At 42.0% G+C, this 72,089-nt stretch overlaps 1 protein-coding gene across 1 annotated transcript; it reads right to left on the bottom strand.

The window, feature by feature from the left end:
- Window positions 1–30,282: 30,282 nt before the first annotated feature.
- On the bottom strand, window positions 30,283–31,707 carry LOC120103794 (pyruvate dehydrogenase E1 component subunit alpha-3, chloroplastic-like). The gene is made up of 2 exons (XM_039119186.1): window positions 31,545–31,707; window positions 30,283–31,412 (listed from the first exon to the last, which is right to left on the bottom strand). Exon 2 carries the CDS (start codon window positions 31,362–31,364, stop codon window positions 30,453–30,455), a length of 912 nt encoding a protein of 303 aa, XP_038975114.1. The 5' UTR covers window positions 31,365–31,412; window positions 31,545–31,707; the 3' UTR covers window positions 30,283–30,452.
- Between the last annotated feature and the right edge of the window lie 40,382 nt (window positions 31,708–72,089).

Here is a 72,089-nt window from a genome sequence, read left to right as displayed (position 1 = left end):
TAACTCTTTGATCATGCTTTGCAGCCGCACACATGTCCGGCCTCTATAGATTATCCACGCGAAGCCCTAGGTAGATCGTTTTTCCGCAGGAGTGCTAGCTCACGCAGGAACGCTGCAATGGCTGAAGCATTCTCCTTTCTAAACACTCAACCTTTGATTGTTCTTTAAGGAGATGGAGGATGGATGTGAGGAATAAGGAGAAGAAGGGATGGAGGCCCTCAAAAATTTTTTCAGAATTTTTTTGAAACCTCTAAATATTGTATATCTTGAACCATAGGCGTGGGGGTCTTTTAGTTATAAAAGACCCCCCCCCCACGCCTCACACCTAATTTAGCCAATTAATTTGGCTGATAAAATTTCTAAAAAATTATGTGACTTGGCAACTAAGAGAAAATTAACATATCCAAATTTCATACATTTTGGATTCCTAAAAGATAGGAATTCATGCATCCAAAATTTAGCCGCAGACCATCCTATTTCATGCGCCATCCAATTCCTACAAATTAGGAAATTCATATAAATCTTTTTAGGAAGATTTGATTTTTATATAAAATATAGCCCCATGCCTCCTCTCTTCTCAAGCCAATTTTTGGCCAAAAATAAAGAGGATAGGCATAGAAAATCTGAGGAATAAATCAAGGTGTCATTCTTCTCTAAGAAGGATAAGAATGGGTTCCTAAAATTTAGGGATTCTTCTCCTTATCCAATTCTGATTATTGGACTCATAATCCTCATCAAATAAGATCTTCTAATTGATTTGGATCAAGCCCAATCCAAGTTGATCAAGTTCCATCAATTGGGTCAAGCTCAATTCTACTTGGGTTGAACCCAATCCAATTAAGTCAAATCCTGATGCAGCCCAAATTGAATCCTATTCAATTTGGCTCAACCTAAGCCCAATTACTCAATCAAATTGAGTTCATTAGCAATCTAATTGCTAATTAATCCTCCAATAATTCAATAATTATTTTAATGCAACTTTTGCTTAGGATAATTTATCAATTGAATTGACCAAATTACCCCTGAATGATTCTTAATCATCAATCAGTCATTTGATCAACCTAGAAACTTCTATACATGTTACCCCATAGGTTCGAACCTAAGCCGGTAGCACAAGAACAACTTCTTGTACTAATCGAAATGACCATTTAGCAATGGTGCCCGACATCCGGATAGGCCGAATGATTACAAAGCAACATTCAAGAACCCTTGGACTATCGTTACCGTATAATTCATTCCTATGACTCCAAATGTTCAGGACGACTTCAGAGTTTACTGTCAACTCTTTAATTAGTTCATCCATAATGTGTTTCAACTTTACAAATTCTGTGACTCTTCACAAAGATTACCCTAGCCAAGGTTTTGCTAAATTGAACACAAGGGCATTATCTCCTGTCACCAGGAGGGTCAATTCCATCTTGACTCACACACCGACTTCGCAAGTACTTGACTGTACCCAGTAACCTTCCATCACTGAATTAAAAACTTAGATAGTCCGGTACCAAAGTACAGTGAGTTGCTTGCTGATCACTGGTTATCTCAGATCGGAGGGACACATATACCCATATCTACTCGGAACATCTCTCGACAGTAGAACATTCCGAAATTGGTCATGTTCAGTAAAATGTACTCCTACACTTTACTTGTGTGACATATCAGTGTCTCCACACTTCTTGGTTAAGAGGACAACCAACGTATGTATCACACAAAAACCTAATCTCGATAATGCTGTCGTCGTAGTAACAGCATATCATTTGATCACGAACAGTTTTAAGGACTTGAAGATAAAATAAGTCCTAAGGACTTCATCATATAAGAGTTCATTTGAAGATGTACAATGAAATGATGAATAATGCCAAATAACACTTTATTAATTTATCAATTCATTTACAAAATTCAATCATCAAAATATTGACGATTGACTGTTAGGATACAATTCCCAACAGAAGGGAGGACTTCGGGAGAGGGGCATCATCTCCCCTCGCCAGAAAACATCTCTCCATAAAAATATCTCCAGATCTCTCTCTGACTTAAGCATCGGAGGGTCTTCGCCGGATCCCTCGGCCCAGGCTTCTTGCAAGTTTGCCGGAGATAGCCATCCGCCACTGCGCTGCAGGCAGAAGCTCCCTCCTCCTCCTCGGTTTGCGGTCACCCCGGGTCCTTGTTTTCTAAGCAATAGTCTGGTGGCTAGAGGGAGGGCTCGAGTTGTGATCATGAGACTAAGGAGTAGAGGGGCTTCTAATGCCTCCAGGCATCGCGCCACCAAGCCCTAGCCGCTCGGTCTAGAATCCACCAACCGAGGCCTTCGGTAGATCAAGTTCTGCAAATCCAACCTGAATAGTTCGATGTGCTGGTGCAGCAAGTTCAAGCGCTAGCCACTAATAGTCCAAATCTGCAACAAGTGGAGGCCCCTCTTGTGCCACCTCCACCAAGTTCACATTCGATCGGCACTCCCTCTAGATGGGCCTGTTCCCTAGGCCGTAATCCCCAATTGCTCTTCGAGGATCAATAATGGGGAACGACATCGTCACTAGGTTTCTTCCTGGGCGTCTCCTCGGAGGAAGTCGCTAAGGAGTCACCATGATAGACGGCCGCAGCCTTCTGAAGCTGGGTCAACCCCGAGTCAGTCAGAGTACCAGGACGGACCACCATGGCGACTTCTCAAGGTGGAAAACTCGACAAGAAGGTCGAAGAACTCGAGAGGCAAATCGAAGCGCTTCAGGATCAAAGAGTAGGGCATGAGGGCGACCCCGATTTTACCACCAAGTCACCTTTTTCCTTCCTGATCGAGGACGAGCCAATCCCATAGAGATTCAAAGATACCCTAAATAGAACCGTATAAATGGGACAACCGATCCACTAGATCATCCGAAGGTTACAGAGCCCTTATGGCACTGCAAGGATCCTTGGAGGCTCTACTATGCAAGGCCTTTCCCGCAACCCTTCGAGGAACGGTCCGGCTTTGGTTCTTCGGGCTAAAGCTAAGCACCATGTTCTTTTTTGAGCAGCTAGGCAGGCAGTTTGCTGTCAATTTTGCCGCCAGCCGGTGCTAACGACGAACGTCGGATTCTCTCCTCGACATAAAATAAAAGAAAGGAAAATTCTTGAAAGACTATATCGATCGCTTCACCGCCGTTACTTGGGAGGTCCACAAGCCCGACCAATCAATTGCCATGTCAGCGTTGAAAATGGGAGCTCGATCTATAAGTTTCTCTTCTCTATGAGAAGAATTTCTCTGCCAACTTCACGGAGATGCTGGCCCGAGCTTGAAATATGCAAAAGTTGAAGAGGCCATGGCTTTTTGGCGAGACGTCGCTGAACGACCCTCAAAGGGGCAAAAAAGGCGTCGCGAGGAGCGCGGCCGCTCAAGAAGTCGATCACTCCACCGAGAGAAGAACTTGCTCCGATTGAGGAGCCCACCTCGTCTGAGGTCGCGGCCCCGATCGAGTGTTAAAAGTATGCCCTAGAAGCCAATTTGGCTGACACATTATTTTATTCTGAAACATAAAACTTGACCTAATTAAGTTGGGCATTTTTTCATTCATGTTCTTATGTGTCCATGAATCGTCCAAAGAATTAATAAGATGATGACGCATATTCTCAAGAGTTGAGAATTTGAGGCATGTGTCATTGGTGATTAATTTCTGAATTGCTCCTAATCGATGGATCATCACGAGGACGGTGATTGATCCGCTGAGATTAGTGCACATATTGCTTTCTTTGATGGACGAGTCTTGAGTCCACAGTGTAGGGACACTGGAGCAATTGTGCAAGTACTTGTTAAAGAATAAGGGTCACTGGTGGATGACCTCCGTCCTATAGGGATCTACGATAGAAGGACTGTATTATACGATAACTGCACCTAGAGGTTCATCATTCCGTTCTGCTGGGTAGCCACTACATGCTGCTAGGTATCACTGGTGGATGGTGAGACTCACAGGAATATCTTGATGATCGATAAACCCTGATGAGTTAAGTTGGAACTGTTCCAACCCATTAAAAGAAGTTTTCAATGATATTGTGATAGAGATCGCAATATATCTTACTACCAGTCAGAATAGAATCTATGAGGTCACACACACTAGAGGTATTGACCGATCCGATGGTTGAAATGTGATTATGAATCACGAGTAATCAATTCGATTGATAATCAAATTGAAGAAGGAACAATGGAAATTGATTAATTGGACTTGGAACACGAATCCTACTTGGAGTAGGATTCCTGGAATCCTAATTGGATTAGGACTGGAAATCCTACTTGGACTAGGACTGGAAGTCCTACTTGGAGTAGGATTCCTACAATTCTAATTAGATTAGGATTTTGAATTCAATTTGGATTCCTACTTAAAATAGGATTCCTAGAAGTCCTAATTGGATTAGAACTTTGGATTCAAAGAAGAGTCCTAATTGGATTCGGACTAAAATTAAATAAGTCCTAATTGGATTAGGATTTCTTAAGTCCCAATTAATTATTAATCTAATGACTCCTAATTAGATTAGGATTGAAGGGTTCAATTGAGTATGATTCATTGAGTTCTAATTGGATTAGGACATTGCATGGATCAAACCCAAAATTGGTTCACCTTTGGACTAAGCCTAATTAGATTAGGGCTTAGCCACATTAGGGCATCCCAATCCTTACTTAATGAGGATTAGGGTTAACCATGAGGGAGGGGCAAGCCCCTCTCCCTTTTTCTCCTTGGTGCGGCAACACAAGAGGGGTCGGCGCCCCTCTTGGAAAAAGATCCAGGGCTCCTAATTTGTAGAAGCCCTTCATGCCTTTAAAAGGAGAAGTGGGCGGCACCCTAGGGCTATTTTTTTCAAGCCCTCTCCCTCTCCAACTCGTGGCCACCCTTTCTCTCCTTGGTTTTCAGCCGCAAGCAAGATGAGAAGAAAAGAAAGCTTGGCGGCCATCTTCTTCCCTCCTCCTTGGTTCCAACGCAGGGAAAAGGAAGTAAGCTGCAGGGGCTTTGATTCTTCTTCAAACTTCATCCTTCTTCTTCCTCCTCCCAAGCACAATCAAGGATTGATTCAAAGGGAGGAGATCAGCCATCAAAGTCGTCTCTGCAAGGGAGCTAGCACCCCGGAGAGACAAGGAAGCTTTGATCGGATCTCTACTTCGTGTGGATACCCGTAGAGGCCGGACACGTGAACGGCTTCAAGCGAACCTTCATCCTAAACCACGAATTTCAGTTTGCGGTGATCATCTACCCGCACAAGGTGAAGATATAATCTTCATAAATATTTTAAAAGTTTTTAATTCTAATGTATCTGCGAACGATTTTTGAACAACGTTCATGCGATGAACGTATGATCCCGCGCATGCCACTTCCGCTGCATCTAATTTTTTTTAATTTTCTGCGGCATGGGCGGGTTCCCAACAGTGGTATCAGAGCTTAGGCTTTGTAGATTAAGGTTAGAATTAATTATAAACAGGATTGATAGATCTGAAATTTAAAAGGATATGTATGCTGAAATTTTCTGCATGCAGAATTTTTCAGGGTTGCTGATTTTTGCATGCTGATTTTTATGTGATAAATTGATGATTCTAATTGCATTGTTAATGGGATTATAAAGTTTAGAATCATGATTAGCATGATCAGCAACCTATGTCATAACATAATCAATTAAGTTTCAGATCTGAAAAGTATAATTGCTGCATGTGGTGATGATCATAGGATTCAAACCCTTTTGGTATCAAATGTAATGACCTGCGATGTGATCTATAATGTCATGTAATTTTTCAGATGCTTGCATGCATCTTATTTGATGTGTTGAGAGGCCTGCGTCCCTACTAAAAGGGGATATAATTTATTATTATTTTTATTTTATATCTGGTTGTATTTCTATGATGTAATGTACGTTAACGATTAAGTCGAAGACAATACATGAGATGAACGGCGATCTGAGCGGTTGATGGCGATTGGATCAAGAGTTGATCAGGGATCGGATCAAGGAGGCTTGGAACCAATTCAAGAGTTGAAGACTAGTTGATCGATTGACGTGCATGTGCTTGTAATATGATCTAATTAGAATCTATGATCATCACCTATTAAAGTTTAGCTTTATTCATTGCTGCGATTATAACTGCTTGCGATGTGCCGTTTGCATGTGATGTGAATGAGAGCGGGGTAGATAGGTTTACATGTGATGTAGCAAACCCAATGAGACCTAAACTAAAACCTCCTCAATCAAGTCGAGAGTGAACCAACATGAGCGAGTCATATTAGATTAATTGATCTAATTGGTGTCTAGGAAAGCATGAAAGCTGGTTACTTAATTAGGACCTTACTCTCTGAGTAAGGAGAGCCTCCCACCTGCTTACCTCGCCAATTGTTCGATTATCTCTTATGAAGAGCTCAAGGTTGCAAACACTAAGACATGATTAACCAATATTAAGTCAATAGGTCTTTCACCGTAATAGAGCTGCTAAGGTCTTTCTGATGTTGATTTGTCTCGGCTGGATACAGTGGGCAAGTTGCATTGGGGGGCTGGACCTCTCTATAGACATGAGATGTTGTAGGGCAAAGGTGGGGTTGGGCATAATAACTGTTAGGTGAGGACCCAATGACGACTTTATTTCTATGGTTATACGGTGGGTCTGACTTAACTAAGAAATGGGACCAATAACTGTTAGGTGAGGTCTTCATGGCTTAGAGACCAAGTAGCACTACAACATGCTTGAGAAGCATTGTACAAGAGTTGTACACTCATCTATTTATGTGTCACCAATAACTGTTAGGTGAGGTGGCATGTAAATCGGTGGGACCGCAGTACCCACTAGAAACCCTGGTCGTGTAGGTTTTCCATTTTCCTACTAGGAGAGTGTGAGGAATTCGAGAAAATAGTGGGAGACACATTTGTTCTAAAAGATCCTAGAACAAATTAAGATCAAGTACAAAATTCTAACTAGAATCTTTACTCTCTGAGGATTATAATGTCAGCTTCTAGACTTTTAACTCATATCCTATAGAACAACCGTTTGACCAAACCCAATTATAAAACTGGCTCAGCAAATTTCAAAATAGTTTTGAATTGTGAAAAATTAGGATATGTGCTAGACCATGGAATCTCCGTATTACCAATCTGTCTGATCACTGTCGGCGTAAGACGCATGCCAAGTAGACGAACGATGACAATAAAGTTAGGTGCTACATAATGGCATCCATGTCCAATAAATTATAATGCCAGCATGAGAACATGAAGATTGCCAAGAATACATAAATCACCTGCAAGAGTTGTATGGTGATCAGAGTCACGCAGCTTGGTTTGAAGTGTCCAAGAGGCTCTTCAAGGCCAAGATGCGCGATGAGCAGTCTGTCCATGATTATGGTTTGACCATGATAAAGGACTTAGAGAAGCTTGAGAAGCTCGGCATGACCGTGCACAAGGAATTACAAACGGATTTGATCCCACAATCCCTTCTAGCTTCATATGAATAGTTTATAGTAAATTACCATATGAACAAGATTGTATGCACCAAAACAAAATTGTTAAATAAATTGGTAACTGCCTTAGGGACCTTGAAGAGTTCAAGGGGCATCGTTCTCGCTGTCGAGTTGATTTCTACTTCCAAGAGAGAGTCTATTTTGAAGAAAAAGAAGCTTGCGAAGAAGCAGAAGACTGAGAAAACGCCAAGTAAGGAAGTTCCAAGAAAAAAGGCCAATTGCAAGGAAAAGTGTTTCCATTGCATCATGGACGGCCATTGGAAGAGGAACTATCCTACATACATGGAAAGCATAAAAAAAACATGAAGGGTGACAGACCTTCAGAAGGTATGTCAGATATGCTCAGGATACTTAGGGATTGTTACCTGTTGCTAGCAGAAATTTGATTTCTGTATCTTGTTTAGCACAGAAAGATTTTTATAAGACTACTGTTCATTTATTTGAGAAATAAATTGGTTCAACGTGGTTTTATGATTGACAATCTCTATCACATACATATGGATGTATATGAGAATGTATCTGAGCAAACAGTAAATACCATAGGATCTAATAGATCCAGAAATGAGATAAATCTAAAGTATTTGTGGCACCTCAGGCTTGGCCATATAGGAGAAGACAGAATAAACAAATTGAAGAAGCATGAGCTTTTTGGCTCATTGACTTTCGAGTTATATTTGATTTGTAAATTCTGCCTTCAAGAAAAAATGGCTAGATTACCCTTTGTAGGCATGGGGAGAGGACCACTGAAATACTTACCTTAGTACACACAGATGTGTGTGGCCCATTCGATGTGCTAGATAGGGGACGTTATTCATACTTCATTACCTTTACCGATGATTATTCACGATATGGGTATGTGTATCTTATGAGACACAAGTCTGAATCTTTTGAAAAGTTCAAAAGGTTCAAAAATGAAGTGGAAAAACAAACTGGAAAACCCCGTAAGGCTCTTCGATCAGATCGAGGAAGAGAATACCTTAGTGAAGAATTCCGGAACTATCTCAAGAAGAATGGCATAGTCTCATAATGGACTCCTCCAGGTACAACTCAACTCAACGGGGCGTCAGAAAGGAGAAATCAGACTCTATTGGATATGGTCCGGTCCATGATGAGCTTCACTGATTTATCCTTGTTTCTTTAGATAGATGCCCTATTTTCAACTATTTACTTATTAAATAGAGTTTCCTCTAAAGTCCGTTCCTACCACACCATATGAGATATGACATGGTAAGAAGCTGAGTCTTGGTTATCTCAAGATTTGGGGATGTCCAGCTCAACTCAAGCGACAACAGGCGGACAAGTTAGAGGATAGGACAATTAATGCTCATTTTATAGGATATCCTAAAGAGTCATTAGGATACGACTTTTCGTCCCAAAGGATCACAAAGTGTTTGTGAGCCTAGATGCTATCTTCATGGAAAATAGTTTATCCTTGACAGAAACAGTGGGAGAAAAATTGAGCTTGAAGAGAAAGTCTCTAAAACAGCAACGAGCCATTGTGCCTATAGAACCTATTTATATTAAGCCAGTACACGTAGTACCTCCTCCACCTCGTAAATCTAGTAGGATCTCCCGTCCACCTGAAAGGTACTTAGGTATGCTTACAGAGGATGTAGAGGAAGTGTTCCTCATGGGAGATAGGGATCAAGGTAAGGATCTTAATACCTACAACGAGGCGATGTTAGACATCAATTCCGAGAGATGGCTGGAAGCGATGAAGTCAGAGATGAACTCCATCCATTCCAACCAAGTCTGGACCTTAGTAGATCCACTAGAAGGTATAGTACCTATTGGGTATAAATGGATCTACAAGAGAAAATTAAGTTCGGATGGTTAGATAGAGACCTATAAGGCAAGGCTAGTGGCGAAAGGTTATAGTCAGTGCGAAAGTACTGATTATGAGGATACTTTTCATCCTATAGCATTGCTGAAGTTCATTCGAATATTGCTTGCTGTTGCAGCATATCATGATACTGTGATGGTGGCCACAAGGTCTGTAAGCTGCAAAGGTCCATCTATGGACAAAAGCAAGTATCTCGGAGTTGGAACACTCGTTTCAACGATATAATCAAATCGTTTGATTTCATCAATAACGAAAAGGAACCATGTGTTTATAAGAAAGTTAGTGGGAGGGCTATTGCATTCTTCGTATTGTACATAGATGATATCCTTCAAAATTGGTAATGATATTCCCATACTAACTTAGGCCAAGGTTTGGTTGTGTAAGGAATTCTCCATGATAGACCTTGGGAAAGCATCCTATATTTTGAATTAAGGTCTATAGAGATAGATCTAAAAGGATGCTTGTCCTGTCACAGAATATGTATATAGAGGGAGTGCTGAAGAGGTTCGGCATGGAAAACTCTAAAAGGGGATTATTATCCCTTAGACATGGGATAAATCTCTCCAAAAAGATGTGCCCCAACACATCTGAAGAGATTCAGCGGATGAGCAAGATCCCTTATGCTTCGGCTATAGGGAGCCTCATGTATACCATGCAATGTACGTGACTTGATATAGTACATGCTGTGAGTGTCACGAACATATATCAGTCAAATCCAGGCAAAAAGCGCAGGATAGCTGTGAAGAACAGTCTTGAGTACTTAAGAAGAACTAAGGACATGTTCTTGGTCTTTGGGAGAAGATAAGAGTGTTAGAAGTATGCCCTAGAAGCCAATTTGGCTGATGCATTATTTTATTCTGGGACATAAATTTGTACTTGACCTTATTATGAATTTATTAAGTTGGGCATTCTTTTCATTCATGTTCTTATGTGTCCATGAATCGTCCAAGAAATTAATAAGATGATGACGCATATTCTTAAGAGTTGAAAATTTGAGCCATTGGCCATTAGTGATTAATTTCTAAATGCTCCTGATCAATGGATCATCACGAGGACGGTGATCGATCCGATGAGATCAGTGCACAGATCGCTTTCCTTATAGATGGACGAGACTCGAGTCCACAGTGTAGGGATACTGAAGTGATAGTGCAGGTGCTTGTTAGAGAACAAGGGTACTGAGCGTGACCAAGACAAGAAGTTACTTAGATGTCTATCCACTCGTCAGTGACTTGCTTGATGTTGCAGTAGTGTGACCGGTCCTTTGACCTGCGGTGCTTCGGCTACTTACAGTGAGGTTATTGTAGTTTGACTGCACATATACATGGTCTCTAGACATATGGGTCCATGTAGTGTAGATTGGCTGCAGTAGGTTCACTGTAGGAGTAGGGTATGCACCTATATGGAATCTATCGACCTTGATAAATAGGGAGAGATCCTATGTGATTTATAAGACTGAGTTCGTAAGACCTCGGCCGGGGCAATATGCATAGTGGAGAAAGAGTTTTCCACTCTCGAACTTAAGTCGAATAAATCTTGACATATGACAGACGATGGGGTTTGACGAGTTATCCATGACCTCCGTCCTGTAGGGATCCACGATAGTAGGACTGTATCATACGATAACTGCACCTAGAGGTTCATTATTCTATTCTACTGGGTTGCTACTACATACTGCTAGGTGTCACTTGTGGATGTTGGGACTCACGGGAATTTACCTGATGATCGATAAACCCTGACGAGTAGAACTGAAAGTGTTTCAGTCCACTGAAAGGTGTTTCAGTGATATTGAGATGGAGATCTCAATATGTCTCATTACCAGTTAGATTAGAACCTACGAGGTCACACACATTAGGGGTTCTGATTATTAGGATTATCGAATTGTGATTTGGAATCACAATGTCAATGAGATTGATGTTTGAAATAACCCACTAAGAGTTAGTGAGTTAAATGGAAGAATTAAATAATTATAATTAGATTATAATTAAGTCTTTGATTTGCTGATTAATTGAGTCAAATTATGTTGGGTCTGACCAAAAAAATTTGACTCAAATCCTAGTCAAAAGTTGGCTAGATCGAGTCCTTGAAAATCCTGCCAAATTCAGCCTTTTTCCTATTATTGGAGCCTCCCTCTTGATGCCTTATTTTGAGGGGTCAAAATAGGCAAGAGGGGGCAGCCAAGAGGACAAGGAGGGGCGTGGCCCCCTCTCCTTCTTTGCTGGGAGCCAACGCCCCTTGATTCTAAGAATCAAGGGGTTCCATCTTCCTCTTTTAGGTAGGCTCTTTCTTCATCTCTTTTTCGGTCCCCGATGGAGTCCCTCTTCCCCGCTAGAACTAGCTGGGCTGGGTACGATGATGGGCGAGAGAGGGAAAAAAACCTTCGGGATGGATCGGGAAAAGTGACCTCCGGCTCAGCCCGCCAATAAAGAAAGTGTTGCCCAAGGTGACAAGCCAAGAGGGGGGGGGGGTGAATTGGTTTCTTTTTAAATTTAAACTATCTTACTCAAGTCAAATGGATGGTTAGTAAGCTAAAGCAAATCACAACACAAACAACACAAAGTATAGTGGTTCGGTGCTCTCCTTAGCACCTACGTCCACTCCCCAAGCGACCCCTTGGAAATTCACTATAATCTCGCGGATTACAGTTGGATTGTTTTCCGGGCTCACAATCCAAAAACCTTTGTTGGTTTTACGGGCTCACCAACGAACCTTTACACTTTGGTTTTCCGGGTTCACCAAAAACCTTTGTTGGTTTTACGGGCTCACCAACGAACCTTTACAATTGGTTTTCCGGGTTCACCAATCAACCTACTCCGTTGGTTTTCCGAGCTCACCAACCAACCTTTACAAGTTGTTTAACAAATAAAGAAGGAAGATTTAAACTCCTAAATGAGCAAATGAAACAATATAAACTACAAAGAAGAGTATAGAAAATATTTATCGCTTTGAAGTGGCTTCTCTCTTCTTTGTCAAGAATGCTTCACTCTACAAGGGAGGATGGAGCTCTTGATGACTCTTTGAATCTGCTCAACCCCTTTCTTTGATTCTTGAATGAAGCACTTGGATGAAGAAGATTAGGGCTCTTTTGTTTTCTTGTGTACCCTTGGATATTCCTTTCAAAAGTTGTTCTATCTAATGAATAGTGCCACTTTAAATAGTCTCCTACATCCATTGGACAAGCCCCAATGGTTAGAATTCAAAAACTAGCCGTTACTGACTTTGGAAAGGACAAAAAGTACATCTGCAGAACTAGCCGTTATGCTTCAGCTCGTGTTTGGGTCGGCTCAACCTGTCCTTGGGTTGACCCAACTTTCACTTGGGTCGACTCAAATATTCCTTGGGTCGACTCTCTCAGAAAACACAGAAACTTGAAATTCAGCCTTCCTTCCCTTGGGTCGACCCAACCATTCTTTGGGTCGACTCAAAGTTCACTTGGGTCGACTCAACTTCTTCTTGGGTCGACCCTCTCAGTAATTTCAGAGAACCATTTTCTGTCTTCTTTTCTGTCTTGCCTTTGGGTCGACCCTCTCAGGGTTTGGGTCGACTCAAGCTTGGGTCGACTCAACTACTTCTTGGGTCGACCCTCTCAGTGAATCCAGAGAACCATTGTTCTGTCTTGTTTTGAAGATCTTGATGTTTGGGTCGACTCATGCTTTCCTTGGGTCGACCCAACTCACTGTTCATCTGTGCTATTTTTGCAGAAGTGTGCCAAATGATTTCTTGATGTACCGGGGTCGACCCAATCATCCTTTGGGTCGACTCAATCCACACTTTGCTGCATCTCAAGGTTAGATTCATTCAAATAGACAATGAAATGTATCTATATCAATTTATACAAATATCCTGAGAGTAATAGTCTTATAAATGAAGTATCAATTTAACTTATAACATACTCTAGATAATTGCTTGTTAATCATCAAAATAACACTATCATCCTCAATCTCCCCCTTTTTGATGATTACAAAATAAAGAGTATGAGCCTATTGATACTTGTCTTTAAGATCAGTTTTTGAAAGGGCTTAACTTGCTGAATTTCAGCTTTTCATATAAGAGTGAAAGCTCCCCCTATTTCATTTAAATGTTGCCAATTTGACTTTTTGAATTGCTCCCCCTTTCATTTATAATTCATTAACGATGAAACTTCAAAAATTTGAGATAAAATATGAGTTTCCGGTTATGTATCGGGGTGCGAGAGGTGCGTGCCAAATTCTTAAATTATATGTGCCAAATTCTGAAATTTGATAGAAATTTTTGATTTGATGATTTTCATTGTTACAAATTGCTCCCCCTTAGATGCATAAGCTTTCTTATATGATTTTCAATTTGTTTGCCCAATTATTTCTCTTTTCTTGCATAAGTTCTTATTTCTCTTTCTTTACATAACTTCTTATTTCTTTTTCTTTACTTCTCCTTTCTTTAACTTTCTTTACTTTTGCTCTTATTATTCTTTCTTTACTTACTCTAAACAATATCTTTACTTCTCCCCTAAGATCTTTACTTCTCCTAAAATAAATACTCTTTCTTTACTTCTCCCCCTTTTTGTTATCATCAAAAAGATACATGGAAAAGATGCAATAAATACCAAGCTTCAAACTTCATTGATCAAAATGGGAACATTTTCATACATTCATGCCAAAAACAAAAATAGATACAATGTTCCTGAATCAAAGTTTAAAGATACATGATAAAAGCAAAATAGATATGAGAACTAGATATCTAGCCTAGGCTCTAAACATAGATGCTAAGATCAGCCTAGGGAGACTCTAATGGCTGGGATCTAGTCCTCATCCTCCTAGTGTACGTGGCGAGGGGAGGTCGAGCCTGGTGAGACTGTGTCTGGCGTGGAGCACGACGAGCTGGATGACTCTGTGCCGAAATCTCTGACTCAGCAGCCTGTGGCACAGATGGTCCATGGGTCTCTCTCTCTCTCCGGAGTGCTCCTATCTGCTGCCTCAGATCACTGATCTCAGCAGACATGACGTCCAATCGGGCGTCCAATCGGCTCGTCAGCCCGTCAGTGATAGTCCTCGCCTGAGCTGACATGAGCTCAGTCATCCTGCTCCAGAACTCATCCGTATCTCTCGGAGGAACGGATGATGATGGTCCAGCCTCTGAAGGTGCAGTAGGATGATCCATATGCTCCTCATCCTCATCCTCGGGTGCATCTCCCTCTGGTGCCTCACCCTGAATGCCTGCTCCAGTGTGAATCCACTGCCCGTTCACTTTCTCATATCCCATGCGTATAAGTGTCCGTGCAGTGTATGTGTCAGTATGATGCAGACTCTTGGATGCCTCCTCCTCGAGAGCTAAACCGTGCTGTCGAAAAATCAAGGTGAGTATCATACCATAAGGTAGTGATACCCTGGAGTTGCACATCACCTTCCTCATCTGTCTTAGTATCATGGCCGAAAGATTTAGGGGAATCCCTTGAATCATACACTCCATCACTGCTAGATCTCGCTCTGTGATGAGATCGAATCTCCCGGTCTCTGGAAATAAGATTCTATTTATTATACTGAGCAGTAATCTCATTTCAGCAGTAAGAGAACTAGCTATTACCTTCGTGGAAAAGTCGAAGTTCTCATTTTCCATGATCAACTGTAGAGCTCTCATTTTGTTTTCAGGCTTTTTCGGAGTGGCTCCTACGCAGGGTAGATGAAGTAGCTCACTCAAGCTCTCCTCGGAAACTCGAACTCGAACCCCTCGAACTTTCGAAACAAGCCCTCCCATACCAGTTTTGAGGAAGGCATAGAACTCCTGAACCAATCCAGGGTAGATCATCACGTCTAGGGAGCAAAGATACTCCCAACCTTGCCTTTGGATCCATTCCCTCAACCGAAACCCTTCTTGATCAAAGAACTCGGAATGGATCCTTCTCCCCGTTGTAACCGGTCTCCCCGCAAATCTTGCAAGTATCACTGAGGGGGAAGGAGGAGGAGGGGCCTCCGCACGTGCCTCACATCGTGGAGACATGGTAGATGGCTCCGTAGGTTGCCTTTCCTCCCGTTGGATCCGTGTGACTCTTCCGGATCTCTTGGCTACGGCTCTTTTGGGTCCCATTTCTCTAAGATCTCAAGGTAATCTACTGTTTGGAGGAGTTTGGAGGAGTTTGGAGAGTGGGGATTAGAGTATTCAGAAGAGGACAAGGGCAAATAGTGCCCTAACAATGCTCTCGTGTCCCCTTTTAACAGTGGGGTCCCGACGTTGGGTCGACTCAAGATTTTTCTTGGGTCGACTCAACGTTGGGTCGACCCTATTCAGGGTTGGGTCGACCCAAGTGCAGAATTTTTTCTTTTCTCTTTCTTTTTGCTTCTAAGAATTTTTCTTGCTTCCAATCCTTATAAACTCTTTATGGGACAATGATACATGAGTAAGGAATCTCTAGATAACAAATTTGACTCATGTTTCATGGGATTTTAGAAATTGGAAGAATGTATCATGAGACTACTAGCTCCCTTTTATATTTTTTCAATAAAAAGGATCACATATGCCTAATTCCCTCCTTAGCATGCAGAATCTATCTTCACTCAATGGTTTCGTAAATATGTCGGCTAATTGTTTTTCAGTGCATATATGCTCAATACATATATTTCCATTTTGCACATGATCCCTAATAAAATGGTACCTTATTTCTATGTGTTTGGCTTTAGAGTGCTGAACTGGATTTTTAGTAAGATTGATGGCACTAGTATTATCACACTTAATAGGAATATTATCTAGTTTAACTCCATAGTCCTCTAGTTGTTGCTTAAGCCATAATACTTGAGCACAACAACTACCAGCAGCTATATATTCAGCTTCAGCTGTGGACAGTGCCACTGAATTCTGCTTTTTGCTAAACCATGATACTAAGTTATTTCCTAAGAATTGACATGTGCCACTTGTGCTCTTCCTATCTAATTTGCATCCGGCAAAATCAGCATCTGAATACGCAAGCAAATTTAGACAGAAGTCCCTTGAGTACCATAGCCCTATATTGGTAGTTCCTCTTAAATATCTAAGGATTCTCTTAACAGCACTTAAATGTGACTCCTTAGGATCCGATTGGTATCTAGCACATATTCCTACACTAAATACGATGTCGGGTCTACTGGCAGTAAGATAGAGCAAGGATCCAATTAGTCCTCTATAGAGCTTGATATCAATACTCTTCCCTTTTTCATCCTTGTCTAGCTTGCTAGTGGGATTCATTGGAGTGCCTACTACCTTATGATTTTCATTCCCAAACTTCTTTAGTATTTCCTTTGTATACTTAGTTTGATGAATGAAAATGCCTTCTTTAGTTTGTTTGATTTGTAATCCTAGAAAAAAGCTTAGTTCTCCCATCAAACTCATTTCAAATTCTCCATGCATTAAATCAGCAAATTCTTTGCAAAGAGTATCATTTGTGGCACCAAAGATTATGTCATCTACATATATTTGTACCACTAATAGATTTTTGTCCTTTCTTTTGAGAAATAGAGTTTTATCTACATTTCCTCTACTAAAGTCATTATTAAGCAGAAATTTGCTTAATCGATCATACCAAGCCCTAGGTGCTTGCTTTAATCCATATAATGCCTTATGTAGTTTAAAGACATGATTTGGCAATTCATGATTCTCAAAACCTGGAGGTTGTTTTACATATACTTCCTCCTCAATAAAACCATTTAAGAATACACTCTTCACATCCATTTGATATAATTTGAAATCCATGAAACATGCAAATGCTAGAAGTAATCTAATAGCCTCTAATCTAGCTACAGGAGCAAATGTCTCATCAAAATCTATTCCTTCTTCTTGATTGTATCCCTTAGCTACAAGTCTAGCCTTATTTCTTATAACTAATCCATTTTCATCTAATTTATTTCTAAATATCCATTTAGTTCCAATTACTGAATTATGCTTTGGTCTTCCAGTTAATGTCCATACATTACTTCTTTTGAATTGATTTAATTCTTCTTGCATGGCATTTATCCAGTTAGTATCTTTTTCAGCTTCTTCATAAGTCTTAGGTTCTAATTGTGAAACGAAAGTAAGATAATCATTTAAATTCCTAAGAGATGATCGAGTTCTTACCCCTTGAGATGGATCACCAATGATTAAGTCTTTAGGATGTCCATATGCATACCTCCATTCCTTTGGCAAGTTTTGGGATTGTGGTGGCATGCTATCATCTCCCTTATCTTGATTTGGCACGTCATCAATATTCAACTTTTCAAAATCGATAATTCCTGTATCATCATCAACAATATTTTCTTTCCTAGCAGACTCACTATCAGACTCATCAAATATAATATTGACTGACTCTTCCACTACTAAGGTTCTTTTATTGAATACTCTGTATGCCCTGCTAGATGTGGAGTATCCTAAGAAGATACCTTCATCTGACTTGGCATCAAATTTACTTAGATCCTCCTTGCCATTGTTTAAGATGAAACATGTACATCCAAAAACTTTAAGATATTTAGCAGTTGGTTTCTTATTCTTCCAGAGTTCATAAGGAGTTTTCTTGGTTATAGGTCGTATTAAAACTCGATTTAGAATATGGCAAGCAGTGTTTATAGCTTCAGCCCAAAAGTACTTTGGAAGATTTGACTCACACAACATTGTGCGTGCCATTTCTGCCAATGTCCTATTTTTCCTTTCAACAATCCCATTTTGTTGAGGCGTTCTAGGTGCTGAAAATTGATGTGATATTCCATTTTTAGTGCAAAATTCTTCAAAGTGTTGATTTTCAAATTCCGTACCATGATCACTTCGAATTGCTACTAAGGTGAGTTTCTTTTCATTTGATATTATTATATAGTTTCAAAAATTCTGAAAATGCTTCATTCTTATGTGCCAAAAATGAAACCCATGTATACTTTGAAAAATCATCAACAATAACTAGTCCATATTTCTTCCCTCCTAGACTTGTAGTTCTAGTAGATCCAAATAAATCCATGTGTATGAGTTCAAATGGTCTAGTTGTTGATACTATATTCTTCGATTTGAAAGATGATTTAGTTTGTTTTCCCAATGAACATGGTCCACATATTTTATCCTTTTCAAAGATCAATTTTGGCACATCTTTTATTAATTCCTTCTTAACTAGTTTTGATATTAATTCCATACTAGCATGTCCTAATCTTCGATGCCAAAGCCAACTAGTTTTATTTTTCTTTTCTTCATTGGTAATTAAGCATAAACCATTTTTCCTGCCTAACTCATGAAGATCTACTAAGTAAATATTTCTTTGCCTTTGTCCTACAAGTACTGTTGCTGGGGGTTCAAACCGAGAACGATTGGCACAGCGGTGTGAACGGGGTTCCCTTGGAATTGCTTCGGTTGCGCTCCACCTTCCGCCGGGGAACCTGCAAGCAAGCCTCGCACCACCACCGGGGTAGTGGGGGCCCTCCGACGATCAAGTTAGGGAAGATCGAAGGAGAAGGAGAGGTAGCAGGTAAGATGATACTCTGGAAAATCTTGCTTACCCTCCCCCTTCCCCCCCAGCCGCATATATACCAGGCTGGGGGGTTCTTTTGGGGATTGGTCATCGTGTGGCGCGATGGGGTTGCCACTGACATGGCCGTTACAGGGCGTCGTGGGGCAGCGCTGGGTACGGCTATGGCAGGGCGTAGTGGAGTTTCGCTTTGTACGGCTGTTACAGGAGATCGTGAAACAGCGTCGGATACGGCCGTTGCAGGGAGTAGTGGAGCAGGGGGCCGCGGCGTGCCTCAGGGGAACAGTCTGTTGTTGTCAGAGATTGCCGACTCGAGGTCGGATTGCTGGATTAAGGGGCAGCCGACTCGGGGTCGGGCTGCGGAGCCGAAGATATCCGACCCAAGGTCGGATTGCTGGATAAAAGGGGCAGCCGACTCGGGGTCGGGCTGCGGAGCCGAAGATATCCGACCCGAGGTCAGATTGCTGGATCAAGGGGCAGCCGACTCGGGGTCGGGCTGCGGAGCCGAAGATATCCGACCCGAGGTCGGATTGCTGGATCAAGGGGCAGCCGTAGTCTTCCCGGGCGCGCGTGCCGGTCACGTGGGGCATGGTGGCTAAGTTCCCCCGTAACAGTAGCCCCCCACTTCCGAACCTGGAACCAGGAGGGAAACGGGTGAAGGGAGTGATGCTTCGAGATTGCCGCCATCCCTCGGAAAGGCGCGCGCGCTTCGAGCTCCCCGCCTTCTTTACGGCGTATGGCGGTTGTCGCTGATCTGGCGGTCTGCGGATTTCGGCGGACATCCTTCCTTAATGGCGTCGATTCGCCTTTGGGGCGCAAACGAACCTTCGGCAGCCAGGCGTCCTCTGGCGCCACCGAGGCGTCACCCGCCTTTCCGCCTATTTAACCGGGGGCCCTCCCCCGTCCGCCTTTCTCTTCACAGGCATCCTCGAGTTTCTCCCTTGTGCTGCTGCCGTTGCCGTCGGACTGTTCGTTCGCTCCTCCTTTGGCGCTCTCGGAGCCGTTCTTCCTTCCCTTTCGGTGAGTTGCCCCACTCTGCAATTTAGGGCCCTCCGTACTTTCTCCTTTCGTATTAGTGTACCCCAGTCGTTCCGGTCCCTTCTCCCCTCTTGACCCCGTCCTGACCGTAGATTCACTGGCCGTTAGGGATGGACGAAGTAAGAGCAGACCGCATTCAGTCGGAGCTGGTCCCCGAAGACCTAGATAGGTTCGTGGCCCGGTACCACCTTCCCGAAACCTGCAACGTTACACTCCCGGGGCCTGAGGAGAGGATGTCCCATCCTCCTCCAGGGAAGGTCGCCATCAATGAGGACATCCTTCGGGCTGGGTTCCGCCTTCCCCTCTCAGACTTAGTCGTGCAGGTGCTTCGAGGTTTAAGAGTGGCGCCGACGCAACTGGTGCCGAACTCATGGCGTACCCTGACGGCCTTCCAGGTTCTCTGCCGCATGCACGAGGTTCCCGCCACCCTGAACGTCTTTTGGGAATGCTATGGTCTGAACGGCCACCCCCGGGACAGAGGGTGGTGGTGCTTTGCAGCGCGGCGAGGGTGCGGCCTCGTCAAGGAGGCTCCTTCCTCCATTCATGGCTGGAAGGAGCGTTTCTTTTTCATCGACGTAGATCCCTCTTGGGGAATCGGGACAACCTGGGAGACGCCGATGAAGTCCCCGATCGGCCTATCGAGGTTGTCGAGGGAGGAGTCCGATGGCGTCGCCGTCTTGAGGGGGTTGGTCGCCGAGGGCCGGCTCCCCCCGGTGGCTAGCCTTATTTCCGAGGATGCCTTGGTGAACGTCGGTCTGAGCTCGGTCCCTGCCGACCGTGAGCCCGCCACCACTTCTTCTTTTTTAGCTCTTTTCTCCTCTTTCCTTTCTTCTTTCCATCGGTTTCTTAGTTTCTAACCATCTCGTCCTTTTTGCAAATCGACGACGTCATGCAGTCGGATAAGGCAATGGCTGTTAGTAGAGCGTCCCTACTGGAAGCGGTCCGGAGGAAGAAACGGATTCCTCCGAGCGGGGTCCCACCGGCGAAGAAGCCCCGCCAGCAGGCGACTCCGACGCCGACCGACGGGTCCGGGCCCATCGATCAGGGGGACGCCGCGGGCTCGGACCGACAGTTGACGCCGTATCAGCCCTCCGGTGATGAGACTATCGTTTTTCCGGAGGTGTCATCCGAGCGCGCCCGGGGCGGCCGGGTCGGACGCAGTCGGTCCCCAGCCCGATCTTCGACTCGGTCGGCTTCGGATGATACGAGAAGGGGGGGCGCGCCGAGGCCCCGGCCGAGCGGGACCCTGTCGATCTCTGGCGCGGCCCCTGCCCCGCGCACGGTTGGCATGACTCTCTCCCAAGCGATGGGTAAGGGTAAGGCTGCAGAACCACCGTCCGGCTCCGAGGCGAAGTCGGGGTCGGCCTTCACTTTCGCCGGCGCCCGAAACCTCGTCGAGACGGTGCTGCTGGAGAGGGACCGTAGGCAGGTCCGGCAGATGAGCATCCCTGAAGTCGGAGCTGCCAGCTGCGTCTGTCTTATGTCGGTGAGTGTTCTTTTGGTCGCTTTCGTCATTTATAGGCTCTGTTGATCCCCATCTGACGCTCTCATTTTTCCTATCTCTTAGCTCGCCCAGTACATGATCCGCCTGGAGGAGAGCCACGAGGAACAGGCGAGGCTCCTGGCGAGGACCGAGAGCCGACTGAAAGCTGTAGAGGAGGGAGGCCAGGCTGCGGTGGGGAGGACGACCAGGGACCTCGAAACGAGGCTCCAGGTGGCCGAAGAGCGGGCACTCGGCTTCGCCGTCCTCGAGAGGCAACTGATGGATGCTCAGGAGCAACTCAAGCTTGCCTCGGGTCTCGAAAGCGAGATCAGGAAGGCAGAGGAGCGGGCCGAAAAGCAGTCCCGGAAGGCTGCCGACTTCCGGGAGAGGTGGGAGAAGGCCCAGCAGTCGGCCGACAACGCCCGCAACCGAACCCGATCTCTTGAAGCCAAGCTGGCCGAATTGGAGTCGGCCTTGGAGGGGACTCGTGCGAGCAACCAGGAGCTTCATTCGCGCCTGGAGGAGGCTGAGGCTGCTCGCGTCGCTGCCGAGGCGAGGCACATGGAGGCTCGGGCCGATCTGTTGAGGGTCTCCTCCGAGGCGGACGACCGGATTGTGGCGAAGGTCATGGAAGCGAAAGCTCAGATTACGGAGCGAGCGGAGGCTGCGCTGGCCGAGAAGAGCGCGGAGATCGGGCGTCAGGCGGTATAGGCCTATCGTCAGTCCGCCGAGTTCATCCGTGACATGTCGGACGCGGGGTCCGACTCCTTTGCCTTAGGCTTCGATGAAGGCCTGGCAAGGGTGTCCGCTAAATACCCCGGAATTGACCTGAGTGGGGTCTCCCTCCTCGACTCCCCTCCGATGCCATTGCCTGCCGATTCTCCAACCGTCTCCCCACCCTTCGTGGACGTGCTCGCCGTTCCCGACTCAGGGGTTCCTCCAAACTGACTCTCTGTACTTTTCTTTGTTCTTTTCTTTGTATGTTGGCGTTTTGCCATGTTGTATGGGTCTCGGCCCTGATGCAACGAAAGTTAATGCAAACAGAGTGTTTCCTCATTTCACTTTCGTCCTTCCTCTTCTTAACTCTTGGTAGCGTCTCGCCGACTCCTGACTCTTGAAGTTCTTCCGGCGCTAGGCCAGGCATCCGAGGGTTAGGCCTCAGGAAATTCTTCCGGCGCTAGGCCAGGCATCCGAGGGTTAGGCCTCAGAAAATTCTCCCGGCGCTAGGCCAGGCATCCGGGGGTTAGGCCTCAGGAAATTCTTCCGACGCTAGGCCAGGCATCCGAGGGTTGGGCCTCAGGAAATTCTTCCGGCGCTAGGCCAGGCATCCGAGGGTTGGGCCTCAGGAAATTCTTCCGGCGCTAGGCCAGGCATCCGAGGGTTGGGCCTCAGGAAATTCTTCCGGCGCTAGGCCAGGCATCCGAGGGTTAGGCGTCAGGAAATTCTTCCGGCGCTAGGCCAGGCATCCGAGGGTTAGGCCTCAGGAAATTCTTCCGGCGCTAGGCCAGGCATCCGAGGGTTAGGCCTCAGAAAATTCTTCCGGTGCTAGGCCAGGCATCCGAGGGTTAGGCCTCAGGAAATTCTTCCGGCGCTAGGCCAGGCATCCGAGGGTTAGGCCTCAGGAAATTCTTCCGCTGGTCGGCCAAGGCTGGCGCAAGCCGAGGCGACCGGTCGGGGCTTCAGGCTAGTCTGCTCCCGGGATGATCATCGGGTTAGCCTGGCATCCGAGGGCTGAGCCTCGGGGAATTCCGCTCGTTGGTCGGCCAAGGCTGGCGCAAGCCGAGGCGACCGGTCGGGGCTTCAGGCTAGTCTGCTCCCGGGATGATCATCGGGTTAGCCTGGCATCCGAGGGCCGAGCCTCGGGGAATTCCGCTCGTTGGTCGGCCAAGGCTGGCGCAAGCCGAGGCGACCGGTCGGGGCTTCAGGCTAGACTGCTCCCGGGATGATCATCGGGTTAGCCTGGCATCCGAGGGCCGAGCCTCGGAGAATTCCGCTCGTTGGTCGGCCAAGGCTGGCGCAAGCCGAGGCGACCGGTCGGGGCTTCAGGCTAGTCCGCTCCCGGGATGATCATCGGGTTAGCCTGGCATCCGAGGGCCGAGCCTCGGGGAATTCCGCTCGTTGGTCGGCCAAGGCTGGCGCAAGCCGAGGCGACCGGTCGGGGCTTCAGGCTAGTCTGCTCCCGGGATGATCATCGGGTTAGCCTGGCATCCGAGGGCCGAGCCTCGGGGAATTCCGCTCGTTGGTCGGCCAAGGCTGGCGCAAGCCGAGGCGACCGGTCGGGGCTTCAGGCTAGACTGCTCCCGGGATGATCATCGGGTTAGCCTGGCATCCGAGGGCCGAGCCTCGAGGAATTCCGCTCGTTGGTTGGCCAAGGCTGGCGCAAGCCGAGGCGACCGGTCGGGGCTTCAGGCTAGTCTGCTCCCGGGATGATCATCGGGTTAGCCTGGCATCCGAGGGCCGAGCCTCGGGGAATTCCGCTCGTTGGTCGGCCAAGGCTGGCGCAAGCCGAGGCGACCGGTCGGAGCTTTAGGCTAGACTGCTCCCGGGATGATCATCGGGTTAGCCTGGCATCTTCCCTTCTTGCGGCTTGGACAGCAGGGGAGGAGACGCCAGGTATTCCTTGAGCTGGTCGAATGCTGCTTGACATTCGGCCGTCCAGAGGAAGTCTTTCGGGCGTTTTAACACCTTGAAGAATGGTTGGCAGCGTTCGGCCGATTTTGCCACAAATCGTCCGAGCGCGGCGACCCTTCCAGCGAGCTCCTGAACCTCCTTCACTTTGGTCGGAGGGGACATACCTTGGATGGCCTTGATTTTGTCCGGGTTGGCTTCGATACCCCGCTGGTTGACAATGAAACCGAGGAACCTCCCGGCCGAAGCGCCAAAGGCGCACTCGCTGGGTTCAGCTTCATGCGAAACTTCCGCAAGGTGGTGAAAGTCTCCTCCAGATCCACGATGTGCTGGTCTGCCTGGCGGCTCTTCACCAGCATATCGTCCACGTACACCTCCATATTCCGGCCGATTTGCTCTTTGAAGATTTTGTTGACGAGGCGCTGGTAAGTGGCGCCAGCATTCTTCAGACCGAAGGGCATTACCTTGTAGCAGTACAGCCCCCGGTCTGTTATAAAGGCAGTTTTCTCCTCGTCCTGTGGGGCCATCATTATCTGGTTGTAACCGGAGAAGGCGTCCATGAAAGACAGCAGCTGATGTCCGGAAGTCGCGTCGACCAGTTGGTCTATCCGCGGAAGCGGAAAGCTATCCTTGGGGCACGCCTTGTTCAGGTCGGTATAGTCGACGCACATCCTCCACTTCCCGCTCGCCTTCCGGACAAGTACGACATTTGCCAGCCACTCGGGGTAACTCACCTCCCTTATGAATCCTGCCTCCAAGAGTTTGTCTACCTCCTGGTCGATCACCCGGATCCGATCCGGGGCACAGTGTCTCTTCTTCTGCTTCACTGGCCGGTGGGTCGGGTCGACGTTGAGGGCGTGAGAGATGACCTCCGGGTCGATCCCAGGTACATCGGCCGCCGACCAGGCAAATACATCGGCATTGGCTCGGAGGAATTCCACCAACCGGGCCCGAGCTCCCGGGTCGAGATTGGCGCCGACCCGGACCGCCCGGTCCCGGCGGCCTTCCTCGAGGGGAACTTCGACCACACCCTCGGCCGGCTCCCCCTGCCGCAAGGCCACCTCGTCTCTGGCATCAAGGGACTCGACGCTTAGGGCTTCTGCGGGCTTCTTCCCTTTGAGGGTCGCTAAGAAACATTGCCGTGCGGTCGGTTGGTCACCTCGGACCTCCCCGATCCCGACCGTCGTGGGGAACCGCATGAGCAAGTGGTACGTGGAGACCACCGCACGAAGGGCGTTCAGCCCGGGTCGTCCGAGGATAGCGTTGTAAGCCGAGGGAACACGGACGACCAAGAACCCGAGTCGCACCGTGGCTTCTGCGGGTGCGACGCCCGCAGTCACAGGCAGCTCAACGACACCTTCCACCGGGACAGCGTCACCGGTGAATCCTACGAGGGGGGTGGACATTTTGTGCAACAATTGTCTGGACAAGCCCAGCTTTTGGAAGGCCTCGTAAAACAAGATATCAGCTGAGCTTCCACTATCCACAAGAACACGCCTTACATCATAGTTTGCCATGGTGAGGGAGATTACCATGGCGTCATCGTGGGGGGTCTGAACCCCCTTTACATCCTCATCACAAAAAGTGATTACGTTGCCGACCCTTTGCCTCTTTGCGACGGCCGCCCCCGACGCCTCCGTCGAGCCCCCTGCGTTCCTCACGGGTCGGGGGCAGCCCCCAGTGATAGTGTGGATCACGCCCGCAACGGGTCGATTCTGCTCCCGAGGTCCCGGAGGAGCCGGGTCGGCCGGACGCGGGTCTGCGGGGGGACGTCGGTCGCTCACATATCGACCGAGACGCCCCCGGCGGATGAGAGCCTCGATCTCGTCCCGAAGCTGGAAGCAGTCTTCCGTGTCGTGGCCGTGGTCTCGGTGGTACTCACAGTACGCCCGGGAGGGCCTCTTCCCAGAGATCTTCCGCATCTGTCTCGGGGCCGGGAGGTCCTCCCGCCCCTTGATCTCCATAAGGATCTTGGCCCGGGGAGTCGGGAGAGGGGTGTACCGATTGAAACGTCGGGGCGGAGAACGAGGGCGTGGGGCGCCGTGGTTCTTCGCCGGCGACGGGCTTCTGCGCCGACGCTGGGGCGTCGGGCTCCTCCTCTGGCGTGCCTCTTTCCGCCTTTTCTTCCCAAGCTTTGGAGGGATCTCGGCGGCCTCCTTGCTCCGGTGGGCGGCCGCCTCCTCGGCGTCCGCATACTGGTTCGCCTGGGACAACAGCTTTGGGAAGCTCCGCGGCAGGCGTTTGTCCAGGGAGAAGGTGAGTCTGCCCTTCCGGAAGCCACGCTTCAGGGCTGAAAGAGCTACCTCCTGACTCAGGCTCCGGACCTCCAGCGTAGCCCTGTTGAAGCGGGTAAGATAATCCCGCAGGCTTTCTCCCTCGTTTTGCCGGACATCAAAGAGGCAGTCGGAGACCAGTCGCCGCCGGCTACTGACGGCGAAATGAGTGACGAAGAGGCGAGTGAACTGGTCGAAGGACCGGATTGAGTCAGCCTCCAGCCCGGCGAACCATGCCCTCGCCGGGCCACGGAGGGTTGCCGGGAAAGCCTTGCAGAGAAGGGGATCTGATGCTCCGTGGAGGAGCATAAGGGTCCTGAAACTCTCGACGTGATCCTGCGGGTCCGCCGCCCTGTCATAGGGTTCGATCGCCGGCATTTTGAACCCCGGCGGATTCGGGGTCCGCAGGATCCTCGAGGCAAGCGCCGGCTGGGAGGAGATCTCTAAATCGGCGAAGGGATCTTTGGAATGGCCCTTCAGGACCTGGAGTTGTCGGTGGAGATCGTCCACCCGCCGGTCCAGGGAGCGCGACCGGTGGGTGGGAGACAAGGAGCGGCGAGAGGGGGACCGACTGGAGCGCGGGTTCCTCGAGGATTGGGGGGTCTGGGAACGCGCCCGGGCCCGCCTCTCGGACCCCGCGCGGCTCCGGTGGGAGGGTCCCGGTAGAATGGAGCGTGCTCGAGAATCCTCCTCGCGCCGGCGCTCATCCCCATGGGAGAGGAAGGAGCGCGGGTTGAGGAGGACAGGCGAATGCTCAGGCCGCGGCGGCTCCTGAGCCCGCTGCGGCGCCCGGAAAATCGCACCCTGCAGATTCTGCACCGCCTCCGCGAGGGTGCGAACCTGCTGGGTTAGTTGGTCGAACTGGGCGGCTTCGACCGTCTGAACGGGCGGTGGGGAGGTGGAGTGTTGCTGAGAGTGTGTTGGAGATGCAGCGGCCTTTCGGCCAGAGGCGTGAGAGGCCCCGCGACCGGAAGCATTGGAAGCTCCACGACCACCTCGCCGTGCCATTACGATCGCTCTGAGATCCGGCCCTCCTTCTAGCGCCAACTGTTGCTGGGGGTTCAAACCGAGAACGATTGGCACAGCGGTGTGAACGGGGTTCCCTTGGAATTGCTTCGGTTGCGCTCCACCTTCCGCCGGGGAACCTGCAAGCAAGCCTCGCACCACCACCGGAGTAGTGGGGGCCCTCCGACGATCAAGTTAGGGAAGATCGAAGGAGAAGGAGAGGTAGCAGGTAAGATGATACTCTGGAAAATCTTGCTTACCCTCCCCCTTCCCCCCCAGCCGCATATATACCAGGCTGGGGGGTTCTTTTGGGGATTGGTCATCATGTGGCGCGATGGGGTTGCCACTGACATGGCCGTTACAGGGCGTCGTGGGGCAGCGCTGGGTACGGCTATGGCAGGGCGTAGTGGAGTTCCGCTTTGTACGGCTGTTACAGGGGATCGTGAAACAGCGTCGGATACGGCCGTTGCAGGGAGTAGTGGAGCAGGGGGCCACGGCGTGCCTCAGGGGAACAGTCTGTTGTTGTCAGAGATTGCCGACTCGGGGTCGGATTGCTGGATCAAGGGGCAGCCGACTCGGGGTCGGGCTGCGGAGCCGAAGATATCCGACCCAAGGTCGGATTGCTGGATAAAGGGGCAGCCGACTCGGGGTCGGGCTGCGGAGCCGAAGATATCCGACCCGAGGTCGGATTGCTGGATCAAGGGGCAGTCGTAGTCTTCCCGGGCGCGCGTGCCGGTCACGTGGGGCATGGTGGCTAAGTTCCCCCGTAACAATAATGTTTGAGAAAATAATTTTGGTATGTTTGGTTGATTATAGAAAAGCGACAGATTCTTGAGTGGTTTATATTTGGTTAAGCATCTACTTTTCTAAAAAAATATATTAAATATCTATTACTCATAGATTTTAATGGCTTAAGGATATTTTTGAAAAAAAATTAATTTTTAATAAGTAAGAAAGTAGCTCTTCTATAAATTTTTTTATAAAATATAAAAATTTACTTTTACAAAAATATTATTTTTTATTTTTTTAATTTAAAAACTTTAATCAAATAAAAAATATTTTTCTTGTTTTCCTATTGAACATATATTTTCCGGTCGTTCTCCGCGAACAAAACGAGTACTTTTGGCAGCTACTTTGATCGTTCGTTTGCCCGCGAATAAACCCAGCCGTTCGGGCGAAGTTTTCCACGTCTCCCTCCTCGGTCTCTCCGCCCTCCCCTCACTCCCCACCCTCGGTTTATATATCTCTCCGTCCCTCCTTGCCTTTTCCTCAGAAACGACGTCCCTCCTTAAGGAGAAGAAATCAGGAGGAGAAAGAGGAAAGAAAAATGTCCGCGTTCTCGGCCGTCAAGAGCCTCTCAACCCCGACCATCTCCACATAAGCCTTTATTTAAAAGATTGGGCCCCATTGCAACTAGAGATAAAAGAGGAGTAGGTTCTCCTTGTTCCCTTTAGACATCCTTACCTCCAAAACCTCTCGCTCTTTCTCTCCCTCCCCCTCACTCACTCACTTCTCTCTCCCACACATAGAGATACAACAAAGCGGGCTGGCCACTTAACAAGGTTACTTTAAGTTTTTAAAGGTTATATAGCATTATGCTTCTTATTTAAGGGGATTTTTATGTAACATAATTCGGTTTTAAAATTTGGAAAAGTAACAGGCCTCTCTGCTTCTCTTAGTTAATCTTCAGCCTCCTCTCATTTTCTTCCTCCTCTCATTCATTCTCTTGATCTTCTTCCTCCCCCCTCTTCTTCAGTTTAATTTCCTACATGTCTTTTGCTATCCTTGCATAAGATTACCACTTACGTAATTTATTGATTTCTACGAGAAAGCCAGAAGATCTTGCACCTAGAAATTCTAGACTGCAGTCTTCTAACCAATCTTGATATTTAATATGACCTTTAAAACCATCAGGAGCCATATACATACATACATACATACATACATACATACATACATACATATACAAACATAGATATATATACATACATACATACATATACATACATACATACATATACATACATACATACATACATATATATACACACACACACACACACACATACATACATACATACATACATATATATATATATATATATATATATATATATATATATATATATATATATATATATATATATATATATATATGTTACTTTACATTCTTGAAATGATTCATATACCGTCATTAAGCATATACATTCTTGAAGTGATTCATACATACATATATACATAATACATACATACTATATACATACTATAAACATACATACATACATACATACATACATACATACATACATATATATATATACATACATGTGTATGTTACTTCATATTCTTGAAGTGATTCATGTACCATCATTGAGCATCCTAAAACCCAGAGGTACATCAATTAATCAGAGTCGTCTCCTACAATTATTTCCAGCACTGATGTGCTCTAAAACTGATGAAATTATGTACATGCAAGAATTGATCGCTAATGATCGCATGATCAATTTATTGAAAGAAACATGCAGGGAAATAAGGAACACATCTTGCAATTGAACAATATATCTTGTAGTCAAGCCACGACATGGTCAATGGGTAATGGATTCCCAAATAACATTGCTTTCACTACCTTAATCTATTATACAAAGAGATGGAGATTCACGTCAGGAATGGTTGCCTACAATAGAACCAAAACCGGCAGTTTGCAATTGTTGAATACAAATAGAATTTAATGGAATGGTTGAGCACTGTGTCATAGTATTCTAATAATGCTGTTTATAATATGAATCCACATAAGTATGGATGCTATGGTGGACATTTAATAAAATCAAAGGGGTCAAGTTCGAAATGAGTATGTAGAAGTGGCACCTGTGAAGGATAAAGTGAGGAAGACTGTGAATAGCCATCAAAATATTATACATAACAAAGCTGCCTCCAAGTTGGAGACTAAACAGAAAATAATAGGCCTAGAGAAAATTAATATACATGTCACAAAGCAACTTCCTTCCTAATGAGCAAGAAGCATATAATCATACCACATACTAATCTCGACCGTAATAAAAAGAAAAATTCTAACTCCATTCCTAAAGCACCACCAACGTAACATTCATCCTATAACTAGAAACCATTAGGTGACAACACACTGATTTATGAGCATATTAATTACTTGAACAATTAATTTTCATAATTCAAACGGCTAATTTATGAATAGGAAAAGAGGCATATAATATGTTCATGCCCGAATCATATTCTTTTCCCAAATTATGCCTAATTCTATCACATAGTCAAGAATGTTTATCATAGACCTTCATTATTCTTATCTACAACATCCAGATCTTTTGCTTTTTCTAATAATCCCCTTTAGACTCGAATGCTTCAACATTATGTAGGAAATAAAGAATCCAAAAAACTTGCACATCAAACCGAAAGCAATGCAACAAGGTAAAGTGGCGCATAGTTTAAAGTCAACATCCTCACCAGGCTTTCGAAGCTCATCAGGGTCCGCGAGTGAGTGCCCTCGGAACCGATAGGTCTCACACTCCACAAGAGTAGGCCCCTCTCCGCTCCTTGCCCTCTCAATCGCCTCCTTAGCCACCTCCCTCACCTTCAGCACATCCATTCCATCCACGGGCACCCCGGGCATCCCAAATGCAGGCCCCTTCTTCCAGATGACGGGGTCGGACGTGGCTCTAAGGTGCGACATTCCAATCGCCCACAAGTTATTCTCGACTACAAACACAATGGGCAGCTTCCAGAGCTGAGCCATGTTCAGGCACTCAAAGAACTGCCCGTTGTTGCAGGTGCCGTCCCCGAAGAATGCGAGGGTGACGTCGAGGCCGCCGCTGGGGGATGCCTCCTTGAGGACTTCGTGGCGGTACCGCGAGGAGAAGGCGGCACCGGTGGCGACGGGGATGCCCTCGCCGATGAAGGCGAAACCACCGAGGAAATTGTGGGGGGCGGAGAACATGTGCATGGAACCGCCCTGGCCGCGGCAGCAGCCAGTGGTCTTGCCGAAGAGCTCGGCCATGACGGCGCGGGCCGGGACGCCCTTGCTGAGGGCGTGGACGTGGTCCCGGTAGGTGCTGACGACGGCATCGCCGGGCTGGAGGAGGCGGATGAAGCCAGTGGAGACCGCTTCTTGGCCGTTGTAGAGGTGAACGAAGCCGAACATCTTGCCCCGGTAATACATCTGGGCGCACATGTCCTCGAACGACCTCCCCAGCGCCATGTCCTCGTACAGATCCAGCGCCTCCCGACGGGTTACCAGTGCCTTGTCCTTTTGGTTTTTTGGGGGCATGATAAATCAAAAGAATACGCACACAAAAAATATAAATTCCTTGATTAGATGATAAATCAAAAGATTAATACGATTGATTAGGATTTAGAGAATGGAGGGCAGGAGAGGTACGTGGTTGGAAGGGGAGGTGACGCGCTGCTCGTCACTGAGGACATGAGAGGAGACAGCGCGGAGGGGACTGGGAGAGGAGGAGTTGAGTCGGATCGCGGCGGAGTGGCGGAGGCTGCCGGCGCCAGCGGAGGCAGGGGAAGGAAAGGGGAAGGGGAAGGAGGGTTTGGGGAGTGAGGGGAGGGCGGAGAGACCGAGGAGGGAGACGTGGAAAACTTCGCCCGAACGGCTGGGTTTATTCGCGGGCAAACGAACGATCAAAGTAGCTGCCAAAAGTACTCGTTTTGTTCGCGGAGAACGACCGGAAAATATATGTTCAATAGGAAAACAAGAAAAATATTTTTTATTTGATTAAAGTTTTTAAATTAAAAAAATAAAAAATAATATTTTTGTAAAAGTAAATTTTTATATTTTATAAAAAAATTTATAGAAGAGCTACTTTCTTACTTATTAAAAATTAATTTTTTTTCAAAAATATCCTTAAGCCATTAAAATCTATGAGTAATAGATATTTAATATATTTTTTTAGAAAAGTAGATGCTTAACCAAATATAAACCACTCAAGAATCTGTCGCTTTTCTATAATCAACCAAACATACCAAAATTATTTTCTCAAACATTATTGTTACGGGGGAACTTAGCCACCATGCCCCACGTGACCGGCACGCGCGCCCGGGAAAACTACGGCTGCCCCTTGATCCAGCAATCCGACCTCGGGTCGGATATCTTCGGCTCCGCAGCCCGACCCCGAGTCGGCTGCCCCTTTATCCAGCAATCCGACCTTGGGTCGGATATCTTCGGCTCCGCAGCCCGACCCCGAGTCGGCTGCCCCTTGATCCAGCAATCCGACCCCGAGTCGGCAATCTCTGACAACAACAGACTGTTCCCCTGAGGCACGCCGCGGCCCCCTGCTCCACTACTCCCTGCAACGGCCGTATCCGACGCTGTTTCACGATCCCCTGTAACAGCCGTACAAAGCGGAACTCCACTACGCCCTGCCATAGCCGTACCCAGCGCTGCCCCACGACGCCCTGTAACGGCCATGTCAGTGGCAACCCCATCGCGCCACACGATGACCAATCCCCAAAAGAACCCCCCAGCCTGGTATATATGCGGCTGGGGGGGAAGGGGGAGGGTAAGCAAGATTTTCCAGAGTATCATCTTACCTGCTACCTCTCCTTCTCCTTCGATCTTCCCTAACTTGATCGTCGGAGGGCCCCCACTACCCCGGTGGTGGTGCGAGGCTTGCTTGCAGGTTCCCCGGCGGAAGGTGGAGCGCAACCGAAGCAATTCCAAGGGAACCCCGTTCACACCGCTGTGCCAATCGTTCTCGGTTTGAACCCCCAGCAACAGTTGGCGCTAGAAGGAGGGCCGGATCTCAGAGCGATCGTAATGGCACGGCGAGGTGGTCGTGGAGCTTCCAATGCTTCCGGTATCAACAAGTGGGATCGTAATGTCACCTTGGGCAACAAGTGGTATCAGAGCAAGGTGCTCCAATAGTAATTATTGATCTCACAATCAAGAGTTAAAGATCATGACAACCCAAGTGGGATGTTCTATGAGTGAGGGACAATTAATTGATAAACCTCCACTATTTAATGATATAAACTACACACATTGGAAAGCACGCATGCGCATTTTCATTCAAGCATATGACTACGATTTATGGAGTATCATAGTCAATGGGCTACATACAAATGCTAATCATGATAAGAAAATGGCTCAGCAAAATGCAAAAGCCATGAATATTCTATATTGTGCATTGGATGATAGTGAACTTAATAACATATCTTTTTGCATGACTGCTAAGGAAATATGGAGTATGCTTGAAGTTAAATATGAATGCACTAACATTTCTAGTGAATTTGAAACTAGCTCCGAAGAAGGAGCAGCAAACTGAAATTGAAAATCTATGCCTTGTGGCACATGAAGATGAGGTATGTACTCGAATACAAAGTGATTTCTCATTCAAAAATCAAGTACATACTGAAGCTCAATCTTGTTTTACATTTGATGAACTTCATGATGCATTTTCTGATTTATACTTAGAATACAAGAAGCTTAATTTAAAGAATAAGAAGCTTAGTTTAAAGAATAAAAGGCTACATCTGAAAATGTCAGAGGAAAGAAATTCTACTGCTGAAATGAAAGACAAATTAAATTCTGAGAATGAACGCTTAAGATTAAATTCAGAAGAATTGATTCAGAAAAATCAGAATTTAATTAAAAAAAATCAAAACTTAAGTGAAAAAGTTAACCAATTGAAATCTTTTATTAACAAATTCACTGTAAGTTCAGAAAGATTAAAAACGATGTTTGAAAGTCAACATACTGTTTTTGATAAATCAAGACTTGGCTGGATTTCTTTGCTCAACAATAAACCCCTAAAGAAAAAGGTTATCAATTCACCAAGCAAACCATTAAATAAGATAACTTATTTCAAACATAAAAAGATTGGGCACAAAAACTTTACCTATGGTTCTAATACGAATAAATCAAATGGTAAAGTTATTACGTTTAAACAGATTTGGGTTCCAAAAGAAACCATATGCACTAACCCTCAAGGACCCAAGCAAGCTTGGGTACCCAAAATGAAAATATGAGGGTGTAGATATAAGTGTGCCAAGCTACCTATGGAACAAATGAAACTTTCATACAAATGGGTGCGTTGACACATAATTAAAAATAAGTCTCAATTTATTCATTAAATCTAGTATAAGGTTTAACATTCTACATCGTGTATCAAAATTATCTTTTTATGAAATTACGATACTCTCTACATCAAAGTTCTTAAATGCCTCATATGTTGAATTTTTATCTCAACAATCTTAGCATAAAATTTTTCTAGTGCTTGCATGATAATAAGAAAACAATGAATGAATATGTATAACCTTCTCCTTTAAGTTTTTCAAAATCTAAATTTCTTCTCTAATATAAATGGTTGATGCTGATTTCATGCTAAAACTTTATTGAGCATAATACTTATGAAATCTTAGGTTATCCTTCGTGAAGGTATGAATGTAATTCATCATGTTATTATACCATTCATTCCTTATATGATTATCTAAAATGTATTATGATTTGCTTTATAAGTATCATATATGCATCATAGGTTAAATCATAATCATTTCAAATTGGTTCAATCATAAATGATTAATGTGTTATGATCATAATAAGAAACTTACTTAAAAGTTTCTATAATAACAAATCGTCTTCCCTCTTACAAGTAATGCTCAAGACTATTCTAAAATTCAAAATCAATAAATCTGATCATTAAAATATTTCATTGAGCATAATCATTGTATCCATGATTAATATCTTTTCCTAAAATGATCTCAAATTCCACTGATTAATTTTAATTCATCATGTTTAATCTGAGCATAAAAATCTGTTAAAGCATGAATATTAATTTTCTTGAGCTATCTCTCATAAGTCAAAAATATTTCTTATTTTTTCTAAAAGAAGATTGCTTGTCTTCCTGAAACAAGAGTATCTATGTTGAAAGCTAAATCATAATCAGAATTTTGATGGAAACAACTACTTAAGATAATCTGATTAAAATTCAACTTGTATATTTTATTGATAATTATCTTATGCAAATAGAATCTAAGTTAAATTGATTCTGAAAACAAAAAAAAAATTTGATTTAACTTTAATGAATCTTTCTATTGCCTCATATGCTTGTCCTTGAACCATTTTAATTAATGAAGTTATCTCTTTAGTTCAAGTGACTTGTGCTTGCTTATACTTAGGCAATCTCTTGAGTAAAGTGACTCAAATTCAAGTATTGTCATGTCTCATGTTGAGTCATCTAGTTAAGAAATATGTTGTATGAATGTTTTTGTATCCTAGAGAATCTAATGAATTGCCTTCAAGAAAAGAAAAAGATTTTGCTAATGATACAGAATTTATGAGCAAGAAATTTCAACTTGAAGGACACATCGATGAAAGATACAATAAACATTCCCTTGCAAACAAAAAAAAAAAGGAGAGATTTTCTTCAGCCAAGGGTGTAAAGAATCTAAAAGGTATTTGGCTTGAAGAATGCTAAATGCATTGGTAATCTAAACTCTTCTCTTGTGAGTTAGTTGAGCAAAATCAATAGTCTGAAATTATATAGTAGCATGATTAAACCTTTAATTGCTGATCATCTTGATATCATGCTTCATTCTCATGCTAGTGATAATTGTTTCATGGTGTGATTAAATTGAAGTTTACCTTTTCCTATATAATGCATAACTATGAAATACACAAGCTTATGCCTCAAACCTCTAATTCAAAATAACTTGTGATAAGCTATGAATCATTGGGCATAATGAAAATGCTTTTTGCATGGTATATATTTATATGCAGCATATTAGATTAATTTTTTATCTGCTCTTTCATGTAATTACTTGAAATAATAAAAAGAAAGAGAGATAAAGAAAAGAAAATGAACAATTATTCAAGGGAAGTAAAATCTAAGTAAAGGCAAATACTCCAATCTTTAGGAAAAGCAAAACAAGCATAATATATTTGGCACATTTGTGAGACTAATATGAACATTCCTTTTGGAAGAGATAAAATCCGTAATTAATTACAAAAAAAGTTTGAAGTGAACATTTTAACCCTTCTATATTGCTCATCATAGGGATGGTGCCAATGGGTGTTGGGTTGTGGAGCCTGATCCATTCCCTTCTTTTTTTCAAGACCCCTATGTGCACTATGGTGGTGGAGGATCAAGGGAAGACAAGCCGGAAAGAGTTCGAAAAGATTCAGAGTTGAATCAGCAAAGAAAAAAAAATTTCAGCAAGGTCCGGAGTCGACTCCAGCAGACTTGGAGTCGACTCTGGCACGCAGGCAGACTTGGCACAGTCTTGGAGTCGACTCCAGATCCATAGGAGTCGACTCCCCAGTGTTGGAGTCGACTCGAGAACTCCAGGAGTCGACTCCCACAGGCAGACAGAGAGGCTTTTTCTGTGGACTGTGGCCGAGTCGACTCGCAGAATTGCGGGAGTCGACTCGAGCACGATTTTCACGCGAGGCTGAGTTATGAACCGGGTTCAAGCCAAGGTTTTTTGAAGCCCTAATCAAAGTAAGAGATTGGGAGGTATATATAGACTTCTTGTGGGACACGAGAGGTGTGTGGCAACCTTGAGAAACCCTAGAACTCATCAACGAGAAGTTTTCAAAAGGAGATCCTTTGTGTGCATCAGGAAGACGACGCGTTGCTCGTCTTGAGAGAGATTGTTTTGCTGTAAGAAAGAGAGTTTGTTCTCTTCTCTTGAATCTCTGTAACTTTCTTTGATTATATAGTGAAGTATTGATCTGTGCGGCTGTGGACGTAGGAGCAAGGGACTCCGAACCACATAAACTTGGGTGTCTTGTGCGTTTGTTATTGTTTCTTGCCGTGTCCTTTTTTCTCCTACTATTTCTTATATTCCGCAATCGTAGGGTTGAATCCCTAACAACTGGTATCAGAGCCATCTGGTTCAAAGGAAAAAGTGGGAGCAATGGCGGCTGAAGAAGGCAAGGTCAAGATTGACAGATTTGACGGCAAAGACTTTGGTTTCTGGAAGATGCAGATCGAAGATTATTTATATCAGAAGAAACTTCATCTACCTCTTGAAGGTATGAAACCGACAGATATGTCACAGGCCGACTGGGATTTAATGGATCGTCAGGCTTTGGGAGTTGTTCGCTTGACGTTGCTCGAAACATTGCGTTCAACGTTTTGGAAGAGAAGACAACAGCAGGTTTGCTGAGAGCATTGTCGAATATGTATGAAAAACCCTCGGCCTCCAACAAGGTGTACCTGATGCGCCGTTTATTCAATCTGAAGATGAGTGAAGGTTCCTCTGTTACTGATCACATCAATGAGTTCAATCTGATTACGAGCCAGTTGAGTTCGGTGGAAATCAGTTTTGAAGATGAAGTTCGTGCCCTAATTCTTCTATCCTCCTTGCCAGAAAGTTGGGGTGCAACGGTGACAGCTGTAAGCAGTTCCTGCGGCTCAAACAAACTGAAGTTTGAGGAGGTCCGAAATCTGATACTCAGTGAAGATATCAGAAGGAGGGAGTCTGGTGTGAAATCTGGTTCGATTCTGAACACATCTGAAGGCAGAGGAAGAACTGTGCAACGCAGTGAAAACCGTGGCAGATCGAAGTCTAAGAGGAGGAGCAAGTCTAGATCGAAAGGCGATGGCTGCTGGCATTGTGGCAAGATGGGCCACACGAGGAAGAATTGTTGGCTTAGAAAGAAGAATCCAAGCAAGGGGCAGAACGAGGTGTCCGTGAATGCAACCACAGATGAAGCCAACGATGCTTTGATTCTCAGCGTGGACAGCCCTATGGAATCGTGGATACTAGACTCTGGAGCTTCGTTTCATTCCACCTCACGGAAGGAGTGTATGCTAAACTACACTGCAGGAGACTTCGGAAAGGTTTATCTCGCTGATGATGAGCCTTTAGATATTGTGGGGACAGGTGAAGTTCATATCAGGATGATGAATCAGTCAGTGTGGAAACTGAAGAATGCGAGGCATATCCCAGGCTTGAAGAGAAACTTGATTTCTGTTGGGCAGCTTGACAGCGAAGGGTATGTTACTACCTTCGTAGGTGGTTCATGGAAAATCACCAAAGGAGCTATGGTGATAGCACGTGGGAACAAGTTGGGGACTCTCTACATGACCAATGACACCAAGGATACGGTGGCATTAACAGAAACAGGTGCAGATAGTTGTCTTTGGCATCGCAGACTTGGACATATGAGTGAGAAAGGTATGAAGATGATGGTGAAGAAGAACAAGCTAGCAGATCTGAAAACTGTTGATGTAGGTCTCTGTGAAGACTGCATATTTGGGAAGCAGAAAAAGGTTAGTTTCTCAAAGGGTGGAAGAACACCGAAGACAGAAAAGCTAGAGCTTGTACACACAGATGTGTGGGGGCCTTCACCGGTTGCATCTCTTGGAGGCTCACACTATTATGTCACGTTCATTGACGACTCTACCAGAAAGGTTTGGATTTATTTCATGAAGCACAAATCAGAGGTATTTGTCACCTTCAAAAAGTGAAAAAGTCTGGTGGAGAATGAATCTGGTGCAAAGATAAAACGACTAAGGTCTGACAATGGCGGTGAGTATGACAGCAGTGAGTTCAAGGAATTCTGCGCAGTGAATGGAATCCGAATGGAGAAGACAATACCGAGCACACCGCAGCAAAATGGGGTGGCTGAGCGAATGAACAGAACCCTGAACGAGAGAGCCAATAGTATGAGGATCCATGCTGGTTTGCCCAAGATGTTTTGGGCTGAGGCAGTCAACACCGCAGCGTATCTAATAAACAGAGGCCCGTCGGTTCCCCTAGATTGCAAATTGCCTGAAGAAGAGTGGACAGGAAAAATAGTAAATTTGTCACACTTGAGGGTCTTTGGGTGTGTCTCCTTTGTGCACATTAATGCAAAGAAAAGGGACAAGCTAGATGCAAAGTCCAGAAAGTGTTTCTTCATTGGATATGGTACAGATGATTTTGGTTACAAGTTCTGGGATGCACAGAACCAGAAGGTCATCAGAAGCAAGGATGTGATATTCAATGAGTGAGTTCTCTATAAGGACAAGAATACTTCAGATCTTGAGAGTGCAGGGGAGCAAAACAAGGAAAAACAGTAAGTTGAGCTGCAAGAGATTACAGAAGAAGATGTTGCCAAAAGTTTTCAGAAAAATTCTGAAAATTCAGAAACTGTTGTGGCACAACCTCAACCAAGTATACCACAGCTGAGAAGATCAACAAGAATCTCGAGACAACCGGATAGATATTCATCCTCTTTACATTATCTGCTATTGACAGATGGAGGTGAACCCGAGTGTTATGAAGAAGCCATGGAAAGTGAAGATTCGATGAAGTGGGAGTTAGCCATGAAGGACGAGATGAAGTCCTTGGATAGAAATCAAACTTGGGAACTCAGTTCACTACCAGAAGGCAAGAAGGCTTTACAGAACAAGTGGGTCTACAAAGTTAAAGAGGAACATGATGGCAGCAAAAGGTACAAAGCAAGGTTGGTTGTGAAAGGCTTCCAACAGAAGGAAGGTATCGACTACACTGAGATTTTCTCTCCGGTAGTCAAATATTCAACAATCAGAGTGATTCTGAGTATTGTGGCAGCAGAAAATCTATATTTGGAGCAGTTGGATGTTACGACTGCATTTCTCCATGGAGAGATTGATGAAGACATCTACATGCAGCAACCTATCGGCTTTGCAGTCCCTAGCAAGGAGAACCTTGTATGCAAGCTGAAGAGAAGTTTGTATGGTTTGAAACAGGCCCCGAGGTTGTGGTACAAAAAGTTCGATGGATTCATGATCAACAATGGTTTTGTAAGATGTCAAGAAGATCATTGCTGTTATCTTAAGGTACTTGATGGCAGTTTTATCATCTTACTTTTGTATGTTGACGACATGTTGATAGCCGGACCGAACCTACAAGAGATTGAAAGATGGAAGAAAGAGCTATCAAGGAAGTTTGCAATGAAAGACATGGGTGCAGCAAAACAGATGCTTGGGCTGAGGATTGAAAGGGATAAGGTGGCTGGAACACTGAAGCTTTCTCAAGCTAACTACATTGATAAGGTGTTGAATAGATTCAATATGACAGATGCAGATTCTGTGAAGACACCTTTAGCGAGCCATTTCAAACTTTCAAAAGAGCAATCACCCAAGGATGATGAGGAGCTGAAGAAGATGTCAAGGGTACCATATGCTTCAGCTGTAGGCAGCTTGATGTATGCTATGATATGCACGAGACCCGACATTGCACATGCAGTGGGAGCTGTGAGCAGATACATGGCCAATCCGGGTAGACAACATTGGGAGGCTGTCAAGTGGATCCTAAGATATTTGAAAGGTACCAGAAATGTAGGCTTGTGTTATAGAAAAGGCAGTCAAACACTACAAGGTTTTGTGGATGCAGACCTGGGAGGTGATACTGACACTAGAAGAAGCACCACAGGGTATGTTTATACCATAGGCGAAACAGCAGTGAGCTGGTTCTCACAATTGCAAAAGATCGTTGCTCTTTCGACAACAGAGGCAGAATATGTTGCCATTACAGAAGCCAGTAAGGAGATGATTTGGCTACAAAACCTTCTGAAAGAGCTGGGCAGAAAACAGAACTGTAGTGTACTATTCTGCGACAGTCAGAGTGCTATTCACTTAGCTAAGAACCCAATGTTTCATGCGAGAACGAAGCACATACAGCTGAGATATCACTTCATCAGGAAGTTGCTAGAAGATGGCAGTTTGTTACTTGAGAAGATTCAAGGAGCAAAGAATTCAGCGGATATGTTGACTAAGACAGTCACTACAGAGAAATTGAGGCTATGCATGGCCTCAATTGGCCTCCAAAGCTAGTTGAATGGAGGTGCCGCACAGAGAATACAGATCAAGATATAGAAGTTTGTTTATTTTTCAGATAGATGCACAATTGGATGTATCAGTCTCCAAGTGGGAGAGTTGTTGGGTTGTGGAGCCTGATCCATTCCCTTCTTTTTTTCAAGACCCCTATGTGCACTATGGTGGTGGAGGATCAAGGGAAGACAAGCCGGAAAGAGTTCGAAAAGATTCAGAGTTGAATCAGCAAAGAAAAAAAATTTCAGCAAGGTCCGGAGTCGACTCCAGCAGACTTGGAGTCGACTCTGGCACGCAGGCAGACTTGGCACAGTCTTGGAGTCGACTCCAGATCCATAGGAGTCGACTCCCCAGTGTTGGAGTCGACTCGAGAACTCCAGGAGTCGACTCCCACAGGCAGACAGAGAGGCTTTTTCTGTGGACTGTGGTCGAGTCGACTCGCAGAATTGCGGGAGTCGACTCGAGCACGATTTTCACGCGAGGCTGAGTTATGAACCGGGTTCAAGCCAAGGTTTTTTGAAGCCCTAATCAAAGTAAGAGATTGGGAGGTATATATAGACTTCTTGTGGGACACGAGAGGTGTGTGGCAACCTTGAGAAACCCTAGAACTCATCAACGAGAAGTTTCCAAAAGGAGATCCTTTGTGTGCATCAGGAAGACGACGCGTTGCTCGTCTTGAGAGAGATTGTTTTGCTGTAAGAAAGAGAGTTTGTTCTCTTCTCTTGAATCTCTGTAACTTTCTTTGATTATATAGTGAAGTATTGATCTGTGCGGCTGTGGACGTAGGAGCAAGGGACTCCGAACCACATAAACTTGGGTGTTTTGTGCGTTTGTTATTGTTTCTTGCCGTGTCCTTTTTTCTCCTACTATTTCTTATATTCCGCAATCGTAGGGTTGAATCCCTAACAATGGGGAGGCTAGTGGTAGTACCCGACACTATTTGACCCAACTATTCGGTGTAGGGCATATTAGGAACGGCACAAGAGGGAGACTAGTAATAGTACCTCGTGCCCCTTCCAACTCCACCGGATAGGGAGCAAATAGAGTATAGAGCATAGAAAAGTAAAACCAAAAGAAATGAAGATTAGAATATTCACTGAGTGGTTAAAGGAAGAAATTCAAAAATGAGGAAATGTATGACAAGATAAATGAAAGTATATAAAAAGCTTGTGAAAAGACAAATGAAGTTTCAATCACTTGAAAACACACCTTAAGGATAAAAGCTTAAACTTAATTTAAAAATGCTTCTATCGTTGCATTTTTGTAACTTTCATTATATACTTCAATGATTGCATCATTTTGGGAAATAACTCAATATGATTTCTAGATGAAAACTACGGTTTAAGAAAAATAGAATTACTTTGGATACCTTGGTTGTTTGCTCCGATACGCATCTGAAACATATCATTTTTTATCTTATAAGTGTTCTGAAATTGGTCTAAATGATGTGTTTTTCAATGATCTTGATTGCAAATAAATGGTTCTAAATATATGATATTATTTTGATATTAAAAAGATTTATGGTGCTTCATATATACATTGCTGAAAAACTATGACTAAGAAATTAATATTTTGAATATACACTCCTACATAATTAAATGCTTCTATCATTAAAAAGAAAAGCTATTTTTAAGAAGAGAGTTAATGTTGCCCAAGGTGACAAGCCAAGAGGGGGGGGGAGGGTGAATTGGTTTCTTTTAATTTTAACTATCTTACTTGTGTTAAATGATGAGTTAGTGAACTCAAACAAATCACAATACAAACAACAAGAAGTATAGTGGTTCGGTGCTCTCCTTAGCACCTACGTCCACTCCCCAAGCGACCCCTTGGGAATTCACTATAATCCCGCGGATTACAGTTGGATTGTTTTCCGGGCTCACAATCCAAAAACCTTTACACTTTGGTTTTCCGGGTTCACCAAAAATCTATGTTGGTTTTACGGGCTCACCAACGAACCTATACAATTGGTTTTACGGGTTCACCAACAACCTACGTTGGTTTTACGGGCTTACCAACAACCTATGTTGGTTTTACGGGCTCACCAACGAACCTTTACAATTGGTTTTCCGGGTTCACCAATCAACCTATTCCGTTGGTTTTGCGGGCTAACCAACCAACCTTTACAAGTAGTTTAATAAACAAAGAAAGAAGATTTAAACTCCTAGATAAGCAAATATAACAATATAATCTACAAAGAAGAGTTTAGAGAATATTTATCGCTTGATGTGACTTCTCTCTTCTTTGTCAAGGATGCTTCACTCTTCAAGGGTGGATGGAGCTCTTGATGACTCTTTGAATCTGCTCAACCACTTTCTTTTGATTCTTGAATGAAGCACTTGAATGAAGCTTGCCTTGCTAGGGTTCTCTCTTGAATGCACTTGATGTATTTTCCCAAAGCTTGCTTCCTCTGATGAATACTCCCTCTTAAATACTTCTCCAACCTCCAAATAGTCCTTCCTGACCGTTGGATTGAAGAAACTAGCCGTTTATAGCCGTTGGGAGTCCAAAAAGCACTTCTGCACAACTAGCCGTTATGCTTCTGCCCGTGCTTGGGTCGACCCAAACTTTTCTTGGGTCGACCCAAACCACTGTTCATCAGGCTTGGGTCAGCTCAAGCTTTTCTTGGGTCGGCCCAAGCTTTTCATGGGTCGGCCCTCTCAGAAAATTCAGAACCTTGAATTTCAGCCTTTCTTCACTTGGGTCGACTCAACCTTTCTTTGGGTCGACTCGAGGTTCAGTTGGGTCGACTCAACTTCTTCTTGGGTCGACCCTAACAGGGTTTCCAGAGAACCTTTTCTGTCTTCTGTTCTGTCTTGCCTTTGGGTCGACCCACTCAAGGTTTGGGTCGACTCAAGCTTGGGTCGACTCAACTTCATCTTGGGTCGACCCTCTCAGTATTTCCAGAGAACCATTTTCTGAGTTGTTGAGGATCTTGATGTTTGGGTCGACTCATGCTTTCCTTGGGTCGACCCAACTCACTGTTCATCTGTGCCATTTTTGCAGAAGTGTGCCAAATGTTTTCTTGATGTGCCGGGGTCGACCCAATCATCCTTTGGGTCGATTCAATCCACACTTTGCTGCATCTCAAGGTTAGATTCATTCAAATAAACAATGAAATGTATCTATATCAATTTAAACAAATATACTGAGAGTAACAGACTTAAGAATGTAGTATCGATTTAACTTATAACATACTCTAGATAATTGCTTGTTAATCATCAAAATAACACTATCATCCTCAATCTCCCCCTTTTTGATGATTACAAAATAAAGAGTATGAGCCTATTGATACTTGTCTTTAAGATCAGTTTTTAAAAGGGCTTAACTTGCTGAATTTCAGCTTTTCATATATAAGAGTGAAATCTCCCCCTATTTCATTTAAATGTTGCCAATTTGACTTTTTGAATTGCTCCCCCTTTCATTTATAATTCATTAACGATGAAACTTCAAAAATTTGAGATAAAACATGAGTTTCAGGTTATGTATCGAGGTGTGAAAGGTGCGTGCCAAATTCTGAAATTATATGTGCCAAATTCTGAAATTTGATATAAATTTTTGACTTGATCATTTTCATTGTTGCAAATTGCTCCCCCTTGGATGTATATGCTTTCCTATATGATTTTCAATTTGTTTTACAAATTATTTCTCTTTCTTTCTTTACTTCTCCTCTTATTACTCTATCTTTACTTCTCCCCTATTACTCTTTCTTTACTTATCCCCCTTTTTGTTACTCTATTTACTCTATCTTTACTTCTCCCCTATTACTCTTTCTTTACTTCTCCCCCTTTTTGTTATCATCAAATAAGTACATGGGAAAGGACACAATAACAAACATTCAAACTTCATTGATCAAAATAGGAACATTTTAGTACAATCATGCCAAAAACAAAAGCAAATACAATGTTCCTCAATCAAGGTTCAAAATACATGATCAATACAAAATACATATGAGAACTAGATATATATCCTAGGCTCTAAACAAGATCGTGAGACTCTCCCGGATCGCTTGGCTACGGCTCTCTTGGGTCCCATTTCTCCAAGATATTGAAGTAATCTACTGTTTGGAGATGATTAGAGAAGATTTGAGAGTGGGGAATAGGGTTTTCGAAAGAGGACAAAGGATAAACAGTGCCCTAGATAGCTCACGGGTCCCCCTTTTAACAGTGGGGTCCCGACGTTGGGTCGACTCAAGAATTTTCTTGGGTCGACTCAACGTTGGGTCGACCCTATTCTGGGTTGGGTCGACCCAAGGTCAGAAATTTTTTCTTTCTCTTCCTTTTCGTTTCTAAAAATTTTTCTTGCTTCCAATCCTTACAAATTCTTTCTGGGACAATGATACATGAGTAAGGAATCTATAGATTACAAGTTTGACTCATGTTTCATGGGTTTTTAGAAATGGGAGGAATGTATCATGAGACTGCTTGCTCCCTTTTATATCTCTTCAATAAAAAGGATCACATATGCCTAATTCCCTCCTTAGCGTGCAGATTCTATCTTCACTCAAGGGTTTGGTGAATATGTGAGCTAATTGTTTTTCAGTACATATATGCTCAATACATATGTTTCCATTTTGCACATGATCCCTAATAAAATGATATCTTATTTCTATGTGTTTGGCTTTAGAAATGAGACATTTAAGATGTGAGCCAAAAGAAATCTCTAAATGTAGATTCCAAAGATATTTTTTTTTTTCAAATCAAGTGTAGATGGAATCTTTTTCAAGTTATTTCAAGGAGTATCAAGAATAATATTCAAAGAAGGCACGAATGAAAATTCAACACCTTTATATATATATATATATATATATATATATATATATATATTAAGTATATAGCAAGATGAGAGCAATCTAATTAATTTTCAGAGTATAGTATAAGAGCAAATAAAGATCAAAACTTATATACTCGAAAAACATAAGATTATGTTGAATCCTTAATTCTTAATGACTTCAAAGTTCTTTCATGATATAAAAGTATTGGGGCATAGATACCAAAACATGAATTTATGCAGTGTAGGATACATAAAATTCAAGGCTTTGAAAGTTCTTTTAGAGCTCTCTTAAAAACGTTCTTTTACTCCTTTAAAGATCATAGCATCAAAATCAATTAAAATGAATTGGCTCAGGATTGAAACACTAAAGTGCAAGCCAATAAGAACTCATAAGTAGATTCCAAGATAAATTTTTGAAACTAAGACAGATGGAATCCTTTTCAATTAAATTTTCAGAAATAAATGATTTACCGATGAATACAGATGGAAATCCAACTTCCAAAAGATATTCAATGAAGCACAAAGTTTAATACCACTTTACATTTAGTATTCTTTGTCTCATCTTTAGATGCAAATTTATACAATTAAGTTCTATATGATCTCTCACTCTGAAATTTTCTTTCTCCCCCTTAATTAATTATCCCATTTGAGAGTTTAGAGTTTGAAGATAATTTTCAATAAAGAGATTGAGTATTTAAAGCTCCCCCTCAAAAGATGCATTTTCTTTTAAACTTTCTTTTCTTCTTTAATGATAGAAGCATTTAATAATGCAGGAGTGTATATTCAAAATATTAATTTCTTAGTCATAGTTTTTCAGCAATGTATGTATGAAGCACGATAAATCTTTTTAATATCAAAATAACATCATATGTTTAGAAACATTTGTTCGCAATCAAGATCATTGAAAAACGCATCATTTAGACTAATTTTAATAAACTTATAAGATAGAAAATGATATGTTTCAGATGCGTATCGGAGCAAACAATCAAGGCATCAAAAGTAATTCTATTTTTCTTAAACCGTAGTTTTCATCTAGAAATCATATTGAGTTATTCCCCAAAATGATGCAATCATTGAAGCATATAATGAAAGTTACAAAAATGCAACGATAGAAGCATTTTTAAATTATGTTTAAGCTTTTATACAAAATCAGATTCTGAATTTCATAAAAAATTTTAAGGAGGCTTTCAGGATTATAATTTGAGATATGCATCTTCTATATTGTAGCTTATCTTAAATTATTAAGATTGAGAACACATATTTCAAGAACATTAGAGCACATCCAGAATCTTTGTAATTCATATTGAATTTTGGTACAAATTGGAGGACATTATGTACTAATGTTAGGCAAGATAAAAGATAAATCGGAATCAATTCATTTTGCCTAACTTGCAAATTCAAATTATTCTTTTCTTTTATTTTTCAAAATATCTTCATTAAAACAAAATGATGTTGTTGTTGGTAATAACATGTTTCAATCAAATTTTATAGGCATGAAGCATTACAAGTTATATTTAGGAAAGATCTTTGTTATTTGAATATTGAAAACATATAATTCAGAACATCATGTGACATGCAAAATATATTATGCATTAAAATATTAAGAACAAGCATGTCAAGGATCAAAATCAATTCTTTTCAAATAAACTCCCCCTATTTAAATATAATCTTGTACTGATTTCATCCTTAAAGTGTGTTTTCAGGTGATTAAAAAATTTGACTTGATTCTTCTTATATACTTTCATTTACTTTGTCTTTCATTTTTACCTTCTTATGCTCTATACTCTATTTGCTCCCTATCCGGTGGAGTTGGAAGGGGCACGAGGTACTACCACTAGCCTTCCTCTTGTGCCGTCCCTAATATACCCTACACCGAATAGTTGGGTCAAATAGTGCCGGGTACTACCACTAGCCTCCCCATTGGCACCATCCCTATGATGAGCAAAATAGAAATGTTAAAATGTTCACTTCAAACTCTCCCTATTTAAGTATAATTAATTACGAATTTTATCCCTTTCACAAGTCTCACAAATGTGCCGAATGTATTATGCTTATTTTTCTTTTCCTTAAGATTGAAGTATTTGCCTTTACTTAGATTTTACTTCTCTTGAATAAGATCCATTTTCTTTTCTTTATCTCTCTCTCTTTTTGTTATTCTCAAGTAATTTACATGAAAGAGCAGAATAAAGAAATGATCTTGTATATCATATAGATGTATATCATGCAAACAACATTTTCAATATGCTCAAGGATTCATATCTTCTCACAAGTTATTTTAAATCAAAATTTTAAGCATAAACTTGTATATTTCATGGTTATTATATATGCAAAGAAATATTTTAGTTTGAGCAAACCATGAAACAATTATCATTAGCTTGAGAATGAAGCATGATATCAAGATGATCAGCAATTAAAGGTTTAATCATGCTACCATATAATTTCAGACTATTGATTTTGCTCAACTTACTCACAGGAGAAGGGTTTAGATTACCAGTGCATTTAGCATTCTTCAAGCCAAATACCTTTTAGCTTCTTTACACCCTTGGCTGAAGAAAGTTTCTTTTTTTTTTGTTTGCAAGGGAATGTTTATTGTATCTTTCATCGAGGTGTCCTTCAAGTTGAAATTTCTTGCTCATAAATCCTGTATCATTAACAAAATCTTTTTCTTTCTTGAAGAAAAGTCATTATTTTCTTCAAGATACAAAACATTCATACAATATATTTCTTAACTAGATGACTCAACATAAGATATGACAATAATTGAATATTGAGTCACTTTACTCAAGAGATTGTCTAAATATAAGCAAGCACATGTCACTTGAACTAAAGAGATAGTTTCATTAACCAAGATGGTTCAAGAACAAGCATGTGAGGCAATAGGAAGATTCATCAAGGTCAAATCAATTTCTTATTTTCAGAATCAATTTAGCTTAGATTCTATTTGCTTAAGATAACTATCAATAAAACGTGCTAGCTAAGTTTTAATCAAATTATCTTAAACAGTTGTTTCTATCAAAATTCTGGTTATGATTCAGCTTTCAATACAAATAATCTTGTTTCAGAGAGATAGGCAATTTTCTTTTAGATTAATTAAGATTTTACATTTGACTTATGGGAGATGGTTCAAAGGAATTAATATTCATACTTTTAGAATATTTTTATGCTCAGATTAAACATGACGTGTTAACATTAATCAGTAGAATTTGAGATAATTTTATGTAAGGATATTAATCATTCAATCAAGGATACAATGATTATACTAAATGAAACACTTTAAAGATCAGATTTATTAATCTTAGATTTTTAGAATAGTCTTGAGAATTACTTATAAAGAAAAAACAATCCATTGTTATAAAACTTTTTAGTAGAATTCCCATTATGATCACGACACATTAATCATTTATGATTGAAACATATGATGCATACATGCGACTTATAGAGTAAATCATAATATATTTCAAATAATCACATAAGGAATGAGTGATATAATGATAAATTATACTCATACCTTCACAAATAATGAAATAAGATTTCATAAGTATTATGCTCAATAAAGTTTTAACATGAAGGTATGAAATCAGCATCAAGTGTTTATACTAGAGAGGGAATTTAGATTTTGTAAACTTGAAGAAGAAGGTTATATATATATATCCATTCATTGTTTTCTTATCATGATGCAAGCACTAGAAAGTTTCATGCTAAAATCGTTGAGATAAGATTTAATATATGAGGCATTTAAAAACTTTGATGCAGAGAGTATCGTAATTTCATAAAAAGATAATTTCAATACATGAAGTAGAATGTTAAACCTTATACTAGATTTAATGAATAAATTGAGACTTATCTTTAATTATGTGTCAACGCACCCATTTGTATGAAAATTTCATTTATTCCATGGGTAGCTTGGCACACCTACATCTACACCCTCATATTTTCATTTTGGGTACCCAAGCTTGCTTGGGTCCTTGAGGGTTAGTGCATATGGTTCCTTTTGGAATCCAAATCTGTTTAATCGTAATAACTTTACCATTTGATTTATTCGTATTAGAACCATAGGTAAAGTTTTTATGCCCAATCTTTTTATGTTTGAAATAAGTTATCTTATTTGATGGTTTGCTTGGCGAATTGATAACCTTTTTCTTTAGGGGTTTATTATTGAGCAAAGAAATCCAGCCAAGTCTTGATTTATCAAAAACAGCATGTTGGCTTTCAAACATCGTTTTTAATCTTTCTGAACTTACAGTGAATTTGTTAATAAAAGATTTCAATTGGTTAACTTCTTCACTTAAGTTTTGATTTTCTTTAATTAAATTCTGATTTTTCGGAATCAATTCTTCCGAATTTAATCTTAAGCGTTCATTCTCAGAATTTAATTTGTCTTTCATTTCAGCGGAAGAATTTCTTTCTTCTGACATTTCCAGATTTAGCTTTTTAAGATTTTTATTTTTTGTAGCTAATTTTCTACATTCACCATACAAATCATGAAAAGCATTTAATAGTTCATCATAAGAGAATTCTTCCTGAAATTCATTAGGTGTGAAATCAGATTCAGATTTTACCTTATCTTCTTGTGCCATAAGGCATAAGTTAGTTACCTCTTGTAGTTCTTTGGAGCAAGTATCATTATTGTTGCTCCTCACTTTCATTTTCTTGCTTGACTCTTCCTTGGTCAAGGCTTTCTTGCTTTTTATCTCTTTCTTCCTTTCTTCTTGCTTCCTCTTCTTCTTTGTCTTTAGGAAGCTTTTGAATTTTTCGGTGTTTGGGTATGGGTCCTTGTTTTCATCACCGAATTCTTCATTTGTTGTTCTTTCTTCCGGATTGGGAAATTCAACATCTTTTTCTGCAGGCTCACTGTTAGTGTGTAATTGAAGCACATGTGAGCTAATCTGAATTTTGTCATAAATATTTTCTAAAGTATCCCAGATTTCCTTAGCAGATAAGCATGCAGAGATTTTATTAAATTCAGTTTCATGGATAGCACAATATAGTATGTTCATAGCATTAGCATTCAATTGTGCTAAGTCTTTTTCATTAATAGTGTGAGAGAGTGAGTGAGGGCCTCTAGTAACAATGTACCATAATTCATAGTCTAAAGCTTGAATGAATATCCTCATCCTAGCTTTCCAGTATGTGTAGTTTGTGCCATTAAATAGAGGTGGTCTATTTGTGGATTGCCCCTCACTCATAGAACATCCCACTTGGGTTGTCATGATCTTTAACTCTTGATTGTGAGATCAATGAGTACTATTGGAGCACCTTGCTCTGATACCACTTGCTGCCCAAGGTGACAAGTGATCGGTTCTTTCAATTTTGAAAATAAACCACGCAATAGCACGTATCTTGTAGGATAGTGATTACGGGTGTCGGTCCACAGGGATTGAAGAATAAGTTATTTTTCTTTTAAAAATAAATCAAAAAGAAGGATTTGCTAACTTGATTTAACTAAATCAAACTATGAGTACGGATTGAAATTTTATCAAAGTAAATAGATCTAGGGTTTGGAATCCACCACATAGCATTGCATCAAGGATTGTGTTCTTAATCTTATCTTTTGGAGAGGCATGCAATTTTGGCTACAAGCCTTATAAAATAAAAACATAAAGAGTTTTAGGAAGATCCATCTTCGGTATAGCATGAAGTGTCTACCTAAGTATGCTAATCTAGGGTGTAGCACATCTCATCTTCCTAGGCATGGATCATCTTAGACTACTTTAGCAAACATGAATAGTAAATGGCATGCTCAAGGTTTAAACATCATAAAATAATTTTTCATTGAGAATGAGAATTTAAACAAATTCCAAAAAGACTAAAAGAGTAAGAACTACAATGCCCTGTTACATTGCTAGGGCTTCATCCAGCCCTAGACTAGGTGTTCAGCCGCGCATGGTGGCCGGATGTCCTTCCATCTTCAAATGAAAGCCTTCACCTCTCATTCTTCCCAAAATGTCACAAACTCTTCTCTTTCCTCCCTCCTTTCTCTTTTTTTTATAATTTTTTTTTCTCTCTTTTCTCTCGGCTGGTGGCTTCTTTTCTTCACCGAAACAGGGGAGACCCCTGTTTCTTTCTTCTCAACCGAGCTCTCCCCCTCTCCTCTGCCGTCCTCCCATTTATATAGCTTGCCAAAGCCTTGAAGCCGGCGAAGGATCAAAACGGTCGCGGGATCAATGGGCGCTTGATTTTCTTCTTCTCGGAAAACAGGATCATGGCTTGATCATTGGGAGGAATGCACGGATGGTGGGATGGATCGCTTGCGGAAGGAAGGAGGCGCTTCATGAGCAGCTAGGATGGAGTGCTAATCCGGAAGCTTTGGAAGAGGAGACGTGGATCCGGGCGCTGGGAGGAGTCGATCACGGGAGGACGCCATTCACGGATGCGGTGCCGGCTTGGAGGCGGAACGTGGGGTCGCGGTCTGTCCGGACGCGGAGGCTGCAGTAACGGGATCGATCGTGGAAGGAAGGAGGCGCGCGTGGAGGCGGAGGAGCTGCAGATCCGGAAGGGGGAAGAATGAATGCACGGAACGGCTGAGGGCTTCACGGCTTGATCGGGTGCTGGGAGATCGCTGGAAAGTTGAAGCTCGAACGCGGCGTCGGAGGCTGATCTGGCTGGAAGCTGGGAGGAATCGTGGAGGAGGCGTGATCACGGGATTACAGATTGGAGCAGGGATGCTGCGGGATGGGCTTGGGGTCTCTCTGTGAGGCGGGATCAACAGGAGGAAGGTGGACGGCCCTGATGCAAGGAGGGAGGAAGAAGATGAACAGTGGGATTAGTTTTATTATTTTTTTTTTGTAACACTATTCATATGAACAGTGTTTTCACGGGACACTGTTCATATGAACAGTGAATCATGGATATTCAATTATTATTATTATTATTATTTTTGTTTTAAAATTATAAATTTTATATGAAGGCAGGTAAGGAATTGGTTGGGAATTGACTTTGGGTTTGAGGTGAGTCATGGTCGTTGATTTGCGTGAACTTACTCTCGAGCCCAATGTTGTTTAAATTTAATTCAACTTCAGACCGGACTCAACAAGGCTAAAAGCAGGACTGTGACTTAATAACAAGGGTTAATCAAATATTTTTCCATATAATTATAACTTTCAATCTAACCAGGACCAAAGCCCATTGAATTATACCCTTAGCTTGATTGCAATTCCATCAGGTTAATAATTCGGGTCAACACAATCTCCTCCTTATATGTTTTTATGAAAGATCTCAACCAGAAGAGAGACAAATTCAGAGTCTGTCTAAGAAAAGTATTATTTACCTCTTACCCTAATTTAAATTTATTTCATTGTTTATTCAATTTCATGGTAAAACAAGTAGTTATCCGTTTAAGAACATTGATAAGTGCTGGAAAAAGAATATTAAATTATAGATTAATCAGCACTTATCACACCCCCAAACCTACATTTTGCTAGTCCTCGAGCAAAATAAAACTAGAAAAGAAAAATTCTAACTCACTTTCGCAGGCATCGCGATTGCATTTACCATATGCAACAAGGCTTTAAACCCCTAGGTTACCCTAGTGGACGAGTTATAGTCTCGTGAGGGTTTCCAGTGAAGATACCCACAAACTTCAATATTAAAATAAATCATTTATTATTATTATTATTATTATTATTATTATTATTATTTAGTCGATTGATCTATAAAGTGAAAATCAAATACCAAATGCATACTAGTAAAGAATTTCAAAAACTTTTTTTTTATATATTAAAATCTAATTTAAGATACATAAATGATAAGAATTTCAAAACACACACGGTTTTATTTACTAAGTCAGCCCAAATTCTAGGTCAAGATGCAATTCAAGTTGAAGTCATTAAGTTTCCGTTAGGGAGTTGTAAGACTTATTTATACTGGAGTGCTCGGTGAAATCTGGACCGTACCCAAGCTAAGAGTTCGGATCTCCAAAATATTGCTAATACCAGTAGTTTCCAAGGATTGGTCGAAGGAACCTACTCACTGATTCAAAATCATCTTATCTGCAGGATTTCGAGAGTTGTGGATGTTTACTTTAGTACCTCACGGGCTTTATCTGTAATATTCCAGTTTACTCGAATTTCTACAACGACGGCTTTCACACTATTGTCTTTTCGGTCAATACAGCTCTTTTTTTTTTTCTTTTTTTTTTAAGAAAGATATATAAATTGTGCACTTTTACTCTTGTGGTGATTTCTCCGTGTAACGAGCAATCAGTCGACAACTCTCATACCAGTTGGCATAAGGTGTCGGGCATCAAGACTCCCCTACGGACTTATGCTCGGAGTCCTCATCACAAGCCCACTTGACCTTTGACAATAGGTAGCCCTTTTCGATGTTCCTGACTAAATCCATTTTTATTGATTTTTTTTTTTTTATATTGGATTAGATAAGTATGATTCATCAGGGTCCAAGGTTGCTACTATACTATCAACATAATGTCGAGCCTAGACCTTAGAAGGGTCGGCCAGTGTGTAGTGAAATTCCAAAGTATTAATTAGCTTACAACTCCCTAAGAGAGACTTAATAAAAAGAACTTAAATTTGTATTACTTCCCACTAGTCATTGGGCTTTTAGATTTTATATACCTTGTGTGTTTATCATTCTCGCATAAATGTATATAAATTAGGTTTTTTTTTTTTTTTTTTTTTAACAAAACTTTTTTTTTATTATTATTTTATGAAAATAAACACATTTTTTTTTTAAAAAATTATTTTTAATTTTTAATTTTTTTTTTAAAGATGATTTTTTTTTATTATTTTTTTTTTAACTTTTTTTTTGATGAAAATCAAGATGAATACCCCCAAACCTAAACCTAACATTGTCCTCAATGTTAAGAAATAATCTAAGAGAATTGGGTTGCCTCCCAACAAGCGCTAAGTTTATTGTCTTCAGCCGGACACAGTGGGTCCTTAATTATTTTGATAAACAGGATTCGTTAAATTAAGGGATTTGATCAATTGCCCGTCGGCAACACATTCTACATAAGGTTTTAACCTTTGACCATTGACTTTTAAAACATGTCCACCATTGAGGTGTTGGATCTCTACTGCACCATAAGGAGAAACCTTTTTCACTACGAATGGTCCATCCCACCTAGAGCGAAGTTTACCCGGGAAGAGTCGCAACTTGGAATTGAACAGCCAAACCTTTTGACCAGGTTCGAAGGACTTACGGTTAATATTTTTATCATGAAAAGCCTTAGTCCTTGCTTTATAAATTTTAGCATTTTCATAAGCCTCATTATGCAATTCTTCAAGTTCACTTAGTTGGAGTTTTCGGTGAGGACCAGCTACTACCATGTCTAAGTTAAATTTTTTTATAGCCCAGAAAGCTCTATGTTCAAGTTCTACCGGTAAGTGACAAGCTTTACCAAAAACTAATCGGTAGGGGGACATGCCAATAGGAGTTTTGTAGGCAGTACGGTAAGCCCAGAGTGCATCATTTATCCTTTGAGACCAATCTTTCCTATCGGGACGTACCATTTTCTCTAAGATGTGTTTTAACTCTCTATTGGACACCTCGACTTGTCCACTCGTTTGGGGATGGTATGGGGTAGCAACTTTGTGGGTGATGTTATATTTGCGAACCAAAGCCTCGAAAGATCGGTTGCAAAAATGAGATCCCCCATCACTGATAATGGCTCGGGGTGTACCAAAACGACAAAAGATGTTTTCATGTAAAAATTTAATCACAACCTTGTGGTCATTAGTTTTAGTGGCGACAGCTTCTACCCATTTTGAAACATAATCAACCCCTACAAGAATATATTCGAAACCAAAAGATGGTGGGAAAGGGCCCATAAAGTCAATACCCCAGACATCAAATATTTCTACAATTAAAATAGGATTGAGAGGCATCATATCTCTACGGAAGATGGTACCCATCCGTTGGCACCGTTCACAAGTTTGGCAAAAGTTATGGGCATCTTTGAAAAGTGTGGGCCAATAAAATCCACTTTGTAAAACTTTTGCTGCAGTTTTTCTACCCCCAAAATGTCCCCCACAAGCTTGTGAATGGCAGAATGAAAGAATACTTTGAAATTCGCATTCGGGGACACATCGACGGATTACTTGATCGGGACAATACTTGAATAGATCGGGATCATCCCAATAATAGAACTTTACTTGTGAAAAGAATCGGTTCTTGTCTTGAGTTGACCAATCATCAGGAATTCGTCCTATGGCAAGGTAATTTACTATGTTTGCAAACCATGGCGTTTTCATTCCTTGTACCCCAAATAATTGTTCATCTGGGAAAGCATCATGTAAGGGTGAGGTATTCTTAGAGGGTTCAAGAAGAATCCTAGATAAGTGGTCTGCTACGACATTTGCAGTTCCTTTCTTGTCACGAATTTCTAGGTCGAATTCTTGTAGTAAAAGAATCCATCGAATCAGACGGGGTTTGGTGTCCTTCTTTGCAAGAAGGTGTCGAAGGGCAGCATGATCAGTGAATACGGTAACCTTGGATCCTAATAGGTAAGATCGAAACTTGTCTAGTGCGAATACTACCGCTAGCAATTCTTTCTCAGTGGTGGTGTAGTTTAATTGTGCATCTGAGAGTGCTTTACTAGCATAGTAAATGACATGAGGTACTTTATCTAGCCGTTGCCCTAAGACTGCCCCAATAGCATAGTCGGATGCATCACACATTAGTTCAAATGGAAGGGTCCAATTAGGGGGTCGTATGATAGGTGCAGTGGTCAATTTCGAGCGAAGATTTTCAAATGCCTCCTCGCATGCTTTATCAAAGACAAAGGGAGTGTCCTTGGCCAGAAGATTGCACAAGGGTTTGGAAATCTTACTGAAATCCTGAATGAAGCGACGGTAGAAACCAGCATGGCCAAGAAATGATCGGATTTGTTTCACAGTTTTGGGTGGGGGGAGATTGGAAATAAGATCGACTTTGGCTTTATCTACTTCAATGCCCCTCTTGGACACGACGTGTCCTAAAACTATGCCTTCTTGAACCATGAAATGGCTCTTTTCCCAACTTAATACTAGGTTGGTCTCCTTACATCTTTTCAAAACTAAGGTCAAATTGTTCAGACAATCATCAAAAGATAGGCCAAAAACTGAGAAATCATCAATGAACACTTCTAGAAAGTTTTCCACCATATCTGAAAAAATGGCCATCATGCATCGTTGAAAAGTTGCGGGTGCATTGCATAGTCCAAAAGGCATCCTCCTATATGCAAATGTCCCAAATGGGCAAGTAAAAGTGGTTTTCTCTTGATCGTCCGGGTAAACAGGTACTTGATTATATCCAGAATAACCATCTAAGAAGCAGTAGAAACCTTGACCAGCCAACCGTTCCAAAATTTGATCTATGAAAGGTAGAGGGAAATGGTCTTTCCTAGTCATCGAATTAAGTTTTCTGTAGTCAATACACACGCGCCAACCCGTGGTTGTGCGTGTTTGTATCAATTCTCCTTCCGTATTTTCAACTACAGTGATACCTGATTTCTTGGGTACCACTTGTGTCGGACTCACCCACTTACTATCAGAAATTGGATAAATGATTCCGGCATCTAATAACTTCACCACTTCTTTCTTGACTACCTCCTTCATATTAGGATTGAGTCTTCTTTGCATTTCTCGGGTGGGCTTTGCATCATCTTCGAGATGAATTCGATGCATGCAAACAGAGGGGTCAACCCCTTTCAAATCGGCTACAGACCATCCTATGGCATGTTTATTCTCTTCTAGTACCCTCAAAAGTTTACCCTCCTGTTCAGTAGATAAGTTGGCTGCGATAATTACAGGGAGGCTATCTTCTGGTCCTAGAAAGGCATACTTAAGATTTGTTGGAAGTGGCTTTAACTCAAGTTTAGGTGGTGAATCAATGGAAGGACAAAGTGGCGTGCTAGCAATGGGAGGAAGAGGTTCAGGTTGGCTCTTCCAAGGAAGGGAACTCACTGGAGATTGATTGTCAAGTAAGATGTTAACTTCTTCTATGGCCTTGTCTATATCAAAGTTGTCAATGTCAAAATGGGCCAGACATGCCTCTAAGGGGTCATCTGCTAAGATATAGGGAAGGGCTTCCTCTACAAGATCATCCATTTCGTCAATTAGGCAACACTCGTCTTCCCTCACATGTTGGTCAGCGGCATGAAAAACATTCAATTTAATTTTCATATTCCCAAATGATATATCCATTGCCCCAGTTCTACAGTTGATGCATGCATTGGCTGTCGCTAAAAAGGGACGACCAAGAATCACAGGGATTTGTTTTTTTAGGTTGGGCACATGTTCCATGTCAAGGACGATAAAATCTACTGAAAAATAGAACTTGTCTACCTTGACAAGAACATCTTCAATCATCCCCCGTGGTATCTTCACAGATCGATCAGCCAATTGTAAGGACACCGAGGTAGGTTTTAATTCACCTAACCCAAATTTCTCATAGACTGAATAGGGTAGAAGATTCACACTTGCCCCTAGATCTAAGAGTGCTCGGTCGATGGAGTTATTTCCTATGACACAGGAAATAGTGGGGGCACCAGGATCTTTGAACTTTGGAGGGGTGTTGTGTTGGAGAATGGAACTTACCTGCTCAGTTAGGAGGACCTTTTTAGGCACATGTGTCCTAGATTTCCGCTTTTGGGTGCAAAGGTCTTTGAGAAATTTGGCATAGGAGGGAACTTGTTTGATGGCATCAAGGAGTGGGAGGTTGATTTTAACTTGTTTGAAGACCTCCATCATCTCTTCTAATGAAGTTCCCTTCTTGCCAAAGGGAGAGGGTGCATTAAGTGCTTCAGGGAATGGAGCCTTTGGAATGTGGGTTGTGGCAGATGGTGGACTAGCTGAAGAAGGTTTTGGGTTTTCATGTGAAACATTCCTCTCCTCTTCTTCATCTTCCTTATTGTTACTCTCCCCAACCTTATTATCTATTATACGACCACTCCTTAGGGTAGTCAAAGCATTGGCTTGCTCATGATTTAGTCGGGTTTCTTGAGCCACGTATTGTCCCCTTGGATTACTCATTGGTTGACTTGGAAGCTTACCTTCCTCTCGTTTATTTAATGCATTGGCTAGTTGACCCATTTGGGATTCTAGCTTAGCAATTGATTGTGTGTGAGAGTGCAATAGTTGTGTATTTGCCTCCAAACCTTGAAGGGCAGTCAACACCTTCTCCTCAAAAGCTGTATTTCTTTGGGTTGGAGGGGGAGGGTATTGAAATTGAGTTGAGGGACGGTAGAGATGAAAATTCTGAGGATTTTGAAAATTTTGAGAGTGGGGTTGGGCAGAGTTCGAAGCTTGCTGTCTCCAAGAGAAATTTGGATGATTCCGCCATCCCGGATTATATGTATTGGAAAATGGATCATTACCCGGTCTGGGCTGTGTTTGGGCAGCATTGATGTGTTCTTGCACGAGTTCGGGAAATTGGGGTGCTGAGGGGCACTCATGAATAGAATGTGATGGGCTAGAACAGATAGCACACACTTGTGCTTGGGAAGAGCTAACGACATGTCCTCCTATCATTAGTTGGTCAATCTTATGGGACAATGCATCTACCTTGCTAGACAGGTCCATAGAATGACTTATTTCACAAATGGCCCCTTTTCTTTGAAAATTCGGGGGTGCTTGACGAGAACATGAAGCATGGTGGAGGGAGTTTTCATTAAGATTTTCAAATAATTGCCATGCTTCATGCTCATTTCGAAGCATGAAAGTCCCCCCGCATGCAGCATCAATCATATGACGGTTTCGTTCAGTCAATCCATCATAGAAGCATTGCACTAGCTGCCACTTAGGTATTTGATGATGTGGCCATTTACGGATTAGGTCACGAAATCTCTCCCAAGTTTCATGAAATTCTTCTCCCTCGGTTTGGGAGAAGCTTGTAATGGCACGTCTAAACTGGTTCGTTCTTCCTATGGGAAAGTATTTTTTAAGAAATTCCTGTTGCATTTGACCCCAGGAATGAATCGAATTGGTCTCTAAAGAATTCAGCCATTGCTTAGCTCTATCTTTAAGGGAGAAGGGGAATAATCTAAGTTTTAAAGCATCATCAGTGAAATTTTGAATCTTGACAGTGGTGCAAATCTCAAGGAATTCATCTAGGTGTTTATATGGGTCTTCATTGGTGAGCCCATAAAAAGATGGAAGCATTTGGATCACACTAGACTTTATTTCATATTGTACCGCTGCTACTTCAGGTAATCGAATGCAAGATGGGGAAGTGTAAATGGTGGGAGTAAAGTACTCCCTCAGGAGTTTGGGTTGTTCTTCAGCCATCTTAAGAGGTGGGGATGATCCTAATGTTTTGATCTTAGCTCGAATGTTCCTAAGGGTTCGTTCTATTTCAGGGTCAAAAGGTAATAGGTTTTGTACTCTAGAACGACTACCGTGCATACACTAGTACTCGATCAATCAAGCATGCAATAAAAGAAAAACACATCAGTCCTTGATTTGTCCTAAAATCACTAGACAGCTCCTAACTGGTTTGAAGAGGGCACCTAAGCCTCCAATCCGGTCTAATGAACCGAGTTGACCAGGTAAGCTCCCAGGTAAGTGGAGGGGTCACGATGCATTCGCAAAGGTCCCACTTAAAACCCACTTGCCTCGAACAGATGAACTGTCTCCCTTATAGGGACAAAGCTTGCCTAGACATCAACTAAGCCACAGAGCGAAATTGGTGCAACCTTCGGTGATCTTCGTCCTATTGAGCTCGAATGTCCCTAGGGGCCAACGTCTAATTGATTTTAATTAAAGATGACACTATGTGATATTGAGTTCACCTAAGTTGGGCAAGAGTCCGGTGATGAAATCCGGCTCTTATCTTGTTGGGGTGATTGCCCTTACTATGTGCAAATTGATTTGTGTATGTGTATCAAGCATGCATTCACAATTTTGCTATAATTAAAATCAAACAATCACCACAAAATTTCAAACCAATAATTAATTTAAATAAGAAAAGTTTAGAGGTTACCGAAGGGAATTTCCCCAGCAATTTATTTATTTATTTTTTTTTTTGCAAACCTCTACAGCATTTCTTTTCCGGCAGTTCTCCTTTTGATCATCCCAGATTTTTTTTCTCGATTCCTGATCAAATAATATATAAAAAAAAATAAAAAAAAAATAAAAATTAGTAAGGGAGAAAAAGAAGATAAGAAAAGTAACAATAATAGAAAATTTTTTAAAGAATTTTTTTTTTTAATTTTTAAATAATTTTTTTTTAATAAGAAAAATAACTATGCTAGCAATCCCCGGCAACGGCGCCAAAAATTGATCGGTTCTTTCAATTTTGAAAATAAACCACGCAATAGCACGTATCTTGTAGGATAGTGATTACGGGTGTCGGTCCACAGGGATTGAAGAATAAGTTATTTTTCTTTTAAAAATAAATCAAAAAGAAGGATTTGCTAACTTGATTTAACTAAATCAAACTATGAGTACGGATTGAAATTTTATCAAAGTAAATAGATCTAGGGTTTGGAATCCACCACATAGCATTGCATCAAGGATTGTGTTCTTAATCTTATCTTTTGGAGAGGCATGCAATTTTGGCTACAAGCTTTATAAAATAAAAACATAAAGAGTTTTAGGAAGATCCATCTTCGGTATAGCATGAAGTGTCTACCTAAGTATGCTAATCTAGGGTGTAGCACATCTCATCTTCCTAGGCATGGATCATCTTAGACTACTTTAGCAAACATGAATAGTAAATGGCATGCTCAAGGTTTAAACATCATAAAATAATTTTTCATTGAGAATGAGAATTTAAACAAACTCCAAAAAGACTAAAAGAGTAAGAACTACAATGCCCTGTTACATTGCTAGGGCTTCATCCAGCCTTAGACTAGGTGTTCAGCCGCGCATGGTGGCCGGATGTCCTTCCATCTTCAAATGAAAGCCTTCACCTCTCATTCTTCCCAAAATGTCACAAACTCTTCTCTTTCCTCCCTCCTTTCTCTTTTTTTTATAATTTTTTTTTCTCTCTTTTCTCTCGGCTGGTGGCTTCTTTTCTTCACCGAAACAGGGGAGACCCCTGTTTCTTTCTTCTCAACCGAGCTCTCCCCCTCTCCTCTGCCGTCCTCCCATTTATATAGCTTGCCAAAGCCTTGAAGCCGGCGAAGGATCAAAACGGTCGCGGGATCAATGGGCGCTTGATTTTCTTCTTCTCGGAAAACAGGATCATGGCTTGATCGTTGGGAGGAATGCACGGATGGTGGGATGGATCGCTTGCGGAAGGAAGGAGGCGCTTCACGAGCAGCTAGGATGGAGTGCTAATCCGGAAGCTTTGGAAGAGGAGACGTGGATCCGGGCGCTGGGAGGAGTCGATCACGGGAGGACGCCTTTCACGGATGCGGTGCCGGCTTGGAGGCGGAACGTGGGGTCGCGGTCTGTCCGGACGCGGAGGCTGCAGTAACGGGATCGATCGTGGAAGGAAGGAGGCGCGCGTGGAGGCGGAGGAGCTGCAGATCCGGAAGGGGGAAGAATGAATGCACGGAACGGCTGAGGGCTTCACGGCTTGATCGGGTGCTGGGAGATCGCTGGAAAGTTGAAGCTCGGACGCGGCGTCGGAGGCTGATCTGGCTGGAAGCTGGGAGGAATCGTGGAGGAGGCGTGATCACGGGATTACAGATTGGAGCAGGGATGTTGCGGGATGGGCTTGGGGTCTCTCTGTGAGGCGGGATCAACGGGAGGAAGGTGGACGGCCCTGATGCAAGGAGGGAGGAAGAAGATGAACAGTGGGATTAGTTTTATTATTTTTTTTTGTAACACTGTTCATATGAACAGTGTTTTCACGGGACACTGTTCATATGAACAGTGAATCATGGATATTCAATTATTATTATTATTATTATTTTTGTTTTAAAATTATAAATTTTATATGAAGGCAGGTAAGGAATTGGTTGGGAATTGACTTTGGGTTTGAGGTGAGTCATGATCGTTGATTTGCGTGAACTTACTCTCGAGCCCAATGTTGTTTAAATTTAATTCAACTTCAGACCGGACTCAACAAGGCTAAAAGCAGGACTGTGACTTAATAACAAGGGTTAATCAAATATTTTTCCATATAATTATAACTTTCAATCTAACCAGGACCAAAGCCCATTGAATTATACCCTTAGCTTGATTGCAATTCCATCAGGTTAATAATTCGGGTCAACACAATCTCCTCCTTATATGTTTTTATGAAAGATCTCAACCAGAAGAGAGACAAATTCAGAGTCTGTCTAAGAAAAGTATTATTTACCTCTTACCCTAATTTAAATTTATTTCATTGTTTATTCAATTTCATGGTAAAACAAGTAGTTATCCGTTTAAGAACATTGATAAGTGCTGGAAAAAGAATATTAAATTATAGATTAATCAGCACTTATCACACCCCCAAACCTACATTTTGCTAGTCCTCGAGCAAAATAAAACTAGAAAAGAAAAATTCTAACTCACTTTCGCAGGCATCGCGATTGCATTTACCATATGCAACAAGGCTTTAAACCCCTAGGTTACCCTAGTGGACGAGTTATAGTCTCGTGAGGGTTTTCAGTGAAGATACCCACAAACTTCAATATTAAAATAAATCATTTATTATTATCATTATTATTATTATTATTATTATTATTTAGTCGATTGATCTATAAAGTGAAAATCAAATTCCAAATGCATACTAGTAAAGAATTTCAAAAACTTTTTTTTATATATATTAAAATCTAATTTAAGATACATAAATGATAAGAATTTCAAAACACACACGGTTTTATTTACTAAGTCAGCCCAAATTCTAGGTCAAGATGCAATTCAAGTTGAAGTCATTAAGTTTCCATTAGGGAGTTGTAAGACTTATTTATACTGGAGTGCTCGGTGAAATCTGGACCGTACCCAAGCTAAGAGTTCGGATCTCCAAAATATTGCTAATACCAGTAGTTTCCAAGGATTGGTCGAAGGAACCTACTCACTGATTCAAAATCATCTTATCTGCAGGATTTCGAGAGTTGTGGATGTTTACTTTAGTACCTCACGGGCTTTATCTGTAATATTCCAGTTTATTCGAATTTCTACAACGACGGCTTTCACACTATTGTCTTTTCGGTCAATACAGCTCTTTTTTTTTTCTTTTTTTTAAGAAAGATATATAAATTGTGCACTTTTACTCTTGTGGTGATTTCTCCGTGTAACGAGCAATCAGTCGACAACTCTCACACCAGTTGGCATAAGGTGTCGGGCATCAAGACTCCCCTACGGACTTATGCTCGGAGTCCTCATCACAAGCCCACTTGACCTTTGACAATAGGTAGCCCTTTTCGATGTTCCTGACTAAATCCATTTTTATTGATTTTTTTTTTTTATATTGGATTAGATAAGTATGATTCATCAGGGTCCAAGGTTGCTACTATACTATCAACATAATGTCGAGCCTAGACCTTAGAAGGGTCGGCCAGTGTGTAGTGAAATTCCAAAGTATTAATTAGCTTACAACTCCCTAAGAGAGACTTAATAAAAAGAACTTAAATTTGTATTACTTCCCACTAGTCATTGGGCTTTTAGATTTTATATACCTTGTGTGTTTATCATTCTCGCATAAATGTATATAAATTAGGTTTTTTTTTTTCTTTTTTTAACAAAACTTTTTTTTTATTATTATTTTATGAAAATAAACACATTTTTTTTTAAAAAAATTATTTTTAATTTTTAATTTTTTTTTAAAGATGATTTTTTTTTATTATTTTTTTTAACTTTTTTTTTTTTTGATGAAAATCAAGATGAATACCCCCAAACCTAAATTTAATATTGTCCTCAATGTTAAGAAATAATCTAAGAGAATTGGGTTGCCTCCCAACAAGCGCTAAGTTTATTGTCTTCAGCCAGACACAGTGGGTCCTTAATTATTTTGATAAACAGGGTTCGTTAAATTAAGGGATTCGATCAATTGCCCGTCGGCAACACATTCTACATAAGGTTTTAACCTTTGACCATTGACTTTTAAAACATGTCCACCATTGAGGTGTTGGATCTCTACTGCACCATAAGGAGAAACCTTTTTCACTACGAATGGTCCATCCCACCTAGAGCGAAGTTTACCCGGGAAGAGTCGCAACTTGGAATTGAACAGCCAAACCTTTTGACCAGGTTCGAAGGACTTACGGTTAATATTTTTATCATGAAAAGCCTTAGTCCTTGCTTTATAAATTTTAGCATTTTCATAAGCCTCATTACGCAATTCTTCAAGTTCACTTAGTTGGAGTTTTCGGTGAGGACCAGCTACTGCCATGTCTAAGTTAAATTTTTTTATAGCCCAGAAAGCTCTATGTTCAAGTTCTACCGGTAAGTGACAAGCTTTACCAAAAACTAATCGGTAGGGGGGACATGCCAATAGGAGTTTTGTAGGCAGTACGGTAAGCCCAGAGTGCATCATTTATCCTTTGAGACCAATCTTTCCTATCGGGACGTACCGTTTTCTCTAAGATGTGTTTTAACTCTCTATTGGACACCTCGACTTGTCCACTCGTTTGGGGATGGTATGGGGTAGCAACTTTGTGGGTGATGTTATATTTGCGAACCAAAGCCTCGAAAGATCGGTTGCAAAAATGAGATCCCCCATCACTGATAATGGCTCGGGGTGTACCAAAACGACAAAAGATGTTTTCATGTAAAAATTTAATCACAACCTTGTGGTCATTAGTTTTAGTGGCGACAGCTTCTACCCATTTTGAAACATAATCAACCCCTACAAGAATATATTCGAAACCAAAAGATGGTGGGAAAGGGCCCATAAAGTCAATAACTTGTGGCCGACGGGCAATTGATCGAATCCCTTAATTTAACGAACCCTGTTTATCAAAATAATTAAGGACCCACTGTGTCTGGCTGAAGACAATAAACTTAGCGCTTGTTGGGAGGCAACCCAATTCTCTTAGATTATTTCTTAACATTGAGGACAATGTTAGGTTTAGGTTTGGGGGTATTCATCTTGATTTTCATCAAAAAAAAAAAGTTAAAAAAAATAATAAAAAAAATCATCTTTAAAAAAAAAATTAAAAATTAAAAATAATTTTTTTTAAAAAAAATGTGTTTATTTTCATAAAATAATAATAAAAAAAAAGTTTTGTTAAAAAAAGAAAAAAAAAAACCTAATTTATATACATTTATGCGAGAATGATAAACACACAAGGTATATAAAATCTAAAAGCCCAATGACTAGTGGGAAGTAATACAAATTTAAGTTCTTTTTATTAAGTCTCTCTTAGGGAGTTGTAAGCTAATTAATACTTTGGAATTTCACTACACACTGGCCGACCCTTCTAAGGTCTAGGCTCGACATTATGTTGATAGTATAGTAGCAACCTTGGACCCTGATGAATCATACTTATCTAATCCAATATAAAAAAAAAAAATCAATAAAAATGGATTTAATCAGGAACATCGAAAAGGGCTACCTATTGTCAAAGGTCAAGTGGGCTTGTGATGAGGACTCCGAGCATAAGTCCGTAGGGGAGTCTTGATGCCCGACACCTTATGCCAACTGGTGTGAGAGTTGTCGACTGATTGCTCGTTACACGGAGAAATCACCACAAGAGTAAAAGTGCACAATTTATATATCTTTCTTAAAAAAAAAAAGAAAAAAAAAAAGAGCTGTATTGACCGAAAAGACAATAGTGTGAAAGCCGTCGTTGTAGAAATTCGAGTAAACTGGAATATTACAGATAAAGCCCGTGAGGTACTAAAGTAAACATCCACAACTCCCGAAATCCTGCAGATAAGATGATTTTGAATCAGTGAGTAGGTTCCTTCGACCAATCCTTGGAAACTACTGGTATTAGCAATATTTTGGAGATCCGAACTCTTAACTTGGGTACGGTCCAGATTTCACCGAGCACTCCAGTATAAATAAGTCTTACAACTCCCTAACGGAAACTTAATGACTTCAACTTGAATTGCATCTTGACCTAGAATTTGGGCTGACTTAGTAAATAAAACCGTGTGTGTTTTGAAATTCTTATCATTTATGTATCTTAAATTAGATTTTACTATATAAAAAAAAGTTTTTGAAATTTTTTACTAGTATGCATTTGGAATTTGATTTTCACTTTATAGATCAATCGACTAAATAATAATAATAATAATAATAATGATAATAATAAATGATTTATTTTAATATTGAAGTTTGTGGGTATCTTCACTGGAAACCCTCACGAGACTATAACTCGTCCACTAGGGTAACCTAGGGGTTTAAAGCCTTGTTGCATATGGTAAATGCAATCGCGATGCCTGCGAAAGTGAGTTAGAATTTTTCTTTTCTAGTTTTATTTTGCTCGAGGACTAGCAAAATGTAGGTTTGGGGGTGTGATAAGTGCTGATTAATCTATAATTTAATATTCTTTTTCCAGCACTTATCAATGTTCTTAAACGGATAACTACTTGTTTTACCATGAAATTGAATAAACAATGAAATAAATTTAAATTAGGGTAAGAGGTAAATAATACTTTTCTTAGACAGACTCTGAATTTGTCTCTCTTCTGGTTGAGATCTTTCAAAAAACATATAAGGAGGAGATTGTGTTGACCCGAATTATTAACCTGATGGAATTGCAATCAAGCTAAGGGTATAATTCAATGGGCTTTGGTCCCGGTTAGATTGAAAGTTATAATTATATGAAAAAATATTTGATTAACCCTTGTTATTAAGTCACAGTCCTGCTTTTAGCCTTGTTGAGTCCGGTCTGAAGTTGAATTAAATTTAAACAACATTGGGCTCGAGAGTAAGTTCACGCAAATCAACGATCATGACTCACCTCAAACCCAAAGTCAATTCCCAACCAATTCCTTACCTGCCTTCATATAAAATTTATAATTTTAAAACAAAAATAATAATAATAATAATAATTGAATATCCATGATTCACTGTTCATATGAACAGTGTCCCGTGAAAACACTGTTCATATGAACAGTGTTACAAAAAAATAATAAAACTAATCCCACTGTTCATCTTCTTCCTCCCTCCTTGCATCAGGGCCGTCCACCTTCCTCCCGTTGATCCCGCCTCACAGAGAGACCCCAAGCCCATCCCGCAGCATCCCTGCTCCAATCTGTAATCCCGTGATCACGCCTCCTCCACGATTCCTCCCAGCTTCCAGCCGGATCAGCCTCCGATGCCGCGTCCGAGCTTCAACTTTCCAGCGATCTCCCAGCACCCGATCAAGCCGTGAAGCCCTCAGCCGTTCCGTGCATTCATTCTTCCCCCTTCCGGATCTGCAGCTCCTCCGCCTCCACGCGCGCCTCCTTCCTTCCACGATCGATCCCGTTACTGCAGCCTCCGCGTCCGGACAGACCGCGACCCCACGTTCCGCGTCCAAGCCGGCACCGCATCCGTGAATGGCGTCCTCTCGTGATCGACTCCTCCCAGCGCCCGGATCCACGTCTCCTCTTCCAAAGCTTCCGGATTAGCACTCCATCCTAGCTGCTCGTGAAGCGCCTCCTTCCTTCCGCAAGCGATCCATCCCACCATCCGTGCATTCCTCCCAACGATCAAGCCATGATCCTGTTTTCCGAGAAGAAGAAAATCAAGCGCCCATTGATCCCGCGACCGTTTTGATCCTTCGCCGGCTTCAAGGCTTTGGCAAGCTATATAAATGGGAGGACGGCAGAGGAGAGGGGGAGAGCTCGGTTGAGAAGAAAGAAACAGGGGTCTCCCCTGTTTCGGTGAAGAAAAGAAGCCACCAGCCGAGAGAAAAGAGAGAAAAAAAAATTATAAAAAAAAGAGAAAGGAGGGAGGAAAGAGAAGAGTTTGTGACATTTTGGGAAGAATGAGAGGTGAAGGCTTTCATTTGAAGATGGAAGGACATCCGGCCACCATGCGCGGCTGAACACCTAGTCTAGGGCTGGATGAAGCCCTAGCAATGTAACAGGGCATTGTAGTTCTTATTCTTTTAGTCTTTTTGGAGTTTGTTTAAATTCTCATTCTCAATGAAAAATTATTTTATGATGTTTAAACCTTGAGCATGCCATTTACTATTCATGTTTGCTAAAGTAGTCTAAGATGATCCATGCCTAGGAAGATGAGATGTGCTACACCCTAGATTAGCATACTTAGGTAGACACTTCATGCTATACCGAAGATGGATCTTCCTAAAACTCTTTATGTTTTTATTTTATAAGGCTTGTAGCCAAAATTGCATGCCTCTCCAAAAAATAAGATTAAGAACACAATCCTTGATGCAATGCTATGTGGTGGATTCCAAACCCTAGATCTATTTACTTTGATAAAATTTCAATCCGTACTCATAGTTTGATTTAGTTAAATCAAGTTAGCAAATCCTTCTTTTTGATTTATTTTTAAAAGAAAAATAACTTATTCTTCAATCCCTGTGGACCGACACCCGTAATCACTATCCTACAAGATACGTGCTATTGCGTGGTTTATTTTCAAAATTGAAAGAACCGATCAATTTTTGGCGCCGTTGCCGGGGATTGCTAGCATAGTTATTTTTCTTATTAAAAAAAAATTATTTAAAAATTAAAAAAAAAATTTCTTTAAAAAATTTTCTATTATTGTTACTTTTCTTATCTTCTTTTTCTCCCTTACTAATTTTTATTTTTTTTTTATTTTTTTATATATTATTTGATCAGGAATCGAGAAAAAAAATCTGGGATGATCAAAAGGAGAACTGCCGGAAAAGAAATGCTGTAGAGGTTTGTAAAAAAAAAAAAAAAATTAAATTGCTGGGGAAATTCCCTTTGGTAACCTCTAAACTTTTCTTATTTAAATTAATTATTGGTTTGAAATTTTGTGGTGATTGTTTGATTTTAATTATAGCAAAATTGTGAATGCATGCTTGATACACATACACAAATCAATTTGCACATAGTAAGGGCAATCACCCCAACAAGATAAGAGCCGGATTTCATCACCGGACTCTTGCCCAACTTAGGTGAACTCAATATCACATAGTGTCATCTTTAATTAAAATCAATTAGACGTTGGCCCCTAGGGACATTCGAGCTCAATAGGACGAAGATCACCGAAGGTTGCACCAATTTCGCTCTGTGGCTTAGTTGATGTCTAGGCAAGCTTTGTCCCTATAAGGGAGACAGTTCATCTGTTCGAGGCAAGTGGGTTTTAAGTGGGACCTTTGCGAACGCATCGTGACCCCTCCACTTACCTGGGAGCTTACCTGGTCAACTCGGTTCATTAGACCGGATTGGAGGCTTAGGTGCCCTCTTCAAACCAGTTAGGAGCTGTCTAGTGATTTTAGGACAAATCAAGGACTGATGTATTTTTCTTTTATTGCATGCTTGATTGATCGAGTACTAGCGTATGCACGGTAGTCGTTCTAGAGTACAAAACCTATTACCTTTTGACCCTGAAATAGAACGAACCCTTAGGAACATTCGAGCTAAGATCAAAACATTAGGATCATCCCCACCTCTTAAGATGGCTGAAGAACAACCCAAACTCCTGAGGGAGTACTTTACTCCCACCATTTACACTTCCCCATCTTGCATTCGATTACCTGAAGTAGCAGCGGTACAATATGAAATAAAGTCTAGTGTGATCCAAATGCTTCCATCTTTTTATGGGCTCACCAATGAAGACCCATATAAACACCTAGATGAATTCCTTGAGATTTGCACCACTGTCAAGATTCAAAATTTCACTGATGATGCTTTAAAACTTAGATTATTCCCCTTCTCCCTTAAAGATAGAGCTAAGCAATGGCTGAATTCTTTAGAGACCAATTCGATTCATTCCTGGGGTCAAATGCAACAGGAATTTCTTAAAAAATACTTTCCCATAGGAAGAACGAACCAGTTTAGACGTGCCATTACAAGCTTCTCCCAAACCGAGGGAGAAGAATTTCATGAAACTTGGGAGAGATTTCGTGACCTAATCCGTAAATGCCCACATCATCAAATACCTAAGTGGCAACTAGTGCAATGCTTCTATGATGGATTGACTGAACGAAACCGTCATATGATTGATGCTGCATGCGGGGGGACTTTCATGCTTCGAAATGAGCATGAAGCATGGCAATTATTTGAAAATCTTAATAAAAACTCCCTCCACCATGCTTCATGTTCTCGTCAAGCACCCCCGAATTTTCAAAGAAAAGGGGCCATTTGTGAAATAAGTCATTCTATGGACCTGTCTAGCAAGGTAGATGCATTGTCCCATAAGATTGAACCAACTAATGATAGGAGGACATGTCGTTAGCTCTTCCCAAGCACAAGTGTGTGCTATCTGTTCTAGCCCATCACATTCTATTCATGAGTGCCCCTCAGCACCCCAATTTCCCGAACTCGTGCAAGAACACATCAATGCTGCCCAAACACAGCCCAGACCGGGTAATGATCCATTTTCCAATACATATAATCCGGGATGGCGGAATCATCCAAATTTCTCTTGGAGACAGCAAGCTTCGAACTCTGCCCAACCCACTCTCAAAATTTTCAAAATCCTCAGAATTTTCATCTCTACCGTCCCTCAACTCAATTTCAATACCCCTCCCCCTCCAACCCAAAGAAATACAGCTTTTGAGGAGAAGGTGTTGACTGCCCTTCAAGGTTTGGAGGCAAATACACAACTATTGCACTCTCACACACAATCAATTGCTAAGCTAGAATCCCAAATGGGTCAACTAGCCAATGCATTAAATAAACGAGAGGAAGGTAAGCTTCCAAGTCAACCAATGAGTAATCCAAGGGGACAATACGTGGCTCAAGAAACCCGACTAAATCATGAGCAAGCCAATGCCTTTGACTACCCTAAGGAGTGGTCGTATAATAGATAATAAGGTTGGGGAGAGTAACAATAAGGAAGATGAAGAAGAGGAGAGGAATGTTTCACATGAAAACCCAAAACCTTCTTCAGCTAGTCCACCATCTGCCCAACCCACATTCCAAAGGCTCCATTCCCTGAAGCACTTAATGCACCCTCTCCCTTTGGCAAGAAGGGAACTTCATTAGAAGAGATGTGGAGGTCTTCAAACAAGTTAAAATCAACCTCCCACTCCTTGATGCCATCAAAACAAGTTCCCTCCTATGCCAAATTTCTCAAAGACCTTTGCACCCAAAAGCGGAAATCTAGGACACATGTGCCTAAAAAGGTCCTCCTAACTGAGCAGGTAAGTTCCATTCTCCAACACAACACCCTCCAAAGTTCAAAGATCCTGGTGCCCCCACTATTCCTGTGTCATAGGAAATAACTCCATCGACCGAGCACTCTTAGATCTAGGGGCAAGTGTGAATCTTCTACCTATTCAGTCTATGAGAAATTTGGGTTAGGTGAATTAAAACCTACCTCGGTGTCCTTACAATTGGCTGATCGATCTGTGAAGATACCACGGGGGATGATTGAAGATGTTCTTGTCAAGGTAGACAAGTTCTATTTTCCAGTAGATTTTATCGTCCTTGACATGGAACATGTGCCCAACCTAAAAAACAAATCCCTGTGATTCTTGGTCGTCC

Source organism: Phoenix dactylifera, unplaced genomic scaffold (assembly GCF_009389715.1).
Source record: "Phoenix dactylifera cultivar Barhee BC4 unplaced genomic scaffold, palm_55x_up_171113_PBpolish2nd_filt_p 000498F, whole genome shotgun sequence".
Taxonomy (NCBI): domain Eukaryota; kingdom Viridiplantae; phylum Streptophyta; class Magnoliopsida; order Arecales; family Arecaceae; genus Phoenix; species Phoenix dactylifera.
The sequence above is the reverse complement of the archived record's forward strand: the minus strand, read 5'-3'. Positions and strand labels throughout refer to the sequence as shown.

Coding starts and splice junctions, on each gene's coding strand:
- LOC120103794 (XM_039119186.1), bottom strand. CDS start 31,364: ATGGCGCTGGGGAGGTCGTTCGAGGACATGTGCGCCCAGATGTATTAC.